General features: G+C 33.0%; 4 protein-coding genes, 1 long non-coding RNA gene and 1 other non-coding gene across 14 annotated transcripts; 4 read left to right on the forward strand and 2 right to left on the reverse strand.

Annotated features, from left to right (window-relative positions):
- Positions 1 to 33190: 33190 nt before the first annotated feature.
- Positions 33191 to 37365, forward strand: LOC118055268 (serine carboxypeptidase-like 18). Of its 2 annotated transcripts, XM_035067117.2 has the most exons (14): positions 33194 to 33656; positions 33748 to 33884; positions 34102 to 34178; positions 34289 to 34411; positions 34538 to 34640; positions 34754 to 34791; positions 34915 to 35016; positions 35226 to 35312; positions 35441 to 35596; positions 35692 to 35763; positions 35852 to 35979; positions 36085 to 36198; positions 36302 to 36356; positions 36452 to 37365. In XM_035067117.2, exons 1-14 carry the CDS (start codon positions 33514 to 33516, stop codon positions 36533 to 36535), a joined length of 1419 nt encoding a protein of 472 aa, XP_034923008.1. In that variant the 5' UTR covers positions 33194 to 33513; the 3' UTR covers positions 36536 to 37365. The 2 variants fall into 2 exon arrangements, with proteins under 2 accessions (XP_073266850.1, XP_034923008.1); XM_073410749.1 differs by having other exon boundaries at positions 33191 to 33656; positions 34289 to 34640.
- Positions 37189 to 37273, forward strand: TRNAM-CAU (transfer RNA methionine (anticodon CAU)). Its single transcript is given in 2 exon segments — positions 37189 to 37226; positions 37238 to 37273. It is a non-coding gene; the product is annotated as a tRNA-Met (tRNA).
- A 3300-nt stretch (positions 37366 to 40665) lies between the features above and the next one.
- Positions 40666 to 45463, forward strand: LOC118055264 (uncharacterized). 7 transcript variants are annotated; one of them, XM_035067108.2, is made up of 6 exons: positions 40668 to 41617; positions 42050 to 42188; positions 42263 to 43414; positions 44464 to 44879; positions 45004 to 45133; positions 45251 to 45463. In XM_035067108.2, exons 1-4 carry the CDS (start codon positions 40752 to 40754, stop codon positions 44824 to 44826), a joined length of 2520 nt encoding a protein of 839 aa, XP_034922999.1. In that variant the 5' UTR covers positions 40668 to 40751; the 3' UTR covers positions 44827 to 44879; positions 45004 to 45133; positions 45251 to 45463. The 7 variants fall into 7 exon arrangements, with proteins under 7 accessions (XP_034923004.1, XP_034922999.1, XP_034922998.1 ...); XM_035067107.2 differs by having other exon boundaries at positions 45254 to 45463; XM_035067106.2 differs by having other exon boundaries at positions 45004 to 45126; positions 45254 to 45463.
- A 4702-nt stretch (positions 45464 to 50165) lies between these two features.
- Positions 50166 to 51962, reverse strand: LOC118055267 (7-deoxyloganetin glucosyltransferase-like). Its single transcript, XM_035067116.2, has 2 exons — positions 51310 to 51962; positions 50166 to 51213 (listed from the first exon to the last, which is right to left on the reverse strand). The coding sequence occupies exons 1-2, from the start codon at positions 51803 to 51805 to the stop codon at positions 50285 to 50287; spliced, it is 1425 nt and encodes a 474-aa protein (XP_034923007.1). The 5' UTR covers positions 51806 to 51962; the 3' UTR covers positions 50166 to 50284.
- Positions 51778 to 53713, forward strand: LOC118055271 (uncharacterized). 2 transcript variants are annotated; one of them, XR_004688633.2, is made up of 4 exons: positions 51778 to 51908; positions 52335 to 52408; positions 53171 to 53319; positions 53446 to 53713. It is a non-coding gene; the product is annotated as an uncharacterized lncRNA (long non-coding RNA). The 2 variants fall into 2 exon arrangements; XR_004688632.2 differs by having other exon boundaries at positions 51803 to 51908; positions 52325 to 52408.
- An 11541-nt stretch (positions 53714 to 65254) lies between these two features.
- LOC118055263 (uncharacterized) lies at positions 65255 to 67700 on the reverse strand. Its single transcript, XM_035067104.2, has 2 exons — positions 66724 to 67700; positions 65255 to 65728 (listed from the first exon to the last, which is right to left on the reverse strand). Exons 1-2 carry the CDS (start codon positions 67538 to 67540, stop codon positions 65382 to 65384), a joined length of 1164 nt encoding a protein of 387 aa, XP_034922995.1. The 5' UTR covers positions 67541 to 67700; the 3' UTR covers positions 65255 to 65381.
- Between the last annotated feature and the right edge of the window lie 2612 nt (positions 67701 to 70312).

Below are 70312 nucleotides of genomic sequence, written 5' to 3' on the forward strand. Positions count from 1 at the left end.
AAGACCTATTCTATAGGAGTTCAATCCACGTTTTAGGTAATGGAGATTTTATTGTTATTCTATTGCTATTTCATTATTATTGTATAGCCTATTTAAAGGCTTCCTATTGATTTATTCAATACACTGAGAGTATTTGATCTTCTATTTCTGTCTTTATCTAATAGTGGTATCAGAGCCTCAAATAGAAGAGAAAGTGTGAGAGTCTCAAAATAGTGTTTAAAAAATATTCCACAATAGCAGCAACTTTCTTTTATTAATTGTTTCCTATTTTGCAGAAATAGAAATACAATGGCGTTAGAGACAAATTTTGTGCAAACAACAATCCCTCGTTTCGATGGTCACTATGATCATTGGAGCATGCTAATGGAGAATCTCTTACGATCAAAGCAGTACTGGCAGGTGGTCAATTCTGGGATAGCAGAACCAGAAAATGGGATCATTTTAACAGAAGCTCAACTAGCTGAGCTGAGCGGCTTGAAATTAAAAGATTTGAAGGCAAAGAATTATTTGTTTCAGGCCATTGATCGTTCTATCTTGGAAACAATTCTTAGCAAAGATACTTCCAAGCAAATATGGGATTCTATGAAGAAGAAATATCAAGGCTCTTCAAAGGTGACACGTTCACAACTTCAAGCTCTCAAGAGAGATTTTTAGACTTTACAAATGAAGGATGGAGAATCAGTCACTGAATATTGTGCAAAGACCTTGGGGATATCAAACAAAATGTGGTTTCATGGTGAAAATATGGATGATACTGTAATTGTTGAAAAGATTCTACGTTCCTTATCGTCAAAGTTTGATTAAGTTGCTTGCTCAATCGAAGAATCTAAAGATATAGAAGCTCTTTCTCTTGATGAACTTCATAGCTCATTGTTAGTACATGAGCAGAAGATGCGACGAAGTACCATCACAGTGGAGCATGCTTTGAAAGCTTCTACCTTTACTGAATCGAGACAACAAAGATGGAGGCAAAGTAAGAGGACATGAACAACCATTTGGCAGAACTAATGTGAAGTGCTACAGGTGTCACAGGCTTGGTCATTATCAATCTGAATGCTATACCAAATTGCCTCATAACAAAGAAAAGTGGCAAAAATCAAACTTTGCAAAGAACAAAGAAGAAGAAACTTTAATAATGGTGTTCCATACGAAGGATAATAAATATGAACCAGATGTTTTGTGCTTAGATACCAGCTGCAGTAATCACATGTGTGGTAGTAAGTCTTTTTGCTCTCATCTAAATAAAGACTTTCATAATACTGTGAGTTTTGGTGATCATTCTAAAGTTAATGTTATGGGCAAGGGTGATATTCAAATCAGAACTAAAAAGATACAATTGAGACTATCTCAAATGTTTTTTATATTCCTGATTTGAAAAGCAATTTACTAAGATTGGGACAACTACAAGAAAAGGGATACGTGACTACAATAAAGAATGGTGCTTGTGAGATTTATGATCCTACAAGGGGTCTGGTTTCTCATGCTAAAACAACACCAAACAGATTGTTTGCGCTGCAATTTCAAACTCTTCAACATTGCCTTATGGATAGGGAAATTAATTCAACATGGTTGTGGCACTATCGTTATGGCCATTTGAATTTCAATGGCTTAAAGACACTTCATCAGAAGAACATGGTGATTGGTCTTCCCAATATTATTCATTTCAATAAGGTGTGAGAAAATTTTGTTTGCAAACAACATCGTAAAGAATTTCCACAAAGAAAATCATATAGAGCAAAGAAGGTCTTAGAGCTGGTACATTCTGATCTTTATGGACCAATAAATCCATCATCAAATAAAGGTAAATGATACTTCATCACCTTTATCGATGACTTCAATTGAAAAACATGGGTTTATTTTTTACAGGATAAGTCTAAAGCTTTTAATGCATTTAAAAACTTTTAATGAAGTAGAGAGAACCATTAAAAATCTTCATACAGATCGTGGTGGAGAATTTTGTTCAAAAGAGTTTCAAGACTTTTGTGATGAATATGGAATTCAAAGACACTTGACTGCAGCATACACACCACAGCAAAATGGTATTTCAGAGAGAAAAAACCAAACCATTCTGAATATGGTGAGATGCATGTTAACACATATGAGTGTTCCAAAGAATTTATGGCTGGAAGCTATGAAATGGAGCATTCATGTTTGGAATCGCAGTCTTACATTTGTTGTTCACAACATGACACTTGAAGAAGCCTGGAGTGGATGAAAGCCACCAGTTGATCATTTCAAAGTGTTTGGATGCATTGCATATGCACATATTCCAGATGAGAAGAGAAAGAAGCTAGATGACAAAGGCATAAAATGTGCATTCTTTGGAATCAGTGAGCACTCAAAAGCCTACAAATTGCAAAATCTTATTACGAAAAGAATTGTCATCAGTCGAGATGTTGTGATTAAGGAGGATAGCACTTGGAATTGGACAGAACAAAGTGCAAACCAACAACAAATACCAGTGTGGCTTGATGAAAAAGAGGTAGGAGTACGTGAATAATCAAATCAATAACTACAACACCAGCAACATCTATAAAGCTTGCAATCAGATCAGGAATTACCACAGCTGAGTCTTAATGAAGATCAACCAGCTCAAGAGAGTCACGATCTCAACAAAGCAGAAGAAAGCCAGCTTGGATGGAAGATTATGAGGTGAGAGGTGTTGTTCAATTTGGTGAACAATTCCAAGAGGATTCACGATCTCAACAAGGCAGAAGAAGGCCAACTTGGATGGAAGATTATGAGGTGAGTGGTGTTGTTCAATTTGATGAACAATTCAATGATGTTTTTTCCCATTATGCATTTTTATCAGATTGTGATCCTATCACATTTGAAGAAGCTGCTAAAGAGTTAAAATGGTAAAAAGCCATGGACAAAGAGATCATGTCAATTGAAAAAAACAATAGCTGGGAACTGATCAAACTTCTTGAAGGACAAAAATCCATTGGTGTTAAATGGATTTACAAAACCAAGTTGAAGAAAGATGGTAGAGTAGACAAGTACAAAGCCCGACTTGTTACAAAGGGGTACAAGCAAGAATTTGGTATTGATTACAAAGAGTTGTTTGCACCAATTGCAAGAATGGACACTATTCAATTGGTATTATCAATTGTTGTTTATAATTCATGGCCTATATATCAACTTGATGTAAAGTATGTATTCTTGCACGGAACATTGGAAGAGAAAGTGTACATTGATCAACCTCCTGGATATGTGAAACAAGGTCTTGCGGATTAGGTATACAAATTAAAGAAAGCATTATATGGACTGAAACAAGCAACAAGAGCTTGGTACAACCGTATAAATGTGTACTTTAATAAGGAAGGTTTTCTTAAATGTCCTTATGAGCACACTCTATATGTTAAATCTGGAGTTGATAAGAAGGTGTTAGTTGTGTGCTTATATGTTGATGACCTCATTTATATGGTAATGATAGATCCATGTTTAATGAGTTTAAGAATTCTATGATGAAGGAATTTGATATGACAGATTTGGGGTTGATGCATTATTTTTTAGGCATTGAAGTAGTGCAATCATCTGATGGTATATTTATTTCATAGAAAAAATATGCTCTAGAGATTTTAGACAGGTTCAAAATGACGAATTGTAATTCGGTTTCCACCCCAACTAATCTCAGCTTGAAACTCATCAAAGATGACACTGGAAAGAAAGTGAATGCTACTCATAAGCAAATAGTTGGGAGTCTTATGTATTTAACATCAACCAAGCCAGATATCATATATGTTGCCAGCTTAATCAGCAGATATATGGAGTGTCCAACTGAAGCTCACCTCTTGGCTATAAAAAGAATTTTTCGTTACTTAAAAGGCACTGCAGACTATGGAATCTTGTATAAAGGGATAGAAACTCAAGTTTGATTGGTTTTTCAAATAGTGATTATGCCGGAGATCTTGATGATAGAAAGAGTACTTTTGGATTGGTGTTCATGTTAAATTCTAGAGTTGTTTCATGGTCATCAAAAAAACAACAAATAGTAGCTTTGCCAACTATTGAAGTTGAATTTGTTGCTGCAGCATCAACTTTGAGTCAAGCAATTTGGTTACACAGGCTACTTGACTTCTTACAAAACAATCAGCAACAAGGTCCAACCTTAATCTACTGTGATAACATGTCCACCATAAAGCTTTAAAAGAATCCAATACTTCATGGGAGAAGCAAACACATTGACTTCAGGTTTCACTTCTTATGTAATCTATGTAAGGAAGGTGTTATTGATCTAGTGTTATGCAAGAGTAAAGATCAAATTTCAGATATATTAACTAAGCCTCTTAAGCCTGCAATTTTTGTCAAGCTTTGAAATCTACTTGGACTCTACTCTTCAAAAGATGCCATAAGAGAAGGAGTAGCAGCAGTTAATTCCTAAACCAGTATCTACTATTTTTAATTTAAGGGAAGGTGTTAAAAATAAGTTATGTTGCTTATGTTTTTGAGTTTGTATGCAATAAGTAGTGGAAGACCTATTTTATAGGAGTTCAATCCACGTTTTAGATAATGAAGATTTTATTGTTATTCTGTTACTATTTCATTGTTATTGTACAACCTATTTAAAAGTCTGATGTTGATTTATTCAATACACTGAGAGTATTTGATCTTCTATTTCTTTGTTTTTATTCAAGATGTTCCTGTGTTGTACGTATTGTTAAGAGGGTGACTAATTTACCCAAATCAGTTACTTCCACATCACAACAGCTGAACTATCAAAACTTGTTACAGCCATAAACATTGTAGAGCTGTATTGCATTTTATTTTGGTTTCAACTTATTGTAGAGCTATGAATTTTAGTTTGGGAAGACCAAATTAGAGGAAAAAAAGTAAGGGAGCTAAAAAATTTTATTTTTTATTTCTAAGACTGAAAATCTAGTTTATTGAAACAGAGCGCTGAAAAAAATAATCTTGCAGGAGTCTCTGCACCTGCCAGCCCCCTCTAGTTCCGCCCCAGCTTGTAACAATGTCTAATCATTATAGGATTGATCTATTGTTCCAATCATTTTAAGCACAATCGAACATTTTCTTCGGTGACCGAAATTAATATTTGAATAACTTGTAACCATTCATTCCTATCTTCTTTTTTTAATATGGTGTTGATATTACCCTGTTTTAGAGAGAATGGAAAAGTGCTTGCAAAATGATCATGAGAAAGATAGAGGATAAAAGGAAGACTTGGAGCTGTCACTCTTCGAGTTCACTGCAATAGCTAATGCCACCAACAACTTTTCAATCAACAATAAGTTAGGAGAAGGTGAGTATAGAGTGTGTTTGGCAGTGTGGTAGCGGTTGCTTTTCAAATAACTTTTCATGCTGATGATTTTTTTCATTTTTTAAAAATCATTTTTGATATTAACACATCAAAAAAATCCAAAAAATATAAACCACACTCAATTTTAGTAAAAAAAAAAATTAAAATTTTTGGAAACGCAGGTTGAACCGCGTTCCCAAACATAATCATAGACCTGTCTGCAAGGTAAACTTTAAAAATGCCTAGCAAACGTCCTTTATGACAGCTAAGGCATTTTAATTTATGCAGAGAGCGCAAGCATTTTATAAATGTTTTCTTTTAGGGTAAGCTAGAAAATATACAAGGTTAAACACATAAATCTTGTAAAGCTTTTTAAATGAATTCATTTTTACATATATTCTAAGTATTAAATTAAATTCAATTATATAAATTTTCACATGATGTAATAATTTATTTCAAATATAAGAATTGTAATAGGTTATTAATTGAATCCAAATTTGCTTTGAATTAAATTTAATATGTGATTTGATTCCACATAAGGTTTAATCATGTTGGGTGTTTAAGCATTTAAAAATGTTGTTATTTATCCATTTTCTTTTTAATTATTAGAGTAAAAACTATTATTTTATTCTTATGCTCTTAGTGAAATAATGATTAGCCTCTCTGGTTTGAAAAAAAACTCAATATTAAACTCTTATATTTTTTATATTTTTTTGCCGCTTGTCTTCTCATAACAATTTATTTTTCTTTTTAAGATCTAACCTGAAAATTTTCAATCTTGAACAAAATTAAAAATGTAATTTAAAATTTTAAAATAACTAACATTTAATTTATAACAAGGAACTAACTTATGGTTTTCAAAAAATATAATAACTAACTTATAAAATCATAAAAAATACATAAACTAGATTATAATTTACTCTAATTATTATCTCTTAAAACCTCTAACTTAAAAGTAGAACTACTCAGGTGGTTTATGTTTTTTATTTCCAAAGAAATACTGATATACTATGCATTTAATAATAATAAGAATAATAATTCAATGTTTTTTACTTTTAATTGTTAACGTCGCCCAGTAAACAAGCTGAGGAGCGGTTATTACAAATCCACCAAAAAACTAATTTAATATGCCAAAAACTAACGTTATCATATTTTCACTCATAATTAAAAACAAAAGCTACAAATTGTAAACGTTAATATTATCATCAACATAAATTTGTTGTTAATTGATATATTATTCAGTTATCTCTAGGTTTCATTTTGATCTAATAATTTCCATCCAAAAAAAAACCTAATATCAGATTTAATAAAAGAAAATCATTCAATTAATATTTTTATACAAACTCGCATTGAATAAGGAAAGAAAAAAGACAGTCTTATGCCTAGAAAAGTTGTTATCAAACAATTTATGAACCATAACCCTACAAATTAAATTGGGGGTTTTGATAAATTTTCAATTAAACATTCATAATTAGGTTATAGATCATGATAAAAACATTTCATAAACCCTTATTTTATTGAATAAGTAGCCTAAAACCATTGTTCAAAGTATCGATAAAAAAAAATTGTTACCTGTGTTCTTGAGTTCCAGGCGAGTAAGATGAAATCTACACGACAGAAGAACACCTGAAATTTGGGAAAGTTAAGTAAAAAACTTTTTAGTGTAATTTAAATTGCAACAAAGAAAAAAATAAATCATAAAATTAATTACTTGAATTATTAAGAAAAGAGTACGAAACCCAACCTGTATACAAAGAGAGGGGGTAGATCAGGATGTTCGATGGTGATTGTCACACCCGACATTGCGACAGCCTTAAAAATAATTCTTGAATTATGGAAAAAGAACAGGTTTCTGGCATCTTGTTCTTTTACGAGAAAAGATCTTGTTTAAGGAGTCGCCACCTAATATTATGGTCATTAGGAACCCTAACTAGTCAACAAAGATTCTATGGTACATAACTGATTAAGTAAAAGGGAAGATATTATCACCCCTTAAACACTCTACCTGAGGCAGACTGCATTGCTGGTTTTGTCTTAAATTGCTAAATGTTTATTAGTTTACGCTATGATAATTTGCTTATAATATTCCTGACTCTGACGTCAGTGAATATTCAAATAAAAATAAATTTATTTTTTAAGCATGCACATATTTTGATTTTTCTAGCTAAATAAAATAAAATACAATGAATAAAAATAATATAAATTTAAACTGATATTTTTATTCCTGACTTTAGCGTTAGTGAATAGACCAATAAATTTACATTATTTTTATTCATGCATACACATTTTTTATTATTTTATTTTATTTTTTCTATTTTTATTTTATTTTTCTATTTTTATTTTTTTTTTATTTTTTTTTTTAGATTGGGCTGGACCCAACAAGCCTAGCCTAGTAATTGACGGGCACCAGTCACGCGGATCTTATTCACGCGTGTGCATGCACAAGCAGTGAATTAAACAATGAACAGTAGGTGGTGAATTAAAAATGGCTTCAGACAGTAATTACGTGATTATAATTGCAAGATGGAAATGCAGAACTTACCTGGTCTGGAGACGTCGAAGACGATGGCGAAGGTGTGCTGGCTAACCGTATTCTCCTATGTTCTCTCTCTGATTTTCATTTTTTTTTCTTGCTTTCTGGATTTCTTCTTCGTCTCTTTTCCTAAGGCGTCTTCCTGACAAGCTCTGGTTCTGAGACGAAGACGATGGCGATGAAGACGTGAGGTTGCTGGTCGAATCAGACGCTCAAATCTGCTTCGTCTTGTTTTTCTTCTTCATCCTCTCGTCTTTCTTTCTGTCTTTTTTTTCGTCTCCGTGTCTATCTCTCCCTCTCTGTAATGTCTGTCTTTCCCTCTCTTCTTTATTTTCTTCCTCTGTCTCCCTGTGTTTTTCTCTGTTCCTTCCTCCCTGGTTTTTTCTCCGTTTGCTCGTCTCTGTTTTTCCTGGGTTTTTCTGTTCGTTCTTGGTGTTTCTGTATTTGTCTCCCCTCTTCGTTCTCTCTGTCCTGTGCTTCCCCCCCAGTTTTTTTTTCACAGTTTTTCCTTTTCTCCCGTTCGTGGCTTTTTCTTCTCCCCCAGTCTACTGGGTTTTTTTCATCTGGGTTTTAGCTTTTCTTCCCCCCTTTCGGTTCTGTGATTCCTCCCCTTGTCTTTCCCCCTAGTTTTTCCTCCCTTTTTTCTTTGCTGTGCTCCTCTTTATAAGCAACTGAGCAACCTTACACCTCCTAGCATGCATTAATGGCACATCGTGGGCAAAAAACGTTGCCACGTTCTCTGCCGTTTCTGTTGAATCGGGATGGAGATAGTGGCGGAGGCAGGGGGAGGCTGGCAGGGGCCCCGGCCCCTGCAAGGAAAATTTTCCCAGCCTCTCTCTTATATAAAATAATAGAAATTTTAACCTTTTAAAACAATTTCTTTTAATTTGGCCCCCTTAATTTTTCTTTCCTGCTCCGTCCCTGGATGGAGGAGATGAACAGTGGGGTGTTTAATGGCCATTTGCATTTTGGTCCTTGAAGTCTGAAATCATGCAATAATGCCCCTGGATAAAATTGTAATTGGATCCTTTTATTTCGGCCTTTTTTTCAAAACATTCCTTGGACTCTAATTTGTTGCAATTTTGCCCCCAATTAACCCCAAACTTTGGTAATTCTTCAATGAAGTCCCTGATTTCATTAATTCAATTAATTCCAAACTAAATTAAGTCTCAAAACTTATTAATTCTCCAATTAAACCCTTTATTTGATTAGTTAAATTAATTCCAAGTTTAATTAGATTAATTTCAAAGTTTAATTAAACCCCAAAACTTCAAATCATGTTGCCCTTAACCTAAATTTTAATTCATTATTCATTTATTTTATTTTACTTATTTTTTATCATTATTTTTTTTTATCATTTTCAGTAAATAAAATAATAATAATAATAATAATAAAATGGTCAAAATTGAGTTATGACAATGATAATGATGGGTTTGGTGGGATGTTGCCATGGGTCTTTATTTTTTTATGGTTTATAGCGAAAGATTGAATTTGTTAAGATGAAGAAGAAGAAGATGAAGATAAATTAAAGTTAGGGATGTTGAGGACAAATGAGAAGAAGATGAAAAGTTTGGGACAAATGAAAATCATATCGACAAAGAGAGTGATTTTTCTACCGTTATGGTTGTTATTAGGGACGAAGGAGATCCACTGCAAGTTAATTAATTTTCAACTGTTTGTTTCTTTATTCTCTATTTATGTTTCTAAGAGGGGAGAGACTGCATGTTTAGAATTAATTAACTTGCAGTGGAGATAAACGGATGAGATCTTATAATGTCAAAGTTAATCAACGTTATGTATAATTTTAGTTTTATATTAAGATTTAAATAATTATTTTTTCAATCAGCAACAAATAATTCGTTGCAAATTTTATATAGCCTTTAGCAATGGATTTTCATTGTAAAACATGTTACTAATATTAAAATATATATATATATATATAATATATATATATATATGCTACTGAATTTAACAATTAAATTATCCATTCCTGAAATCGAATGCTAATAGCCCATTTTTTAGTAGCGACAATTCCCTTTCTAAGGTCTCAACAACTCCTTTGGAGTTTTTATTGGAGGACAGCTAATCTTAAGTATTGATTGATGATGTGCTGTCGGTTTACAATTGAAGAGCGATGAATTTAGTCAAATACTGTGGTCAACAGAAAATTCAGGCACGAGAGGAGAGGAAGCACTACTAGAAATTCGCTAAATACCAACGGACATACCGACGGAATTTTTTTTGTCGGTAATTTTCGGCCGAAATCACCGACGGAAAATATTCGTCGGTAATTACCGACGAAAATAGGCCGTCGGTAATTACCGACCGAAAATTCAGAATTAATGAAAAAAGGGCGGGCAGTGGCGCGGGGGTTTTGGCGGGTGATTTTTCCGACGGAATTAAAAACTGAGGCCCGTACGCGTGATGGGACCTGTTCACCGTCAAAAAATACCGAAGGAATCACCGACGGATTTGAAATGCCAGATCCGTACCGGTGACGTGACCGGTGCACCGTTAAAAATACCGACGGAATCACCGAGGGATTTGAATAGCAAGTCCGTGCGGTGACGTGTCGATTGCCCGTCAGAATTACCGACGGTTTTTGCCGACGGATTAACCGACGGAATACAAACCGTCAGTAATTCCGTCGGCAAAAGTGAATATATGGCCACTCTGCCGACACTCTCCTCCCCCATTTCTCCTTCTTCTTCCTAATCCTAACCCTCCCCATCTGCAAAATAACCAGCCCCCCCTCGCCCCAAAACAAAAATCTTTCTCATCTCAGCACAACAAGTTGTATTTGTTTTGTGGTCACAGCATCCGTGTTCTGATTTACCGACGGATTTTATCATTTTTTGTAAGTAATTCTATCTTTTAAAATTTTAACATTTAAATGTTAATTTTATTTTTTTTTTAGTATATATATATTTTTTTTTTTAGTAGATGTACATGTTTTATTGTTATTTCTCAAACAAACTTGTAGTATATATGAATGTATAATTTTATACTTGTTATGGTTTGTTTTAGATTTTGTAAGATTGTATTTGTTTGAAAATTGTTAAAAACTTAATTTGTAGAATTACCGAATTAACATGTTGTGTTTTGAAATAATTAAGAGCTTGCTTAATTAATGGGTCCTTTTTATAGAGGTTCGATAGAAGTCATGGATGATCGTTCATAGATGTATCTAGATTCACCCCAAGGATTGCGGAGGATGGATTATTGTAACGGGGTTCAGGGTTTTATTAATTTCGCAACATCTATTCCCAGAAATTTTACTGGAGGCGGTATTAGGTGTCCATGCAGAAAAGTGTCAAAATAAAAAGTATCTGCATCCAGATGTTGTAATGATGCATCTTCTACACAAAGGGTTTGTGGAGGATTACGAGTGTTGGTATGCACATGGAGAGGTATTTGTTAGTAATAGGAGAATGGGAGAAACGGTGGTTGGGTCAACTTCTAGTGCTAGCAACGTGCATGAAGCGGCAAATGACAACACTAATCCTTACAGAAACATGGTTATGGATGCAATGGGAATGAATCAAGATAATGTCAATCAATGTCCAATCGTAGAAGAAGAACCTAATGCAGAGGCAGCTAGGTTTTTTGATTTGTTGAAAGATTCTGACGAACCATTATGGGATGGCTGCACAAACCACAGTAAATTATCGGCTGTGGCACAGGTGTTCACCATCAAGTCAGATCACGGGTTAAGTGAGGCCGGGTATGACAAAATTATTGATTGGGCAAGAAGCATTTTACCATAAGGGAACAGGCTCAAAGAGAACTTCTATGCTGCGAAGTCCATGATGAAACCCCTCGGTTTAGGATACCAGAAAATTGACATGTGCCCTAACTTCTGCATGTTATACTACCTTGAAAATGCTGTGATGACCGAGTGCATGACATGCGGGCATTCCCATTACAAACCCAGAACTGGCAGGGGGAAGACTCTAGTGGCATATAAAAAACTTAGATATTTCCCGATCACACCAAGACTGCAGAGGTTATTTATGTCACCAAGGACTGCTGAGCACATGACATGGCACCAAACACACGATGTCGTTGATGGTGTGATGGTGCATCCTTCTGACGGCGAAGCGTGGAAACGCTTTAACAGTGTTCATCCGGACTTTTCTACTGAATCAAGGAATGTTCGACTTGGGTTGTGTACAGACGGGTTCAACCCATTTGGGTCATTTGCTGCTCCCTATTCTTGTTGGCCGGTCATTCTCACAGTTTATAACTTGCCACCGGGAATGTGTATGAGGCCGGAGTTCATGTTTCTATCTACTATCATACCCGGTCCAAGCAGCCCGGGGCGGAATATAGATGTTTGTCTTTGACCGTTGATAGATGAGCTGGCGCAGTTGTGGTCCTCCGAATCTCTGACTTATGATATATCGAGGAAACAAAATTTCCTTATGAGGGCGGCTTTGATGTGGACTATCAGTGATTTTCCAACTTATGGAATGCTTTCTGGTTGGAGCACGCATGGGAAACTCGCATGTCCATACTGCATGGAAAACAACAAGGCATTCACGCTAGCAAACGGAGGTAAAGCTTCTTTTTTTTACTGTCACTGTCGCTTCTTGCCACTTAATCACAGGTTCAGAAAAAACAGAAAAGATTTCTTTGTTGGTAGAGTTGAAAAAGATGTTGCATCCCCACGTCTTTCTGGTGAAGAATTGCATCATGTTGTATCAGAGTACGGTGACATTGTGTTTGGCCTTCAATCAGGTAAGCAAAAAGTTTCCTGGTTTTGGTTTGACCCATAATTGGGTAAAGCGAAGTAATCTTTTTGGGAGCTTCCGTATTGGAAGACTAATCTTCTCCGCCATAACCTTTGACGTCATGCACATCGAAAGAACGTGTTTGAGAATATTTTCACACCGTCATGGATGTGAAGGGGAAGACAAAGGACAACATGAAGGCTAGATTGGATATAGCTTTATACTGTAACCGTAAAAATATGGAGTTGGTTTATGACGAGTCACGGGCTGCAAAACCAAGGGCAAGCTTCGTGTTAGAGAAAAAACGCACAACTGCTAGTCTATAAATGGGCTTAAGAGTCCTGCGTTTCCCGGATGGACATTGCATCGAACATATCAAGGCTTGTTAACATAGAGGACTGCAGATTGTAATGGAATGAAGAAGCCTATGACTGCCACGTGTTTATGGCAAACACTCATCCCATTAGCTTTTCGTGATTTGTTGCCAAAGGGAAATATGGGAATGCACTAACGGAGATCAGTCATTTTCTTCAGAGATATATGCTCCAGCAAGATGAATGTTGAGCACATTGAGATGCTTCAAACGAATATCATCGAGACACTATGCAAACTTGAGATGATATTCCCTCCTTCATTTTTTGACTCAATGAAGCATCTCCCTATACATTCTACCGTTCGAGGCAAAAGCTGGAGGACCGGTCCAGTATAGATGGATGTACCCATTCGAACGGTGAGATATTACAGTTGCAATGGGATTCATATCTTAAAGTATTTTCTATGTTTTTCTTATTTGAAAATACTTGAATTGTACTTCAATGCAGGTACTTGTTTAATCTAAAAAAAAAAGGTTAAGAACAAGGCGCATGTTGAGGCTTCGATATCTGAGGCCTATATTGTTGAAGAGATATCAACATTTATCTTCGTACTATTTCGAACCTCATCTAAGAACAAGAATCAATCGCGTTCCACGGCATGACGATGGCGGTGAAGTGCCTTCCAGTGGGAACTTGTCAATATTCTCCAATACTGGACGACCCACACCTAAAAATGCTGTAAAGAGGAAGATATTTGTCGGAAATAGAATTCAAACAAGCACACAACTATGTTCTATTTAACTGTGATGAGCTGAGACCATTTATTCAGTAAGTCTATATATGTGTAATAGTAATTAAACTTTGTCAGTAATATTACTGTTAATTATATATTGTAATATCATACACTCATTATCACTTGCAGGCAAACATCGACAATATTTGCTCTCCAATAACTCGCAGCTTGACCGAATCCCAGATCTTTCAATTACAAGATGAACAATTTGCCACATGGTTCAGAACACATGTAAGCACTATCACAAACTCATTCTAAAGTATGCATGTCATTACGAGATTCTCGTTCATTTTACCGTGTATTGATGTACATTTAATTACATATATTTACAAGGTTTATCAAATGGGAAGGAGTGCGCCCAAGTCATTGTCTTCACTAAGCCTCGGCCCTGAAAGAAAAGTTAGGTGCTACAACGGGTATTTTGTCAATGGATATGTTTTCCATACTGAAGAATACGGGCAAGGAAGAAAGACATACAACTGCGGTGTTTGTGTTAAGGGATCCACAAGTAGCCAGTTAGAAGTTGACTACTATGGTAGATTAGAAGAGGTCGTCGAACTGCAATATCATAGCGAGCAGAATAAAGTATTTTTATTCAAATGCTATTGGTATGACACGACGGACAGAGGAATCAGAGTTGATCCGCACCATGGTCTGGTCGAAATCAACTCAAAAGGTAGACTTCGCAACATAAACGATGTCTTTGTTTTCGCAAAGCAATGTCAATAAGTTTATTACACATACACCCCTTCATTTAGAAAGGATCGTTCAAGAGTTGATTGGTTATCCGTTTTAAAAACGAAACCACGGGGTCGTGTCGAGGTTGTTCAGGATGAGAACGAAGACACAAGTGTGCGAGATGAAGTCTTTCAAGTTCGTGAGTTGGTTGAACCATATCGAGTTGCTCCTTCGATTGAATTGGAAGAAAATTCAAATTTTTGAGTTCTCGATGATAGTCTTGTTGATATTGACGGAGAGGAGTTGAATGTTGTTCTCAACTCTAGCGGACAAGCAAATGTCGATGAAGAAGATGATATCCATATTGAAGATTGCGATGAAGATGATGACAATTCAATTGACGAGGAAGAAGAAGAAAATTCCGACTAATTATGAAAATGAAGCCCTATGTAAAAACATTTGTCTCATGTAATTTAGATTATTGATGATGTATTTTGTAAAACAAAATATTTACTGTTTAAGCAATGTGGTTATTGTGTTTATGTGATGGACAGTTTATCAGTTAAGTTTCTGCAGGTAGGTAAACAGGCAATACAAAGACAACCTTTCCTGCATCATGCAATCTTACCGACGGATAGTGATCCGTCGGTATCTCACAGAGAGTTCGAAATTAATTACGCGAAATGCCACCACCACCGACGACATTACCGACGGCTTCACTGACACATACACCGACGGATTCTAGTCCGTCGGTATCTCACAGAGAGTTCGAAAATATTTACAACAAAATGCCACAATCACCAACGTCAATACCGACGGATAATTATCCGTCGGTATCTCACAGAGAGTTCGAAAATATTTACAACAAAATGCCACAATCACCGACGTCCATACCGACGGATAAATATCCGTCGGTATCTCACAGAGAGTTCGAAAATATTTACAACAAAATGCCACAATCACCGACGTCCATACCGACGGATAATCATCCGTCGGTATCTCACAGAGAGTTCGAAAATATTTACAACAAATGCCACCAACACCTAATTACCGACGGAGTAAGTCCGTCGGTAATTTATCGGTTACACATATTACCGACAGAATTACCGACGGACTGCGCGTTTTCCAAAGTGCGTTAATTGCGCCTCTGAACTTGTCAGATTATCGACGGAATCACCGACGGACTACGAAAAATTTAGAGGGCTTTTAAAAATTCGGAGCGAAATTCAAAAAATACCGACGGAATTTTTACCTGTTACCGACGGAATTTTACCCTTTTACCGACGGAGGTGAAGTCCGTCGGTGATTCCGTCGGTAAAATTGACCTACAAGTTCCAGCCCCGCCGCTTCGCCTCATTTTTTCTTCTTCTCTCCGCCGCTTCGCTTCTCCTCCGTTTTTCACCTTAGATTTTTCATTTTTTTCACCTCAATCCTTAAACACTTTCACCTTTAATCTCTAGCAAGATTTGGTGTTGTAAATCTTCATTATATTAAAAGGTATGTGTTTTTTTCTAATTTATTTTATTTTATTTTATTTTTAGTTGTTTTTATTTTTGTTGTGTTTGGTGTTTTTTTGTTGCAATGTAGATAAAGTTTTGAATTTGACACATTATTAAGGTATGTATATTTCGTTCCTTTTTTTTTTTGAATTTTTTGAATATTTTTGAATTTGTTGAATATTTATGAATTTAATTGTTGAATAATTGAATTTAATTGTTGAATTTATTGAATATTTTTTTGTTGTTGTGTTGTTAGAATTGTTATTAGTTAATTTAACTTAGAATTAGTTAAAGTTGAATATTTGAATATTTTTTGAATATTTTTTGAATTTGTTGAATATTTGTGAATTTAATTGTTGAATAATTGAATTTAATTGTTGAATTTATTGAATATTTTTTGTTGTTGTGTTGTTAGAATTGTTATTAGTTAATTTAACTTAGAATTAGTTAAAGTTGAATATTTGAATATTTTTTGAATAATTTTTGAATTTGTTGAATATTTTGTGAATTTAATTGTTGAATTTATTGAATATTTTTGTTGTTGTGTTGTTAGAATTGTTATTAGTTAATTTAACTTAGAATTAGTTAAAGTTGAATATTTGAATATTTTTTGAATAATTTTTTGAATTTGTTGAATATTTGTGAATTTAATTGTTGAATTTATTGAATATTTTTTGTTGTTGTGTTGTTAGAATTGTTATTAGTTAATTTAACTTAGAATTAGTTAAAGTTGAATATTTGAATATTTTTTGAATTATAATTGTTAATGTTGAATTGTAATGATTAATTTGTTGAATTATAATTTGTTGAATTTATTGAATATATTTTTTGTCATATTTTTTATTGTTTTGAATTTATTGAATTGTAAGGATTAATAGTTGAATATGTTGGAATAATTAGTATAGATTGGTTCGATTGGTTGTGGCTATTGTTAATATTTGCAGGTTTGTGGATTTGGGTAGTATCCAGTATAGGGGAGGTGCTGCCGATTTTTTTTTAACTTTTGAATTTTATTATACAATTGTTAATATAAAATTGTTTAGATGCGCAAAATGAAAACCAGAGCTGGTCGTCTAGTCGAATCAAGTTCGTCTAGCAGCGATGATGATGTTTCCTTAGGTGCCTCTCAAGAAGAGGCACCTACACCACCTGCGCCGTCAACCGATGCTGCCTCTTCCAGCGATGTTTCACATCGCAGACGCGGCATGCCTTCGAAGCGGAATCAATTTACCCGCCAGTTCGAGGCACAGTGGAAGGACGATCTTTCAATGTAAGTTTGTTAATGTTTTAGTTTTTTTATATAAAAAAAACAAATTTAAAACATAATTTATGAAGTAATCACAAATTAATTTCATTTCTTTTCAGGTTCACAAACATTGAGGCCGCCCGATTAATATCATCGGCGTTTAAAGCGTCGATGGAGATTCCATTGTTTCAATGGAGTCAGATATCTAGACATCCTGAATGGATGCCTCAAATCAATGCATGGTTTCGTAGATTTGAGGTTCGTGTTAATATATAATTTTCAGCTTATTTCTAATAAATTCAAGTTATAATTGTAAATAATTTATTAACATTTTAAAAGATTATTTTTTTATATACAGCATCGATTCTGCTGGGACGATGAACATGACAGTGTTGTGAGGAGGGTGTGGGAAAATCACGCGGCAATTAGGTAACATCGAAAACAATACGACTTTTTTTTACATAATTATTTATGTTTTGAAATGTAATTTTTTCGTGCGTGAATTAGGTTGCGTGATTTTTGGTATGACGCCCAGAAAAAAACAAAAAAAACAGCGAGGGATAAGGGGTTACAAGGCTGGAACGATATTGCGGTTTGGAGGGATTTCAAACCAATATACATCCCGGAAGATATATGGCCGCACTATCTTCAGCACGTGACGTCTGAGCGGTTCACTCGACGCTCACAGTCCGGTGCCGGCAACCGGAATCGGCAAATTCATGGCTCGGTTACAACGCACACCAGCGGCTCCGTTCCGTTTGCTGCACATGCGAAACGGATGGTAAGATTAATTTAAATGAAATATATCGTTCAATTAATTTGTTGTTAATACATTTGTTTCATTATATATAGGCTATGTCTCTTGGACGTGAGCCGAGCCCTATGGAGCTGTTTGTGGAGACGCACGTGCGGAGTCATGACCGCCAAAAGGGGACGCAACAGTTCGTTGACAACCGTGCTCAACAGTTTGTGGTGTGTTTGTTCAACCATTTTATTTTATAAGTTATTATCATGTTTATTGAATTGAATATGATTTTTTTTTTCAGGAGACCTATAATAATCGGTTGAGGGAGAGATACGGGGATGATCCTTCGACCCATCCGGAATTCGATCCGGATTTGTGGATGGAGGCTGGATCGTCAGGTGGACCCAATAAAAATCAGGTTTACGGGCTCTCCAACACTACCGCTGCCAAGTTGCGGTCAACCGGTACTGCTTCAACTGGTGTGAGCTCCCAATCTGTATCGAGCTCCCAATCTAAGGAGTTTGTGGCCTTGCAGCAAAGGTGCGACCACCTATCAGAGGCGTACACACAACTCAAAGAAGAGCAAAGATTGGCGAACGAACAACACAGATTGGCGGACGAACAACGCAGAGCAGAGTCTGAACAACAAAGAGCGGCCTATGAAGAGCTTTGTCAAATGGTCATGAACATGACACAAGGTGGAACATGTGCGCCTAATCCTTTTTGGCCGCCTAACCCCCACCCTCCTCCTCCTCCTCCTCCTCCACCTTTATATTAATTGTTTTTTTTTTAAACACATTCATTTTGTAATGAATATTATTTAACTTTGAGTTTTTTGTTGCTTAATATAAATTTTATTTGCATAATTGGTTTGTATTACTATTAATTTATATTATTTTTTCTAAAATAATTAAAAAAAAAATTACACAGGGATTTACCAACGGAAAAAATCCGTCGGCATTGGACAGTGTCTGCGGTATTCCATCCCATCACCGACGGAAATAATCCGTCGGTATAAAAATACCGACGAATTTACAGACGGATTTATTCGGTCGGTATGAAATATCACCGACACTTTTGCCGACGGATATAGTCCATTGGTATTTACATAACACCGACAGACAATATTCCGTCGGTATATTCCAAGCGGGAAACTTTTTTTTTGGCGCGCACGGTCCGTCGGTAAAACCGTCAGTAAATGTTTTTTTTGTATTACCGACCGATATAGCGACGGAATGTGGAATCACCGACAAAAGGTATTCCGACGGGCGTATTCTGTCGGTAATATAGTCGGTAAATACTTTACCGACGAACGTTCTATCACACACCGACGGAATATTTCCGTCGGTAAAACTGTGAAATCTTGTAGTGATTTGGGTTTTTGGTTTTTCTTTCTTCTTTAAAAAACAATGGCATGGCCTAAACATTTTTTTATGTTGTCAATTTGTTTTCCAATTTTTTTTTATTATCATTTTATTTTTTTATTATTTAAATTAGTTGAACTTAGCTTATTAAATATATTCTAGACAATGATTCAAGTCTTGAATTTTTTTTGCTTTTTTAGAAACGCTTACATTGCTTTAATTTTATTTTTTTTTGTTGAAAAAAAATTTAGATTGATCGGTGTGCATAACACAGGCTACCCATCTAGTTAGCTACTAATTGTTTTAATTTATTTATTTTCAAAGCATTGCTTGACATATATTATAAAGAAAGAACTCCAAAACATATAATATAGATATTATCATATTATAAAATTAATTAAGTGATTGATAAAACATAAATTACATTATCTCATATCACTCAACAAATTAGAGTTTTAATAAAAAAAATATATAGTTTCTTCAATTCAATGTCATTTCGACAACAATCTCTTCAGTCAAAATTCCATGTAATAATTAGGATTTTACATAATATTTGAAGCATGACGTTTGGCATCTAGCACTCTTTACTTGGAAAAGTCCTATTGTTTGAAATATTTGTCTCAATACGTTGAATCGAAGGAAATCTGAATCCATTCAACATTTCTTGTCTATAAATCAATAGGAAAAGGCTGTTTTGAACATGTTTTGGACGCTTGTATGATGCATTTTTCTGACAGTGCTGATCATGACGGAATGGAATAGTGGTTAAAAGAAAGGGATGAGAATTTAAACCAAATTTGATGTATACCGATCAGTTAAAAAATTTTATTAGTTATTCTATATAAATATTATTAAATCCGACTCTAAAATTTAATCTAATTTAAATATATATATATATATATATATATATATATATATATATATATTTGTATTATATTTATACATATAAATAAATATATTATTTTTTTATTAAATAATAGTCTGATAAATAAATATTTACATAAATATTTGAAACTTAATAAATATAAATATCTAAAATTTGAAATCTTATTTACATCACAACTATTCCGGATAAAGATTATACAAGACAGAATATTTCAAGACATGATTGCATGTTTTTTTTCTGAACGTGGGTGACGTTTCATGTAATTGACATGTTAAAAAGTTGAATTATACTTGATTGTATATTACACAATTCAGATTTAGAGACAGCATATTGGTTCGAGAAACCATGACTTGGTTCTGTATATTAAAGAGATTTGTGCATGAGATGGTGATCATAGATACTGGAGTAATTAAATAGTTAAATAGGTTGTCTGTCTTACTATTATTAAATTCCAATCATATTTTTTTACTGCAAAAAATGTTAGCACAAACACGCAAGGTGTATCAAAGCTTGATCCAAAAACATCAATTAGCTATATATGCTACTAAGTTCAACGCTCGAGTCTTCATAGTTTCAAGAAATTATTATGAAGAATGAAAAAAAGACAGTGAGCAAGAGGTGGGTGCAAGACACATCTAAAACAAATGTCTCATATATATATATATATATGTTATGAATCTTTGACTTCTAATAATCGAGGTGATTTTTTAAAGATGATAAGATTTTATAGGGAGACTGAATGTTGACATTAATAATGTTGTCTTAGAAAAAAAACTCCGAAAAATACAAAGTATACCTCACCAACTATTTCAAAAATTTTTTTTTGCATATTCTCATTAACAAAGTGAGGAAAAACATTTGTGAAGAAGTTAGAGATGCAAAGTTTTGTTTTTTGGTTGACGAAGCCAAAAATGCATCAAATAAAGAACAAATGGCTATTGCTTCGAGATTTGTTGACATTCAGGGTTTTGTACGAGAGCCTTTTTTTGGTATTGTATATGTTTCATATACTACTTCTTCAACACTTAAAAAAGAAATTTGTAATGTGCTCGCTTAATATAACTTGCATATTTATGCGAGGTCAAGGGTATGATGGTGCTGGCAATATGCGTGGCGCATGGAATAGACTACAAGCTCTATTTTTCGGAGATTGTCCTTATGCATATTATATACATTGCTTTGCTTATCGACTACAACTGGCATTAGTTGCAGCAGCTGGAAATGAGATTTCTATTTGGTTATTTTTCTCAAAATTGACAGCTATTATCAACCTTATTTATGCCTCTCCCAAACGTTATACCAAGTTACATTATGCTTAGGCTATAGAAATTGCATATATGATAGCTACTAAAGAATGTGAGACTAGTGGAGGGGCTAATCAAATCAGTAATTTACATCGAAATGGAACTACTCAGTGGAGCTCTCATTTTGATTATATTTGCAGCTTAATAGATATGTATGGTGCAACTATTACTGTGCTTGAAAGTATAGTTCAAGAAGGATCTTCTAATTCTATATGTGGAGCAGCTGGTGGTTGTTTGATTGTGATGAAATCTTTTGAATTTATATTTATCTTATATTTGATGCATAAAATAATAGGGATTACTGATTTACTTTGTTGAGCTTTGTAGCGAAAATCTATTGACATCTTAAATGCAATGGATCTTATATCAACTACTAAAGCATTGCTTCAAACTTTGAGAGATTCCGGATTTGATTTTCTCCTTGTAAATGTGCATTCTATTTGCACAAAATATGAGATTAACATACCACATATGAATGCTTCGTATAAATAGGCTACAGGTCATTCATGTCAACAACAAGGTTCAATGACAGTTTACTAGCATTATCATTATGATATATTTAACTCAACAATAGATTTTTAGTTGGAAGAATTAAATTCTAGATTCAGTGATGGGACAGTGGAACTCCTCGTACTTAACTCTACTTTAGAACCTTAGGACAACTTTAAATCATTTAAAGCTGATGTTATTTACAAGCTTGCTGAGAAATTTTATTCTGAAGATTTTAATGAACAAGAGATGTATTATTTGATATCTCAGCTAGAGCATTATCAGATTAATGTGATTCATCATGAGAGCTTTTAGGATATGTTTATCATTTCTGAATTATATCAAGGATTAGTTGAAACAAATAAGTTGCAGTACTATCATTTGATTGACAAGTTGATTCGTCTTGTTTTGACTTTGCCTGTTTCCATTGTCATTACAGAGCATACATTTTCAGCTATGAAACATGTTAAAACTGTGTTTCGCAATAAAATTAAAAAGGAGTTCTTAGCAGATTCTATGATGATTTACATTGAGTAAGAGCTTGTTGAAGATATTGACTCGGATTTGATCATAAATAAATTATATTCTACAAAACATTGAAAGGTGCAACTTTGATAGTATAATTTATTTTTATTTTGAATTTTATGTACTTTAAATTTTATTTTTTTTATATTTTTGTGTTATGTATTTGAATTAAAATTTTATTGTTAACTTGATAAATTTATATATCCGAGTAAATGATTGATCTTAAAAAAATAATTTATGTGTATTTATATCATAGCCTAGAACAAGAAAAATTTATGGCCCCGCCACCCTTGTCATCAATGATAAAAACTGAAAAATTGACACCAAAATCTCTTCATGACTAACATCTTCAACTACGTACATTTGGAACGTTGATCTTGTCTAAGCAATAAGCATTAGAAGAAAACAGTTGAGGCAGAGCCAAGAGGCAGGATAAAAATAGGTCGAGAAAATAGAACAAACCTTCCAAAGAAAGAAGAAAAACAGCAAAATAACACAGTCAAGGCTATTAACAAACTTAAACAATCAACTTCATAAACCGTCTTCTAAATATATGTTTTGTTAGATCGTCTTTAGAAGGCAAGGCTTCTAAATCAAGAGTGGAGCCATGAATTGTTTTATATACTGGGCTATTAAATAAATATATAAATATTTTTTAAGATCGATTATTAACTCATATACATAACTTTTAAAATTAATGGTAAAGTTTTAATTCAAATACACTATCCAAAAATATTAAAAAATAAATTTGAAAGTACATAAAATTAAAGCGAAAGTAAAAATAAACTCACTATTAAAGTTACATCCTTCAATATTTTTGTGGAATATAATTCATTTATAATTGAATCTGAATCAATATTGTAACAACCCTTCAACCGGGATAAAATAACAATCTCATGTCAATTGGAAAACAAAGTAATTAAATTTTTTCCCTCTTTTAATTCCTTCTTCCTTCACTTGATTCTTCCCTAGATTAGTGTTTTATAAGTTCGATTTTGTTAGTTTACAAGGTTATTCTCTCAGTTCTTATTTTTTTTCTTGGAATTTTTTTTATATTTTTCCCTTACTTTTCTCTATTTCTCTCTCGCCTTTTCTTTTTTTTTCTTTTTCTATTCTGCTTCTGCTTAGTCGGCAACATATAAAAGGAAGGAGGAGCTTATTTGTTTTATTTTTTAATGGCAAATAATCATTTTACTCTTAATGAGTCATTTTGCTTTTATTTGATGATCCTTTTTTTTGTTAGCACTACCAAGTTCCGTTCATCATAAACTCTTAACTAAATTTTATTCAATATATTTTAAGATCCCTCATAAAATTTCAACTCGATTTGATGGTCGGATTGAAAATTATGTCCAATAACATAAAACTGATCAAATTGTGATTTTTCATCAAATTTCTAAATTTCTCCAAAAATTATGAAATTTTAACTCAAGCTAAAGTATCATATTAGAAGGCTCCATACAAATTTTCAGAATTTTTTGATAACTTAATTGAGAATTATAAATTTTTTTTACTTAAAACTAGTTAAAAAATATTGATAAAATCTTGACCTAGGCTAAAGCCCACACCAGCCTTTGCTATGTCTCCGCCTGTAACAGTGGATTGTCATTGAAAAAGGTGAGTCTATAGTTCTTAAATGCAAAACAAACAATATTTTATTTTACTTCACTGGCAACATTCCATTAATTAATTTCATCAGACAAGACTATGTTGAAGTGTGTCCTTGAGCAACAAATTAATATTTTACATCGCAAATAAAAAGCAAAAGAAAAGAAAATGCAAGTTGGCAGCGAATCATAGCTGCAATAGTTGGTACATACCACTCGTAAAATCAGGCACACTATATGGGTTGTTGATGTGATGATTTCCACTCGATGCTAATAATACCATATGACCATTTTGCTATGACTTGGCGATGATGTTGTGACATCTTTCTCCTAAACCTAACACCATAAAGATTCAGAGAAGGGAAAAAAAAAATACTTACAAAGGCTGGAATGGAAAAAACACATAAGCGACAAGCTAAAAACTAAAAACTAAGAAAAAGATATTAGGATGTATTTAACAAATACATTTTCGATCTAAAAACTAGGCTAATTGGGTCAGAGAATGTAGTCAGGTCAGTGGACCAAAAACCCAACAATTTTCTTGTTTTAATGGAACTTGACCTAGCCCAGCTATACGGGCTAGGTTTAATCCAGCATACACAACTTGGTCACTGCCCAGCCCAGTGACCAAGTTGTGGAACAAAACTTGCAAAACGTGAATTCTAATTCACGTTTTGCAAGTTTGTGCAGGGGTAACTAAAAGGAAGGGGAGAGAAGGCAGCTTACCTGGCCAGGATGGAGTGTTGCTATCTTATATGTAATTATTTTTAGTTTGATTTGATTTTTTATTAAAAATAATAATTAAATTAGTTTTTTTAAAAATTTAAAACTGGTTTAAATTAACTAATTTTGGTTCGGTTTGATTATTTTAGAACAAAAACTGGTTTTTTCAGTTTGGCTAGTTTTTTTGGTCTGGCTCGGTTTTTTTGTTTGGGTTCGGTTCGGTTTTGATTTTTTCAGTTTCAAGCTTATAAAATTAAAACCAAACTCAACCGGTTGATTTTTAAAAAATTCTAATCGGTTTAATCAATTTTTTTTTTATGGCTCGATTTTTTCTATTATTTTTTTCTGGTTGTCTTATTTTAATTGATTTTTTGGTTTTTTCTCCCCCTACTTGCTGGCAGAGGAGATTGAAGTTGGTGGAGCTGTCAAGTGGTGTTGTCATTCATGGTGGCGTGATGCTGCTGTGAGGAGAGAAGGTCGCTGCTAAAAATGTAAATCGCTATGAATTGGTGCATCGTGGCAGGGCTGAGAGAAGAGGTCATAGTGCTGGAGGAGGAGTTTTCTGTTGGGAGGAGGGGCTTCTGTTTGTGGTGTTTTTGGTTTGGATCGTTCAGCTCACAGTGCGGAGGAGAAGAGGAGTTGAAGTTTGTTAAAAAGTTATCGTGGGAAGAGGAGACGTCTGGTGTGGCTGAGATGAAGATGAAGCTACCGTCGATGGTGGAAGGAGGATTTACAATGGAGGTCACGGTGGGGTGCAACTGCTGGAATAAGGTTTGCTGGTGGTCTTTGGTTTTTTGGCAAAACAAAATTGGTGCAAAGGGTGGTTTTCTTCATTATTTTTCTCCTATTTTTCTCTTGTTTTCTTTGGGCGAGAGATGAGGGAGGTGTACTGGCTCCCATTTGGAGCCAAATATGCCATTGAACCCTCTATGAGTAATCCCAGCCATTGTTAAAATGCCAACAAATTGTACCTCCATATCAAGTTGTTAAAGGGTGGTTTGGTCCATGACTTTGAGGGTGTTTGGTTTGAAGGTTTGGTGGTTTTTTTTTTTAAAGTACAATCCTTTAAAGTATAAACCATATTTTTAAAAACTGAAAATACATGTTTTTTGTACTTAGGACAATGTTTTCAGGGTTGACAAACTAGTTATTATTGGGTTGGACACAAAGGATAATATTAAGTGGTGAAGAAAGTGTGTTTTTTTGTCCTCTTGGATAGAGAAAGCAGGCATTAAATAGCTCTTCAAAGTAGGGCCATGGCCAGCCTTTTCACATAAATAATAAAGAAAAAGGTGAACAATGGCGCCAAAATGGCACCGTTTTGTTCTATCTTTAAAATGGTCTTATTCTTCTAATTTTGTTGAATTTGATCAATTTGGATTGATTTTTCTTGATTTTCTTTCTATTACAACCATGGTCACGTCAATTTTGACCCTCAACAATCGATACTTTTCACAAAATGATCCTTGTTCTTAATATTTTCAATTTCATCCTTAATTATCCCTTAAATTTTCAAATTTTTCAATTTACCTCGCTTTTAGTCAATTTAAGCCCTTGAAAGTGCGTGCCTCTTTCAACTTGATCCTTGATTTTGAAATTCTTTGATTTTGCCCTTAATTGACCAAAAACTTTATTTTTCTTGCAATTTTGTCCATGTTTTCACCCAATTGACTTTGTAGAAATTAAATTTAGTCCTCTAAAAATCCAATATTCTCAATTAAGCCCAACTTAAGCTTCCAAACTTATTTTCTCACCAATAAAGTCCCTAATAAAATTAATTTGACCCATTAAAAGTCCAATTAAATCCTTGCACTTAATTAAATCTTTTAATTTAACCCAAATTAATTCTTAAACTTAATTAAACCTTTAATTGGGCCCATGATTAAATCATATTGGTCTATTAATAGTCTAATCAAGTCCCCAAACTTAATTTTATGTAAATTCATCCAATAATTATTTACTTTAATCTTGAAGCTACCTTGTCTTTTAATATTGGGTATAATAAGATAAAATTGGACTTCCAATTCTATAAAAAAAATACCAATTTAGTTCTTTCATATGTCTGTAACCCTTCTCAACTTGCTCTTGCCAGGTTGTTAGTCCTTTTTTATTTTTTTGTTTTGAATTTTAAAAGAAAAGGTGATTTTATAAAATAATTACTTTATTTTTCAACTAATGTCTTAAATTTCTTAAAACAATTAAATACATTAGACTTTTCTTTTAAGAAGTATAACCATGTTTTTTTACTATTATCATCAATAAAAAGTAGAAAATACAAATTTTTTACCAAATAAGCATGGTTTAATAGGATCATACATATATGTATGTTTCTTGTAGGGGTTAACTTGCTCTAGTTGTAGACTCCTTTGGAAAGCTTTTATGAAACTTTTTGCTCTTTAACCATCCCTTACATAATTGATTAGGATATTTGATAGATGGTAGACACTTCAACATCTTCTTTTGTGTCATCATTTTCAAGCTATCAAAGTTTACATGTCCAAGTCTCATATGCCAAAGCCAAGTCTCATCTTTCACACATGTTTTTAGGCATTTAGGCACATTTGTCTCTATATTTAGAAAAAAAAATCTTACTCTTCGTAATGGTCACCCTTGTAATCATAGTTCCATAAATGTCAATTAATGTTATAGTATGATCTTTCATCTTGATTTCATAACCCTTCTACAATAATTGTCACAAACTCAATATATTACTTTTTATAGTTGGGATATAATAAACATCACAAATAAATTGATGACTACTATTTTTAATTTGAATCAGAATTGTACCTTTCCCTTTACAAAAAAACCTTTGAATGATATACAAATGTGACATTACCTTTAATTAATTCATCAAGCTCCATGAACTTGTCTTTATCTCCATACATGTGATTATTGGCTTTATTGCCAGGATACCATATGTTTCTTTGGTTTTCATTTGTTCATCATAGACTTGTAATAAGGGGGCTTCTTGCTCCTCTTATACCTACTAGATTGACATTCTTTTTAACTCTTTTAGTTGGATTCCAGAAATCTCTAGCATAATGACATATTCTTTGAAAATTATATCATTTGATTTTTGTTATGTCAAACCTGGGTCTCAGATTGTTGTTGTCTATGAAATCAGTTGACCGATTAGTTTCAATTAGTTGACCAATTGACCTATTAAAGATGTCTCGACCTCCTTTTTCAAATATATCTCTTCCTCATCTTCATCTACAATGTCCATGTTCTCTACCTTATTGGGCATATCTAGAGCCATCTTGTTTTTATTTTGTAGAGAATTTTGAGAAGAGTGTTTGTGTACCCATTTCTTCTTGAATTTTGTTGACTCTTTCTTTATGAGTTTATAGTTTTCTTATAAGACCTTAAATTGTTAAAAAAAAAATACATATTTTGCAATTCCTTTATAGCACTTTGCCACCAATCTCGCCTTATACCTCTTCACTTCTCCTTTGGTATTTTTCTTTTCTTTATAGATCCACTTGACACCTATTGACTTTTTTCTTTTTGGTCTAAAAACCAATTTACATATGTCATTCTTATTAATTGATGCAATTTTCTCATCTATAGCAATTCTCTATCTTTCATCCTTTATTGCTTCTTGAAACACTATAGGTTCACATGTGGCAAGATGATAATATAGTGTTGGATCAATCATCAATTAGATTAGTTATCTCATACAAGACATCAACGTTCCTCGTCAATTGGATTAGTTAACCCAATTTTTGACCTTTTTATTTTAATTATTTTGTTTACTGAAAAGGATAAAAAAAATGATGATGAAAAACAAGTAAAATGAAATAAATAAAGAATGAATTAAAATTTGGGTTAAGGACAACATGATTGGAAGTTTTGGGGTTTAATTAAACTTTGGAATTAATCTAATTAATCCAATCAAGGATTTAATTGGAGAATTGATAAGTTTTGAGACTTAATTGAGCTTGGAATTAATTTAATTAATCCAATTAAGAGTTTAATTGGAGAATTGATAAGTTTTGAACTTAATTGGACTTGGATTTAATTAAATTAATGAAATCAGGGACTTAATTGAAGAAATATCAAAGTTTGGGGTTAATTGATGGTGAAATTGCAATAGATTAGAGTCCAAGGACTAGCTTCAAAACGGCGCGGGAATATAGGGGGCAATTACAATTTAAACCAGGGGCTTAATTACAAAAGTTTCGAAACTTCACGGGTCAAAATACAAATAGCCACCTCATATCCCAAAACGATGTCATTTGAAAGAATGTTATTCATCTTCTTCTTCTTTAACCAGAGACCGTTTCCAGCAGTAATCATCTGCTCAACTCAATTATGGACGTTTTAATGTTTTTATCCCTCTGCATATTGTCCGTTACAACCGATCGGACTCTATAAAACAGAGGAACAACGAAGAAAATAGGGTGGAAAAAAACTTGGGAGAAAAGGAGTAGCAAATCGAGGAACACGAAAAAACCAGAGAAGAAAAAAAGCTAAGGAGAGAAAAAAAAAAAAAAAAAAACAAAGGAGCAATGTAGAGACAAGGATTGACCCTGCCATTGTCTTTATCCCTGTAGAAAAAGAACGACCCAGAAATCATCTTCCACGGAAATTCAGCATCTGCATCATCTTCTTAACCCTTTCATCATCTCAAAAGTTAAAGGAAAATGCAGACTAAGTGAGCACAGAAGGAAGATAAAGGGAAGCAATAGGCGAGAATCCATCAACATTGCAAGCGTCTTCAGTCTCCAACAAAACAGGTAAGCAAGCCTTTCCAAATTGCATTTTGTTCATTTAGGTGAATGGCATTGTGCAAGTGAATTTTAATTCACTTGCACAGTGTAGCAACACGCGTGCATTAGCTCACGCATATTGCTCAGCCCAGCCTGGTCACTGGCTTGGGCCAGTGACCGGGCCAGGCTGGCTAGGTCCAGCCCAGCTCATATGGGCTGAGCTGGGCCTAGCCCCTAAAAAAATAAAAAATAAATAAATTGAAAAAAATAAAAAAAATAAAAAATGTGTATGCATAAATAAAAATAATATAAATTTATTGGTTTATTCACTGATGCTAGAGTTAGGAATAAAAATAATGATTTAAATTTATATTATTTGTATTCATTGTATTTTATTTGTTTTAGCTAGAAAATAAAAAAAATAAAAAAAAACATGTGCATGCATAAAAATAAATTTTATTTTATGTGAATGTTCACTGGCGCCAGAGTTAGGAATATCATAAGCAAATTATCATGGTATAAACTAATAAATATTTAGCAATTTAAGACAAAACTAGCAATGCAGTCTGCCTCAGGCAGAATGTTTAAGGGGTGATAATATCTTTCATTTTACATAATCAATCTCGAGCCATAGAATCTCTGATGACCAGTTAGGGTTTCTAGTGATCGTAATACTAGGTGACGACTTCTTAGACAAGACCTTTTCCTCTAAAATAACAAGATGCCAAAAATTTGTTCTTTTTTCATAATTCAAGAGAATTATTTTTAGGGTCGCCGCAATGTCAGGTGCGACACTTATTAATTGATGCAATCTTCTCATCCATAGCAATTCTCTATCTTTCATCCTTTATTGCTTCTTGAAACACTATAGGTTCACATGTGGCAAGATGATAATATAGTGTTGGATCAATCATCAATTGGATTAGTTATCTCATACAAGTCATCAACGTTCCTCATCTATCTTGGTGGACTTGGTGGGCTGTCGTTACTTGAACTTCTACTAGAAAAAGATGATAATGATGAAATTGAGTTTATTGGTTATTGTGGAGGTGTAACTAGTTGTTGATGATCTTTATATCTCCTTCTTTTCATCAAGAATGAGTAGAAAGTCATACTTCTCACCATCATCTACCTTCCAATCTCATTCTCATTCATCATTAAATTTGGCATCCCTAATAATCACAATCTTTCCTTCATTAGGGTTGTAAAGCTTATATCCTTTAGACTTTTATTCATAACCCACAAATATCATCATTTGGCTCTTATTTAATCATTTACATATACATAGTTAATGGTCCGAAACACCCTCAAATGAGTAGCACTTGGCTTTCTTCCATTACATGCCTCTTGTGGAGTCATGTCATTCAAGCTTTTCATAGGATGTCTATTTGACAAGTAAACAACACAATCTACTATTTCAGCCCAAAACTCCTTTGACATCTTATTGGTTTTGAGCATGTTTCTCGCCATGTTAAAGATGCTTTTATTCTTTATATCTACCATTCCATTTTGTTATAAGGATCTTGGTACCGTTAAGAGTTTTTTTTACACCTTGATCTTCACAAAACACATTAGAACAAAATTCATCCCCCCTATCTGTTCTAAGTGATTTTATTAAATAATTACTTTATTTTTTTAACTAATACCTTAAACTTCTTAAAACAATTAAATACATTAGACTTTTCTTTTAAGAAGTATAACCATATTTTTCTACTATAATCATCAATAAAAAATAGAAAACATATTTGTTTACCAAACAAGCATGGTTGAATAAGACCATATACATCCTTGTGTATCTCTTGTAGGGGTTAACTTACTCTAGCTATAGACTTATTTGGAAAGCTCTTATGAAACTTTTTGCCCACTAACCATCCTTTACATAATTGATTTGAATGTTTGATGCATGGTAGACCCTTCAACATCTTCTTTTGCATTATCATTTTCAAGCTATTAAAGTTTACATACCCAAGTCTCATATGACAAAACGAAGTCTCATCTTTCACACATGCCTTTAGGCATTTAGACATATTTGTCTCTATGTTTAGCAAAAAAATCTCGTTCTTTATAATAGTTACCCTTGCAATTATAGTTCCATAAGTATCACGTAATGTTAAAGTATGATCTTTCATCTTGATTTGATAACCCTTCTCCAATAATTGTCCCAAACTTAATATATTACTTTTTATAGTTGGGATATAATAAACATCACCAATAAATTAATGACTACCATTTTTAATTTGAATCAGAATTGTACCTTTCCCTTTAATAAAAACCTTTGAATGATTTATAAATGTGACATTATCTTTAATTAATTCATCAAGCTCCATGAACTTGTCGTCTCCATATATGTGAGTGTTGGATTCATTACCAAGATACCACATGTTTTCTTTGGTTTTCATTTGTTCATCATAGACTCGTAATAGTGTGGCTTCTTGCTCTTTTTCTACTACTAGATTGACATTCTTTTTAACTCTTATGGTTAGATTCCAGAAATCTTAGGCATAATGACCTATTCTTTGACAATTATAACATTTAATTTTTGTTTTGTCAGACCTGGATCTCCTATTGTTGTTGTATGTGGAATCAATTAACCTGTTAGTTTCAATCGGTTGACCTATTAAAGCTTCCTCAACCTCCTCTTCCAAATATGTCTTTTCCTCCTCTTTATCCACCTTGTCAACTCCTTTTACCTCATTAGGTATATTTAGAGTCATCTTGTTTTTTTTTTCTAAAAAAAAAAAAAAGAATTTTGAGAAGAGTGCTTTTACATCTATGTCTTCTTGAATTTTGTTGACTCTTTCTTCATGAGTTTATAGTTTTCTCATGAGACCTTAAATTGTTAAAAAAAATACATAGTGGAATTTCTTTTGCAACAAGCATAAGATCTTTTCTACCACACATGTTTCTTCAATCTTCTCCCCATACCTTTTAATCTGATTGTATATAGCCAATACTCTAGTAAAATAATCTGAAATACTCTTTGATTCAAGCATATGTAACTTTTCAAAGTCACCTCGCAACTTTTATAGGCATACCTTTTTTACATTATCAGCTTCTTGATTTGATTGTTGCAAAACCGTTCTTGCTTACTTGGCGATGGTTGCGTTTGCCACTATATCAAAAGTGGAATAATCTAGACATTGATGGATAATTATGAGTGCTTGTTAATCATTAATCATTTATTTGTGTCTTTTGCACAACCTCTATTTGGGCTGAAGTCAACATCACTCCTTGTGCAGGCTCTTCAAAGCTTTTTTAAACCATTTCCCACACATCTTGGAAACTTAGCCAAGCTTTTGCATGGATAAACCAAATTTCATAATAATCCTTTGTAAAAAGAGGATATTAAAGTGGGAAGTTTGGATTGACTATGTCAAACAATTAGAATAAGCTCTAATACCACTTGTTGAAAGAAAATTAATATAGTGGCTAATTATGGATAGTGATGTTTAATTGCAAAGCTAAAGACCAAGAGAGAATTTGAGAGGAAGGTATGTTTTATTAAGTGTTTTTCTCTTCTATACAACTTTTCTTTGTTCTAAATTGATGTTTATGTTTTTTTTTATTACAAGCTTATTTATAGGTCTAAAGTCCTAAACAAATAAAGAATTAAACTAAACAAAGAAATATCTAATCTAATTAGGACATGTAATTCTACTGATTTAACCGGTTGAACAATTCTCAACCGGTAAACCAGTTCCTCTATTTTTTTAGAAAAACCAGAAATCTAGTTTATTTTAAATATAATAGTTAAGAAGAACTATAGGGAAAGAGAGGTTTATTCTCATCGGGAGAGAATGAGTGCTTCCTTATATCCAAACAAGCTTTACTATTTATTCTTTGTCCACCTACCGCTGGAATTGATCTTTCATCCTTGGAAAGGAAACATACAAAAAAGTTGACTTTCAGATATACCAAGCAGCTGCAACTATATTTTCAAGCAAGACCGGAGGTTGGAGTCCAGAGTACGGTCCAGTTTTGACAAGAGTTCAAACTTTGGTTCGCTATAACAGTGGTCAGTTAAAGCCACAAATCATTAAAGCTTCAAATATAAGGGGAATACACAGAGACTGTTCCTCTGCTTGTATACTGTGTTCCGGCAATCATGCCATTCATTTACATGAAATCCATAGTAATTTGTTTTAGTTTGCAGCTCTTGTTTTCCCTATTTGTTCATGGACTGCCAGGCTCAATCGTCGAGACTCTGCCAGGATTCGAAGGTGTTCTGCCCTTCAAACTTGAAACTGGGTGAGCTATTATTCGCAGTGATATGGCAGCATTGAGACTCCATTCTAGTTATCCACTGTGGTTGGTTGATGGTTGAGGTTTCTTTGTTCAGATATGTAAGAGTGAATGCATCCGAACTGTTCTATTTATTCGTTGAATCGCAAGGCAAGCCTCTAGAAGACCCTCTTTTAGTCTATTTGGTTGGAGGCCCTGGCTGCTCGGCATTGACAGGATTTTTCTTCCAAGTTGGTAAAGTCTTTCCTCTCTTTCCATCAGACATGAAAGCACAGGAATGTCTCCAAATGATAGCTTGTTGATGCTTTATCCTTTTCATTGTCTTCTCAAACAAAAGAACTACTTAGTCATGTCTTGGTTAACGACCCTGCTATGAAACATAAGACGTAGGTGATACCAAATCATTGTGTTCGTGGTTCTTCTTAATCTAATTTGTTATGTTTCTGCATAGGTCCACTAATTTTTAATACAACTGATTATCTTGGGGGCTTGCCAGAGCTGTTGTATAACCCTTATTCATGGACAAAGGTGCAAGATTCTCTGCATTAGTTCAACTGAAAGACCATTCAATTTGATGAATTGATGCTAAGAGTTTTTCATGTTATGATTGAATGGTGCCAATTAATGTTTTTTTGCAGACAGCTAGCATAATATTTATAGATTATCCTGTCAGCACCGGTTACTCCTACGCAACAAGGTCAGAAGGTTACCATATGACAGACACGGCATCAGCAAAACTAGTGCACCAATTTTTGAGAAAGGTGGGTGAAACAGTGGGTATAATGGTTTTTTTTTTTTTTTTTTTTTCATTAATGTACCTGCAGAAGTTCTTCAAGCCAAACAAAAAAAAGACAATGGCAATGAGTGTTTTTCAAATCCTAAAGCAGTGGTTGATTGATCATCCTAAATTCACCAAAATTCCATTCTTCGTCGCGAGTGATACGTATGCTGGTATAATCACGCCAATTGTCGCGAAGGAAATATTCGATGGTAATTTCTTTCTAAAACTCTGTGCCCAATATTTCTGTTACTGCAAGAAGGCAGTGACATATTTGAAAGAAATTAGTGAACTAATGAAAGAGCTATAATTCATGAGCTTGCAGGTAATGAAGCTGGACTACAGCCACATATAAATCTAAAAGTAATATATAGCTTTCTGAATTCTTTATTCATGGATCTTTTGCTTTCCTTTTTCTTAATTATGGTAAGGTCATAGTAGCTATAGTTTATAACGTTGAGTAAATGTTCTTGGAAATAATCGCAGGGATTCGTGAGTGGATCACCGCATACTGATACTGCCCTAGAGCATAACTCTAGAGTACCTCTTGCTTATCGTCTGGCACTAATATCACGGAGTCTTTATGAGGTGATTCCATTTTTCTCTCACTACTAAAACAAACGAGTTTGCAAAATCAGAAGTGAAAGAAAGCTTTGTTGTTCAATTAACAAGTGCTTTCATATTTGGAGGATCATTTCTGAATTCTGCTCTCTAATAATGGTTGTCTTTTGTTCTTGGCCATTAAGGGCGTGCATGTTCTATGTAAGAATTTCTTGCGTTTTTGCTTGCTTTTGCAGTCAGCCAAAAACAGTTGCAAGGGGAATTACGTTGATGTAGATCCCTCTAATGCACCATGTTTAGAGGATCTAGAAAAAATCAACCAGGTTTTTGAAATTTCAAATTATACATGCATACAAATGTATATGCCAAATACTTGCATGATTCCTTCTGAGAATTTCTTGTTGGTTTCAGATTTCTTCAGTTAACACATTTAAGATTCTTGGATTTGCAGTGCATTACACAAATTAACAAAGAAAACATTTTAGATCCCAAATGTGTCCGATTATCCCCAAATTCGAACAATGAGGAACAAAGTAGAAGATTTCTCAAGGCAAATTCTCAGCGTTTCCCTGTTCTATCTTCCAAAATTCAAGACTATTGGTGCCAGGTCTCGTCCTTTCCGTGCTTGTTTTTGCTTTGTTTAAGGATTTCATATCCGTTACCAAGTTATTAACCAACTTTGTGTTCTTTAATACCCTGCAGAATTTTGAGTACGTACTTGTTGATGTATGGGCCAATGATGAAAGAGTTAGAGATGCTCTTCATGTTAGAAGGGTATCATTCATCATTTACATTTTAGGGCAACACCATATAAGATTCTTCAAAACCCGAAGCTTATAGAAATATCGTCTGCTTTATGCAGGGAACAGTCACAACTTGGTACACATGCAATTCTTTCTTACAGGAAGTCTTATACACATATAATGTTTTCACAGCTGTTGATTATTATCAAAACCTGACAAGAAAAGGCTTACAAATTCTGATTTACAGGTTACATCTCAATTCGTACTTGTGATATTATTTCCGTCAGAATCTTCTTAACCCCTAGTTTAGAATGTTCTTGCAATTCAATTCATTATTTTTCTCACTCTGCAGTGGTGATCATGACATGGTTGTTCCATATATATCAACTGAAAAATGGATAAACTCTCTTAATATAACAGTAGACACAGATTGGCGACCATGGTTCGTCCAAGGCCAAGTTGCAGGGTACTTCAATTCCTCTTTGGTTTATATCTTTTGTTTCAAAATGAAAACTGGTGTTAGAACAAGTTCATTCTAGCCATAATTTAGCACAAAATATATCATGTAGGTATACAGTCAAGTACTCAAATTATGGATTTCGTCTGACATTCGCGACTCTAAAGGTAACAGAACCTTCTGCTCTCAACATCATTCTTGTGCTATTTCTGGGAAGGAGCAAAGTGGAAGCTAATGACATGATTGATTTATGCACATACAGGGGGCCGGTCACTCTCCTTCTCAGTACACGCCTAGATGGTGTTATAACATGTTTGAAAGGTGGATCCATTATTATCCATTGTAAGTGGCAAGTAAGCAAGGTGGTTGACGGTAATTCTGAATTGACGAAGAACTGTATGTCTTTAGAGTTGCTGATTAAACTATATAATTGAATAAACTTTTGCTCTATAAGGCAATTGAATAAAAACTTTGTTCCAATTAAGGGTTTCCAAAGTAGTGTAAGCAGAAATGCTTTGAATCATGGCTATGACTCGTACTTGTTCTGAAAAATTCAAGATATTTTGAATTGTTTGTTGACATAGATAAAGTTGAGAAACATCTGAAAAAGTTCTAATATTGAAACTTATACATAGAATAGTTGCGAATCGAATCTCATTTCAAGTGTTCTTCTTCACGTATAATTTTTTCAAAGAATTTTGTCAATGTCAGGGGTGAAAAACTGCCCCAGCTTGGTGAAAACCATCCTGGGGCAACCTGAAAAGGCCTAATAAGTAGAGTAGGCTGTTTGAATGTTGATTAAATGCACAAATAAACCCTTGTTTCTGAGAACCAGTTGAAGTTTTGATTTGATTTAGCATACGGTGAATCCAAGGGCTAAGGAAGGAGCATGTGGTGTGATGTAGCAGAGGCTTTGAGACTCCTGCAACCAGTTGAAGGTTTTATATTTTCTTAAATTTGTTATAACAATTATCCTTTTTCTGAAACAGCCAACATCTTGGGGTGGTGGCGCAGTTGGCTAGCGCGTAGGTCTCATAGCTTCTGAGTTATCCTGAGGTCGAGAGTTCGAGCCTCTCTCACCCCATTTTGTAATTTTTAATTAATCCAATTCATGATGGAATATAAATGACTTAAAAACTTCACTTACGTAATTATCAATATTTCAATTTCATATGATTTTTGGGGACTCGGTGTCTATGAATGTTCGCTTTCCACAGGAAGACTCGTTACTTGCCTTAAACCACAGTCATTAAAATCATTCTGGTTCTAGTTTGATTTATAGTTATGGATTGAGTGAATTAAATTGCTTCATTTTAATATTTTGTTCAAAAAATATATTGAAGCAACCTTATTTAAAAAAATAAATTTATTCTTACCTAGTTTACCTGATCAACTTTACCTAATTTACTTTAAAATCTGGTCTAAATTAAATACATGGTTGATAAGTTACTAAGTTGATATACTGAGTTAAATTTAATAAAACTGACTTTAAGTGGCTATATTATTTACCCTGCCTTACTATAATATATATATACAACCAAACAAAAACTAAAATAGACCACATTTTTACTATGGATTGCATAATAGCTACAATGTAATCCTAATTTTACCTTTCACACACAAAAATTGGATTAATCATTAAGGGTAAAATAATCTTTTTCTTAAACATATTTATCATTATTATATTGATTAAGGATAAATAGATCTTATAACATTTTTTTTTATGTATAATGAAATGACTTAAATATGTTTAAAAGTATTTTTTAAAAAAGTTGAGGTCTAGGGACTTTTCAGTCATTTTACTTTTTTTGCACAGTAAAATAACTTTATTGCCCTTAAAAGTGAATAAAAAAGATTAAAAATGGTATTAAAGGATATTTCCATCATGGTATTTTCATTTAATCAATCAATCTATTAAGAAATAAAAAGAAAATGTTGCATGTGCCAGCGAGTGGATAATACCTATGTCATTCAAGTGAAGCGTGCGATTTTGTATGATTATTCATGATGATGCAATTTTTTTTTTTTTTTGTATTTTTTGTCTTATCTTTTTGAGATCCCTGTTGATTCAACTAAAATTCAAGTTAACCTCCCATTTATTTTTATTTCAATTGTAGTTCGCATTATTTTGATTGGTCTTTATTTGTTTTGAATTATTTTTTATTGATTTTTATATTAAATACAATCCTTATTTTTTTTATTGTTATTTATATATATATATATATATCATTTTCTTAATTGAATTTGTTTTTTAATTGTATCCCTCTCATTTTATTTTATATTAAATTTGATTTTTATTTTTTTTAATTTATTTTTTCTTTGGTTTCTTTTTTGAAATTGATTTTTTTTTTTTTTTGATTTCGTACTTCATCTTTGGATTAATTGATGATTGATTTTTATGATTTTTTCAGTGTAGTGATTCTAGTTTCATCACCTAGGTCACAACATTAAATGCAAGCCTAGGTTGAAAATTGGTCTCTTTTTTAAATAGATTTTATTTTCCAACTTTATCCTTTAATGGTGAGTTTATAAGAAATTAAGTTTTTTTATTTTTATTTTTATTTTTATTTTTTCAATGAGGATAACCTGATTTTATGACCCAACTCATAAATTTATCATGCTAACTTTAATTGACACAAACTTTTATATCTTTGTATTTCATTTTATTTTGGTATCATATTTGATACTTATTTTATTTTATTTTTTTTGCTTTTGATGTTTTTTTAAATTGATTTTTTTTATTTTTTTTTTAATATTTAATTCTTAAGAATTGATTTTTTTTTTGTTAAAATTTTTTTTATATACTTTAAAACACATCAACAGCACTGAAACATTATTATTATTATTATTTTAGAAAAAACCGGTCCGCCTGCGACCATCTGTCTAGTAGCTCCTAATTAAAGACTTAGTCCATTCAAAACTAGGTTTAAAACTACTTGTGTATCTATTTCTTTCTGTATATCGTGAGATCAGATCTTTCTCTTCTTTCCCTTGTCTAGCAAATCACAGGCGTTTTTACAACCTTTTCAAGATGAAAAAGATTCAACTCGAAAGCCTTCGATCTCTAGCAGCGAAGCTAAAGTCGAAGAAGAAGCAGAAGGAGGAGGAGGCTGGTTACGAGAAGCTAGTAGCTACAGTACCAAGCAGACACTTTCATGTATGTTGGTGATCAAGAACTTCATGGAAATTAAGATGAAACGTTACGATGTCCCAGTTGCTGCACATCTTCCATAATTTTTCAAGCTTTGATACGACAGTTCGAGCATATCCTGCTGTTAAATCACATTAAGAATGTCAGAGGTTCATGATTCTTGAAGAAGATGACAGATTGTCTGTATTCAAATTCGCTGTAAAGTTTTTTTTTTTAATCTTTTTTCCCTCCTAACAACTTCTATCCAACGGAAAAATTCACACTTCATAAGTAATCTCTTGTTTATTTCTGAATAAATAACTTCTTAATATTAAAAACTCTGGCAGTACATACAATCCCATGAAACTGAAACAAGATGAAGACACAGATGATGACTATATGCTGCTGGAGTGCCTTCTGAAGGTCCCTTCTCAATCTTTTTGTTCAGAAATGAAGTATAGGCTATTCATGATTTCTACTTTCTGCTATCTCAACCAACATCTTTGCCTGTTTTGAAACTTTTTCTTAAAATTTCCTTTGAACTTTCCGCATGATGAGAGAGATGCGTAATTACATCAACGTCCAAAAAAAAGTTCCAAAATTAGATTAAAATTTAATTGAATCCCAAGAAATTATCGGATTGAATTCAAATTCATTCTATGATTTTGTCGAAAACTCAAGTTTTGAGAAAGCAATATGGAGTGATTGATATCTATGGTTGTTTCTAGCTGATGTATATAGACATTGAAAAATGTTGGAATTCATCAGGTTTCAAACGTTGATATTAAGCCAATTTTCAGAAAACGAACCATAAGAGAAAACTAGTGAAATAAACGATCAAACGTTATAGTTTTTGATTAATGTTTCGGACAAAAAAAAAAAACATAGTTTATGAAATATGTTTTCTTATATTTTTTACTTTAAAATATAGAAATTTATTTTATCTATTCATATCTTTTTAATAAAACATATTTTTATCCTATCTGTATATATTTTTTTTATTTTAAAATACTAACCAAACAAAACTTATAAATATCCAACCAACAATAAAAGAACATCCCAAACCTATATATTTATTTTCAATTGAATTCCAATCTTATAGATGTTATTTTCAATCAGATATTTCTATAGTTTTACGCCACAAATATGCAAATTAGACAACAAAAAATGTTAATATTAATTAACTTTTTCATCATTGTTTTTAATCAAAGACGTTTTAGTACATAAACTTTGCACATAAGACTTCCACTATTAAAAGAAATTGAGAAAAGTATAATTGTTTGGAGCCTAATTGATAAAGTTTATAGATCTTGGACTAAATTTTAAGTTTTGAAAGCAAAATATAGTGATAGGCTGCTTCCTGGTTTCTATTTTTTACTTCGTTTTTCTAAACAGAGGTAGCGTCATTGCTCTCAGCTCCGCCACCACCAAAATGGCTACAACAGCCACTCGCACCACCACACCCACCACCACCAAACCACCGCAACCTCTCCCACCAAACTTCCTCCCTTACATAGACATGACAACCCTTTCCCGGTCAGAACTCCACAAACTCTCCCTCACCTTCTCCACCCAACCTGCCACCACTAATAACACCATAACCCCTGCCATTGACCGCACAAACTTCAATGAAAGCGCCGGGTCTCGTCGCCAAACCTTCGCCCGCCCTTCCCACCACCACCACCGCCACCGCCTCGCTGCCACTCCCTTCACCAAAACCCACACTGACCCACCTAACAATCCCATCCCTAATGACCCTGACCGCCTCGAAAACCCCACCATAATTAAATTCCTCAAGAACCTCTTATCTTCACACCCTGAGTTTCAAGAACCTGATTTCTCAGTGGAATTCGATACTTTCAATCATTTTAATCATCCCATCACTATCATTTCTAACTCATTAGTACCCCGACAAGTTTTAGATTTTGATTTGCCGCCGGGGGTACGGAAGAGAAAAAGAGGTAGAAAACCCAAAGTGAAAGCTTTGAGTATTGTGCAGAGGGAAATGGGGTTAGAGATTGTAAATAGAAAAGGGGTGGTTGTAGATTTAGTGGGGTTGGCAAGTTTAGATGATCCTTATAAAGATGAGTTGAAGAGAAGGACTGAAGGGATGGAGAAGGAAGAAGAGTTATTGGGGTTTTTTAGAGACTTGGGTGGACAATGGTGTAGTAGGAGAAAGAAGAGGAAGATTGTTGATGCGGGTGAGTTTGGAGATTTCTTGCCTGTTGGCTGGAAGCTTATTCTTGGACTTAAAAGGAAAGAGGGGCGCGCTTGGGTTTATTGCCGCAGATATCTAAGGTGGCCTGCTTCTATTTTATTTGTTTTCTGTCTGTTTTTTCCGTGAGGTTTGTTTTTTTTTGTTTTTTGTTTTTTTTTTTTTTGTGGGAAATGAAGAAAAAGAGAAAATGAGTATGAAACTGAAATTAGATTCTGCTTTGTTATTTTGTTGAGAGGGAATGCTTTCTGTATCTTGGGGTGGGAGATGATGAAAGGTTTGAGATTTTGAAGGTTTTTTATGTTTGGTTTTGTTTGGAGGTGTTGCATGTGTGATCTTTGAGATTTGATGAAAGTTTGAATTTGAAATGATCATACAAAATAATGGCTGATAATGTGAATTGCCTGATGAATTTCATATAGTGACTTGCTTGCTTAGGCATTGCTCTAACTCCAGTTCCTGGTTGTACATTTCTCTGAACGGGCATTGCATGCTTTATTGTTTCATTTTTCCAGCCCTTCTGGACAACAATTTATATCCTGCAAGGAAGTATCTGCGTATTTGCAATCTTTAGTTGGACCTTATGATGCACAGCAAGCAAAGGATCATACTGGTGACAGTATTCAGCAGGACCATGAAGGGGCTTCTGTAAGTGTAAGTTAGAAATAGTTGCATAATAATCTGCTCTATTTTAACTTGTTCAAAAAGGTTGACTATGTATGCAACAGCATGCAGGTGCAATTGAAAGGTTGGAAGATCATAGACAGTCCAATGAGCATCAGAAGCAAGTTTCCTTACTGGAAACTGACAATTTGGCAGAGGTTCAAATACGTGATCTTTTTGAATGCCATAAATGCAGAATGACATTTGATGAGAAGGGCACATATTTGGAACATCTTTTGTCATTTCACCAAAGAACTACACGGAGGTATAGACTCGGTTCTTCTGTTGGGGATGGTGTGATAGTTAAAGATGGAAAATTTGAATGCCAGTTCTGCCATAAGGTGTTTCATGAAAGGCGCAGGTACAATGGTCATGTAGGAATCCACGTGAGGAATTATGTGAGGGGGATTGAAGATTCACCTGGTGTGAAGAACTATATGAGGGGGATTGAAGATTCACCTGCTGTCCAGTTGGCTCTGCAAAAGAGTGATCCTCCAACCCCTGATGACTTGCCTACAAGAATCTCCAAAATGGATGCGTTGATTGAAATAGCTCAGAACTCAATTCGAGAAACATCGTCTTCTGGAGCTAATGATGAACAGAATGTGGTTTCTGATTCAAAACTTCCTGCTTCAGTTTCTGAACATGAACTGAATTCTGATTCTCCTCCCAGTGAACCACAAATGGAAGATAGCATACCTGGCAAGTCTCTGGAAATCAATTTACACCAACAGAAAGTTGATTTTATGGTGATTGATGAAAAGATGGAGAAGGTTGAAGATGCTAGTGATGTTCAAGATTTTAAAACAGTTTCATCTGCTGATGCTCAACATCATAATACATTTGAAAGTCTTAGTGGAAATGATGGTCTGGCACCAGGCACCAATGAAATTGGCACGTCTGGAATTAAAGGGGAAACAGTTTCTGAAAGCCATTCACTTGCTCCAGTGAATGCTCAGAAAATATTTGGTGCTGAGAGTAATATGATTTTTGTTGGTTTTGACAGACCACACCAACATAAGCCTGATGAAGTGGATAAAAGCGTGAATGTTGAGATGAAAATTGGTTTTGGAAGCGATAACAGTATAGCTGATGGTAATGCTATTCAAGACACCGGAGGGCATTCTTTCAAAGAAAATGTGCTTAAATGTGGAGTTCCTGAGCAACAGTTGCAACTGCCCCATGACTTTTCAACACCAGAGGCAATCGTGGACAAGGTATCATGCTTTATTCTTGTAGATTATTCTGAGGAGAAAATACTAGTGTGCTCACACCTATCTGAAACTTGTCTCAAATATAGTCGTGAGAACAGTTATTGTCACTCATGGCATTATCCATGCATCTTCTCTACAAAGAGTTGTTCTCCCTTCTCCATTAGGTGCTTTAAATCTTAATTGTATAAGGAAAATGAAAGGCCTATCTCTTATGAGGGACCTTTTAATAAATACAAAGAGTGGACATGGCCTGGCATCTCTTTTTGTTGCAACCCTGAATTCACTCTTGGGAAAATTGCATTTGCAACAATCTGCAGTGATGTATTGGCTGCAAAGCCACAGCTCTCTTTGTTTCACAAAATGTCTACTATTTGGTTATGCATAATGTATAAGAAATGCAGTTTAGATATGACCATTTAGAAATAGTTTGCCTTAATTACCGTGCTTTACTAATTGTGAAATGGATTGTGTTGTCTTTAGGAGTTGCATAAATCCTTTTGACTAAGGAGATTGGACAGAGCACACAGGAAAGATGAAATGCTTTATTTCGGGGCTGAGGGACTGCTGTTTATTGAGATAGATAGAGTATTATGTCTTCTTTTATATTAAAAGAAATTGCTAGTTTAAAGGTTGTGGATGATCATATCCGAAATCTAAAAGAATTATGTTTTATAGATATAAAAATACAAAATGAATTCACATCTGACATTTTAATTTTGTAAGTTTAGATGTGTGAACTTGTAATTGATACTTGGTTTGTCTTAAGAACACTAGTTTGCATTCTTGATTGCAAGTTTGGTAGTAGGGTGGTTGAGCAGGTTGTGTAAATTGGATTAGTACCACTAGTGTAGATCATGGTTATTATGGTTCTCCCATAATCACAGCTATTGATGAGGGGAAATTTAATAATTTACTTGTCCCTAATTTTCTGATACAGTGTGGGGGATGGGTGCATCCTGTTCTCTTTTCAGCTACCCAGATTTTCATGATAGTATTGTTGGTTGAGCATAATTTCCGTGGTAAATTAGATGTTTTCTATGCTTTTTTCACAGGGAGAAAATGAATTTGGTACAGCTGACCAAATACATGCCAAAGTTACAGGATTTGACGAGCTGAAGCTGGATGAAATAGAGCACCTAAAATTTAGTTTGGGGACAGGGCAAGAGCCTATGTCTCTGCATGAGGTTCCATTAGGTGTGGGAAATATTACTGAGATGGAAGCAGCGTATGATGCCTCACTCCAGTTTGAATCAGATGTCATTGGAGACACAGCTGACAGACAACTAACAACTGTGTGTGTTTGGTGTGGAGCTGAGTTCAGCCACGAGGCTTTAGATACAGAAATGCAGTCAGATTCACTTGGCTACATGTGTCCGGACTGCAAGGCCAAAATCTCAGGGCAGCTCAATATTTAAGATCTTGGTTTAAGATGCATGATCCTGCTCGTGGATTCTAAGCTGTCTAGGGGGTAATATGAACTTCTCCAAAACAATCTCTTGCTAGTTATCGTTTCAGATGCATGATCATTCTCATGAACAATCTTTCTCTGATTTAGGATAGGTCTTAATATTAATGCCACTGGATTGAACCAGGAAAGTATTTGAGATCATGGTTTATGATGCATGATCTCCTGGAATACATGATGAGAAGCATTGCTAGCATCTTTGAACATATAAACTCAACCTTTTTGAAACATGATCTACTCTATCGATGAGGTGTTTGGTACATTCTGTACTTCAAAATCAACTTCCTTCTATGTTTCTGTCTTCTACATTTCTTCTCTGGCCTCGAAAGTTGGCTTGTATTAGATGCATGATATTTCCAATCTTTATGTGACAGCAGATGCTGGCTGGAGAATCCCTGTTGAGGAAAATGTTTGCGGTGAGGAATAGGCGTGATCCCTGTGTGTATGCATTGTATGTACTTGCTAGTTGTTGTAAGATATACCCTGTTGTCACTGTATTTTGTATGGTATCCTCAAGAGACTGTAAATGATGGCTATTTGAATACACCTAGTTCGCCTGCCTTTACAATGTCAACATTTTTACATCATATCGTGACGTCTAGAAGATCTTCAGCTATAAAAACTCTGGCTTGGCAGGTTAAACCAGTGAATTGCCAATCATCTAGAGCCTCATCAGGCTAGCTCCAGACCTTTGGGTACAGCTGCTTTAAGCCCAATGCAAGAAACTAGGATAGTGTTATCCATTTGAACAAACTTACTATTATTTTAGATTTGAAATATTTTTGCTTAAGAAAAAGCCATCTTACAAAATCGAAAGATATACTCTGGGACCTTAAACTATATAAAGCAAGTTTTTGGTTTCATTAGGTATAAATTTTTTATTTTTTATTTTTGTAATTTTAGACCATGCGTGTTTCTTATCTTTAGGAAAAATAACATGGTAAAAAAGAAAAGTAAAAAAGAAATTTAGGTATGATTTCGTTTATATCAATGCAAACTACTTCAAAGTTAAGCTGATATTAGCTGTTGTTTGAAGATCAATTTAATAACAATAGGTATTCATGGGTTGAGTTTTTTTATATCTATACTCTTATCAATTATTTATTGGGTAAGATATATATATATATTGGATTTAAACTTTTGGTATAAATAACATAGCTTTAGAATTTATAAATAAAATACCCTGATGAGGAGTACTAGAAAGTTTATCTTCGAAAAAAGTATGATACTGTCTATAGACCAAATATCTCAAAATTATTAACCAAAAAAACTAAAAAAGAAAGTTATTTCATTTATCCTTCATCACAAAACACTATTTACTAGAATAAATATTTATTTTTAAAAGTTTTTTTTTTCATTCTATATATTTTTTTAATTTTAATTTTATATTTTAATATTAAATTTATCGAGGATTGAGTTTTTTTTTTTTCAATTTATTTTTTCTAAGGTAATTACTGTCTCATGATTCGGATTATGGGTTTAGCGGATTAACTCGAGTTTTTTTTTTTTCCTTTTTCCATTTGACTTTTTCCTCCTCAATTCTATTCTTCATAATGGATTGATTGGAAATTAGATTTCAAGATTTGTTTTTTGTTTGTTTTCTATGAGATCGCTTGTCACATGACTTGAGTCATGAATTTGACTCGAGTATTTTTTTAGGTTTCAAGATTTGTTTTGAGTTATTAAATTGATTTTTTTTAATTTTATATTTTAACACATAGTTGATTGAGAATTTGATTTCATAATTTATTTCGATTTATTTTATATTGGGTTATCATGATTTTATGAACTAAGTCACAAGTTTAGAAGGTTAACTAAAGTTGCCTGAGTTATTTTTTAGGTATTTATTTTATTTATTTTATCTTTTAATATTGAGTTTATTAAAAACTAGATTTTATAATTTGTTTTCATTTGTTTTTTAAAGGTTTATCATACTCTCATAACTTAGCATGCAAATTAACAAATTAACTCGTATTTATCCAAAATTAATTTAATATGTTGTTGTCTCAATATTTATATAAAAAATATTATATTGAATATTTATTTTTAATCAAACTATGATTTTATTGTTATTTGGGTTTTTTTTAATTTATTAAATCAATTCGGTCACATCAAGATAATCCCCATTTAATTTATGTTTTTATCAATTAGAAGAAAAAAAAAACTAATAACACCTATAATATTTTTTTATATTAAAAAATTTGATCCAAACCATAATATATCACAAGTGAATAACCTAGTTAAGTCTATAGCACAATCTTAAAAATAGATATTGTATATATAAGTGTATACCAATTATGGTTGTACATTATTATTTAGGTCAATGTAGAATAAAGCATATTTCAAGCCCTAATCATGCCCCTTTTTTTTTTTAATTAGTTACTTATTAGAAATTAATCATGCTCTGCAATCAATCCTTGCTTCACTTTTTTCCCCGTCCAAATCCATTTGTTGATGTTATTTTCATATATGTATATGAATTGCTTCTTCTTCCAGCAAATGTGTAACTTGGCTGGTAAAGTAGGCATCCAATCAACCAATGTTCCCTTGTCAGCCAATGAATAAAGTAGCTGTCCCCACCTTTCAAAGTGATTGAAGTGAGAGCTAGATATGCAATGTTAAAGCAAGCAATGCAATGCTCTCTCTCTCTCTCTCTCTCTCTCTCTCTCTCTCTCTCTCTCTCTCTCTCACACACACACACACACACACATATTCTACTATTGACTTCCAACTTTCTTTATGGAGCGGCCTCGTGTCCTGGGCTTTGGATTGAATTTATTATAAAATAATTTTCATATTTTCATGTTCATAAAGATTATATTTTGTCCAACCTAGAAATAAACAGACAGTCTAAACAATTTTGTTTTTTAACCTGAATAATTTTTTATTTAAGCAAAAACATTACATTTTAAAATAAAAAAACTATCAAATTTATATTTTTACGGGTAATTAAGGTTGATAAATAATAAAAAATAATTATGATAATTAAATCTATATCATTTTTTATCCCAAAATATACAATAAAAATGGAACTAAAGGAAGAATGTTTCACGTAGTTTTTACTCTCTCTTTTTTCCTTCTACTTTATAACTTAGGCTCCATTATATTACATAGAGATTTTGATTCATATTTCATAAGTTCATGAACCTTACTTAGTAATGCAATTAATCAAGGTGGTGATGTTGAAATTCTAAAAGTATAATTGTAATAATTTTGTTTGTATCATGAGATATGAGAATTAAAACAAAGGATGGATTAACATATTTTTTTTTATTAAAATTAGATTATTAGTACTTCAACAAATATGTCTTCATAACAATCTAGTTTAAATATTGTTTATGTAATTTTATTTATGAAACTATTCACAAATATAAAAGCAATACTTGTTGTTAAAGATCAATTTTAATAAAGATTAGTCATACTAAATGTGCTTGGAAATGGTGCCTTAGATTCTTTACCATAAAAATTAATGTTAGACATGTTTTCTCTGTAAGAGAATGATATAATTCGACTCCATTTAATTTCTTACTAAGGTAATAAAAAAAAACTTTCATTGCCTTCATTATTTTTTAGGTTTTTGGCATTCAGTTTCTTGTTTATAGAAAAACCAATGATGCAAGTGTTGCTGCATTTTCTCATTAGCTGTAGCGGATCTTATTGGTGTTGCTAGAATCAATTTGCTGATCAAAGTCTTAATCTTTTTTATTTTACTCTAAATTTATTTATAGGGGCATTGCTTAAAAGGTACTTGTAGGACATATGGATTAAGCAAATACTCTTTAATTTTATTAAAAGCATTAATACAAGCTTCATCCCAATAAAAAAATGCATCATTTTTCATTAAGTGAGTGAATATCTAATATTGACTAGCTAAGTTAAAAATGAATCTCCGTATATATGTTAACTTTCCTTAGAGACTGTTCAATTCATGAATATTTGTTGGCCCTAGAATTTTTAAGATGACATCAATCTTAGACTGATCAATTTCAATTCCTTTATGTTGAGCTACCCGGCATGCAGATTGATATGGTTAACCTGAGTTTATCCGAATCGATTTAATATGTTTATTTTACTAATCAAAATTTTGAGTGCCTGAAATAAAACAAGCACATGTATAAATATTTAATTTTACAAAGATATATAACTATGTATAATCTCTATTTAAAATATTATTACAAAAGATTAAAACAATCATTTGATTCTTCCATTGGATTCAATATGTGGTGAGTTGATTTATTTGTAAAATCAAGTCAAGATTTATGATTTTATAAGAACATGGATTTGACATATAATGAGAAGCAAGACTTGATGATTTAATGTTTTGAAGAATACATTTGATTTTTCTTCAAAATATTGTTGAAAAACTCTTATGGGGCATAATTTTGTTCTTTGTAGACTTCAAGCATAAAAAAAAAAAGCTTGAGAGCTTTTGAAAGAGCTTCCTTGCTTGAAATATTTATTTTGAAGAAAATTTTATATCTACAAGAATCCTTTATTTTTGTAGTCTAGGATGAAATTCTTTATTTATAGAAATTTGTAAAGATTCTTAAGTTTTTTCTCAATATTACATAAAGTTATTTTATTGGTTGAAAATTATTTATGAGATTATATATATATATATATATATATATATATATATATATATATATATTATAAGAGATATTAACCTTTCACTTGTTAAGAAATATATAAAGTTTCATTTATTTTTTAGATAAGTTATTTTATTTTGATTTTATTTATTTAAATAAAATCAAAATAAAATAACTTATCTAAAAAATAAATGAATAAATAAAAATAATATACGGTGAAATTTGATTGGTGATTTTTATTTTCAATACACTCTTTCCCACCGCAAATGACAAATTACAGTACGTTTATCAAGCAGGGGCCAAAAACCAGGCAAGGTGACAAAGTGATGAATCGTCTTTCTTTTTTTTTTGCTTACCAAGAAGAGATATGGCAGAGACGGCGATTACCATGATTAATTTGTTGCCTCAGTGAATGGCGAGAAGACAACACCGCATGATTATTTATATACAAGTACAAGACAACTTTGAGGAAAAAAGCTTGAGTGCTGCCGACAATGGCAAGAAGACAAAACCACATATTTATATATAAGAACACCAATTATTTATCTACTTTTAGTAGTAGTGATCTAAGATCTGATGCATTTTGAGACGGCGGTAATGAACAAGAAATTCAAGAGGACTAATATTTTAAGAAATAAAATATTTTCAGCATGCAACCAATTTTGTTGCTAAAAGTCAAGATTGTGTGCGCATTTGGAACATTATTTGAAAAAAACTGAAAATTAATACTTATTTATGGTCACAAGATAGAATTTTTCAGCTTAATGCAGTGCGTTGCCAATACAGAAACGATAAGAAAGAAGATCTGCCACTAGGATTCTAACATGTCTGCCTGCATGCAAGAACTTTCACCAATGCTTCCAAGTTCTCAAAGGAGGAACCACCAGGCCTGGTGACTTCCTCCGCCTTGGTTTTCCATTCCATTGCCTTCCTCTTCATATCCTTTCCCTTCTCTCCCTCCATCAACTCCCTCACAAGTTTCTCCACTTCGTCTCTTTTCACGTTGCTATCAATCTGCATGCCAATACCCCATTCAGTGCAAGCAAACATACAGTTGGTCTGTTGATCAGCGAAAAAGGGCCAACAGATAAGTGGCACACCAGCACAGACAGAATCCATTGTAGAATTCCACCCCATGTGACTTAAAAACCCTCCAATGGAAGGATGCTTCAAGACTAGTTCTTGAGGACACCAGTTTGCTAACATGCCTCGCTTCTTCGTTTCAGATACAAATTCAGATGGCAACATCGCAGATTCGCCTTCAACTAGGTCAGGCCTTATAATCCATAAAAAAGGTTTATTGCTGTTGGCTAGCCCCCAAGCAAATTCCATCATTTGCTGTGGTGTTATTACAGTGATGCTACCAAAATTTACATAAACCACTGAGTTTGGTTCTTTTGAATCAAGCCACTCAATGCACTCAGGTTCTTCTTTCCAAAGATTCGAACCAAGATTTTTCAGATTACCGTTTGGAAACTGATCAACAAGCAATTGAAGAGGACCGAGAGTGTAAATTGGAGGAAACATTTTGGAGAGAGCATCCAAAACATCTCGTTCGAAGGATTCAAATGTGTTAAAAATGACAGCAGAAGCTCTTGAAGTTCTTTCTATTATTGTTATAATCAAATTGATTTCGTCCTCGTCTGCAGTTGTAACTAAACTTGGAAGATCCCTCAAACGGATATTTTCCTTTCCTGGAATCCATTCTATAGCTGTTTCTAAGAATTCATTTGTTATATAACTCACATCTGCAAACACAAAACATGTAGTATAAGTTGAAGTAAATACCATGCATTTTACTAAGATTCACAAGACACTCTTTCGTGTTTCGTTTAAACAGATACCTTTAACAGGTGTTAAGCCTCTTTCAAAAACTGAACGACATTTTGAGTAGCCCAAAACACCACAGGCGCTAGGAGTCCAGAACAGTGCATCAGGAATTCCAAATTCTTCAGCTGCATCAAGAGTGAAATTCATTACAGCGTCAGAGACAATACATGTTACCTGGGGTACAACACTGGAAGAGTTGAGTTTGGCAATAAGATGACGAAATGGGGCTAAGCAAGTCTTGGAGGTGGAGTAACAAAGAGCCAAGATGTCTTGAGTGGAATCAGCATCTGATGGTGGAAGACCATCAGGGATAGTTTCGAACTGAAAGTCTGGCAAGCCGTCAAGAGAGCTGGCGCCTCTAGACCTGAGTAAGCGTCTGTGGTTATATTCAGTATTAACAAAGGTGATGTGAAAGCCATTGAAGTGGAGGATTTTTGCTAGTTTGAGCATTGGGTTTATGTGGCCTTGGGCTGGAAAAGGGACGCACACAGCATGAGGTTTATCAGCCATCTCTCTCTCTCTCTCTCAACAGATATGGTGAATGATAGGAATGAAGACGCTGCCACCGAACAAAATGAGTAGATCTCATGAAGTTGGCCGCATAGTTAAAGAGGTATATATGCTATTCTTTTTTATATTTTGGTTACCTAACATTAAGTTTTTCTGAAGGCACAAGACCAAATGGAAAATGAGCTTTCAAAATTCTTCACGAAGAGATTTAGTTTTGGTTTTGGTTGCCACGTAAAATCTGTTTTCACTCTTCTTTTTTCTTTTTTTTTAATCAAACAATAATGGAAGGTTCAATTAAGAGGCCGTTTGGGACTGCGGTCCAACCTGTTTTTTTGTAAAATTTCAATTTTTTTTTACTAAAATTAAGTGCGGTTTGTACTTTCTGGGTCGTTTTGATGTATTGATATAAAAAATGATTTTTAAAAAATAAAAAAACATTATTAACATGCTTTTCAGCACGAAAAATTATTTGAAAAGCAATCACTACCACACTTTCAAACACCCTCTAAATGAATATAGGTATGCGTAGGTGTCATACATGCATGGGAGAGGCTCAAACCATACATTTCGGAGAAAGATCGAGACCTACGAGTACGGGTAGAGGTACAAAATCATAGACAATTCCTTTTTTTGAAAAAAGAAAATGTAATCTTTTCACCAGAAATCGATCCACTCAGTAGATACGTTCGTATTGGGTAAATGAGTCAAAAAAAACTTTTAATTTTTTTAAAATATACTTTTAAAAAACAAAAACAAAGAATATATCAAATCTATACTAACAACTATACAGATAAGGAGGCAATAAATAGTCGGATTGGATTGCTTTATATGCTTATTGTAAGTGTGTTTTGCATGCCCTCTCTCATGTCGGTAATAATACTCGGCCTTGGCCATGTCTCTTGTAAACCAACAAAAAAATGAATATCATGATAGAAATTATTAAAATTATGATTTGTGATTGTTTGTTGTTCTAACCCACTGCTTGTGTTTTTCTTGTTGGTAAGAAATCCCCTATTTCCCACATAATCTTTCTTGTTTTTTATGAGATATAGCGTAATGATAAAGAGTTTGAAATCTGTATAATAAATCTCGAGTTTCAGTCAGAACATGTATTTCTTATAAAATTCTGGAATAGCTAGAGTTTTACTTATTTATTTAGACTCATAAAATATTTTTATTTATCTAGACTCATAAAATATTTTTTTTGGGATGGTGACGATTTCTCGAATCCAACAAAAACAAAAAAGAAAAAAAAAAAAAGGAAATCCCCTGATTTATTCTGTGTATATAAAATTACCAGCTCATTTTGTCTGCACGAGATAAGATCAGTGCGAGCATTGGACCCATTTAATTTAACGCCGACAGGTGGACCCACGTTTCAGTATTGGGGTGGACCCACCCATGTCATAACTACGAGCATGAAGACAGGCAGGCAAATAAGACAACAATGACATCACTTTCACCCAGCTAATGTCAAATGACATTAATCAAGCATGGGCTAAAAACCAAGCAAGGTGACAAAGTTATCAATCACTTTTCTTTCCACGTAGAGATATGGCAGAGATGCGGATTTTAAATAAAAAACACGTGGATTTTACTGTACCACTATTTATTAAAATATTTTATTTAATTTTTGCTAGATTGAGCTTTGGATTTATGTGGCCTTGGTCTGGAAAAGGTGCGCACACTGCATGAGGTTTATCAGCCATCTCTCTCTCTCTCTCTCTCAACAGGTACGGTGAATGGTAGGAATGAAGACTTTGCATGTGCTCATGTCTGCGATATGAAGTTATTCTGAACAATTAAATATTAATATGTTATAACTAAATAAGAATATGTTATAGATAGATTATATAAATGGCTTATTATATATATTTATAAATTGATAAGTTCAATATACGATATAGTTATGCTATATTAGAACAACATGAGGATTATAATTTTTAATCCAATTATTGAATTGTATTCAGATTTTTACTTGTATTTTTTTTAAATAGCTACTGTATCGCTACTTGAACTATCATATTTTTAGATAAAAAAAATCTCATCAAGGTTCCTGGTTTTGATCATTTTTGTAATTTTCCTTATTATTTTTTTATTTTATGCTTTTTTTGGATTTCATATTATTTATATATATATAATTTTGGATTTTTTTTTACTAGTTGAGATAGAGTTTCTATCTAATTAAGATTTTGTAAATCTTCTAACAAAACAAACTTTATTATTATTATTTAGAAAAAATAAATCTTTGAATTTGAAACTTTATTATAAATTTTGATTTTCTATCTAATTAAGATTTTGTAAATATTTGCAGCCTTTTTTGCCCATAAAAAATATATATTTTTTGTTTAATTAATTTTTGCATCACACTGTCAAAAAACAAAATGAGTACATATGTTGAGGTTAGTTTGTGAGAGTGTTTGGCTCTGCGTTAGCTTCTGTGTTTTTTGTTAAACTTAATAATATAATGTTTGGTTATTTGCAGCAGTTATGTTTTGGCCATGGGACCCACGAAAATTTGATGTTTCACTTGCGGTCTTGCACAAGCAATTTTTTCATGCTTCTTGTTGTATTTTTTTAGAGTGAAGAGTGCACCTCCATTATTCATGTGAACAATGAGGTGTGGCTCTCCACTGTTCACTTATGAACAGTGGAGTGTTTCTGGTCAGACCAGGTTCGGTCCAAAGTAATGCATTGAATCGGGTCCAACCCAATAAAAAAAAAAATTATTATTTTTTTATTTTATGCTTTTTTTTGGATTTCATATTATTTATATATATAATTTTGAATTTTTATTTTTGTTTACTATTTGAGATAGAGTTTCTATCTAATTAAGATTTTGTAAATCTTCTAACAAAACAAACACTATAAGATTTAACAGTTTTACTGACGGAATTTTTCCGTCGGCGTAAGACACATATTCCATCGATAATTAATTTATAAATTCATCGGTAATTTTTTGTCCATCAATAAATTCATTGGTAATAAAAAAAATATTATTACCGACAAATTTACTGACGGAACAGACGCGTCGGTAATAATATTTTTTATTACCAACAGATTTACCGACGGAAATAATCCATCAGTATATCCGTTGATATATCCGTCGGTAATTATTTAGAAACATTTTAAAAAAATTCATTTTATAAAATTATAAAATAACTAAATTAACATAAATGAAACCTATATAATATATACTCAAAATTGGAAAAAAGAATAAGAAAATCAACTCAAACAAATTTGCAACAAATAAATAAATAAATTCAACTAAACAAATTCATATGAAAACAATGAAGTTGTAATTCCTAAAAATTTAAAAATCCTATAAATAAATTAACTAAAAATTGATCTCATATGAAAAAAAAACAAATCTTACAACAACATTTATACAATTATTAAGAACAAAAACAATTAAAAATAAAATAAAAAACAAATATAGTGAAAAAAAAATCATGAAAAAAGAAGAAAAAAAATCTTACCTTAATGTACTTGCAAGTGAAGCTAAGGAGAGAATTTTTTTTGTAACGTATATTAATTAAAAAAACTATGAGGATAAAAAAAAGAAAGAAGAAGAAGACATACCCGAGCATGGAGAAAAAGAGAAGGAGATGAGGAAAGAAAAGAAGAGAAAGAAATAGATATTGATGTTTTTTACATATAGTGAAGAAGAAGAAGAAGAAGTAGAAAAAGAAGAAGAAATGAGTCTGTCTCTTGTGAAATGAGCGGATTCAAGTTTTTAATTGGGGTGTGTTAGCGACAGATTTAACGATGGATAATTGAATATTAATATTTTTTAATTATTCCGTCAGTAATTCCGTCGGTAATATTTAATTTAAATTTTCAATTTTGTAAAAATTTTTCAGAAATTGCCAAAAATTACCGATGATTTTTCAATCTGTCAATGATTCCGTCTGTAATATTTAAATGAAAATTTTAAATCAATTGAATTTTTTCAGAAAACTGCCAAATAACACCAATGAATTTTCGATCCGTCGGTGATTTTGTCCGTAAAGAACAACAATTAACAGTGCAATTGGAAAGTGAATAGTTCTGAAGCTCTTTGAAAAATACCGACGGAAAATTCTACCAGTAATTCCCTTTGTAATTGACATGATGAACAATGTTCACAATTTACTAATAGATTTACTGATGGATTTAACCAAAAGAATTTAGTCCGTCGATAATTCTGTCGGTAAAAATAACACGTCATCATTTTTTTTTGCTTTGTTTTAATTTTTTTTCCCACTATAATTCCCTCGGTATATACAGAGGGAATATTTCCGTCAGTAAAATGCCTCGGAAATTTACTGACGGAAATATTCCTTTTGTATTTTTATTTGTATTTATCAATTTTATGGTTGTGAAACTTTATTATTATTATTTAGAAAAAATAAATCTTTGAATTTAAAGCTAACATATCTGCGGCCTCTTTTGCCCATAAAAAATATGTATTCTTTGTTTAATTAATTTTTGCATCACACTGTCAGAAAACAAAATGAGTACATATGTTGAGGTTAGCTTATAAGTTGTTAATATGCTATATGTTTATATTTATTTTCGTTTTAAATCTTTAGCCAATATTTTAGAAAATTTATTAAATTCTTACGAAGATTAATGTTGGTTGAGACACAAACTTATCAGAAGATATGTTTGTCATAAAAAAATGTAATCGCTTTTGAGCTGTCACGGAATATATGTAAAGGTTTAATTAAATGGATGTATTTCTGGTATGCGTCTGTTTCATGGATTGTTTTTCCAATCCATCCAATGGAGAGGCTCAGACCAAATATTTAATGTGGAGAGAGGGACGTATCGGTACCGATAGAGGTAGAATCATTGACAATTCCTTGTGTCCAAAGGAGAATCTTTTCACCATAAATCGGTCCCCCCGGTAGATACACTTGTGTTATTGGATTAGGTATTGCTAGAGTCGTGCTCACGCTTCGCTGGAGGGTCAATTTTTTTTTGCTCTATAGTTAAATAAATACTCTATACTGTAAATATAGAGTATTTATATTGTAAATGATATTTAGTGCGATAAAGGCATTATCTTTGTTATTTTTCTAGTTAAAAAGTATGTGCATTGTTTTTTCTGTTTTCAGTGTCAAAAGTTACTGAATTTAGTTTAAGAGCTAGTTTTCAGTTAGATCTAGATATTTTTAATTTTATTTTTTTGTTTTTTTGTTTTTTAGATTTTTTTATTTTTTAATATTTAATATTTTTCATATAATAAAGATAAAATAAATTAATAATTTAATTTATGTTATATAAAAATTAGATGATGATATTTTTTTTTATATTTGGAGTTGGGTTAATTGAATTTATTTTCTCCTAATAGAATTGGGTTAGAGTGGGCCTTCTTACCCTACAAAATTCAATAACATTGGGCCTGCTGCCAGTAACATCCAAATCATGACATTTCCATTAAATGCATTTATTTTCAAAAGTTATGGATTTTGTTTATACGGAAAAAGTTTAATTTGTTTTTGGGTATTTTTGCATAAGAATTAGGATTGGTTCCTTTTACTGTTATTTTTGCATGAACCTTATAGTGATCGATCATCTTTTATTCGCTCAGGATAATGGATTGCACATGCCGAATAGGAGATGCAAATTTTTTTTTTTTTTAGTTTAACGTGGGTGTCCGGGTCAGCTTGCACGCACCTCGACTAATCCCACGGGCCATGAAGTTAACGACCATATAAGCCTCCAGTGGCTATCATATGAGCAACTTCATGTCTCGAACCTGAAACCACAGAGAGAGCAAACCTCTTGGTCCCAAGCTCTTACCACTGGGCCACCACAAATTGATAAAAAGCAAAGAGGTGGTGTTTCATTGCATTCATGCCATCATATGCTTGCAATTCTTCACTATTTTTTTTTATATTAAATTACCACCTTGGAATATTAAACAATTGTTATTTATATATTAACAACTATAGATTTTTTCATAAAAAAATGAAAAGCCTATGTACATGGAATAATAGAAAAACAAGGTTAATTTTTTCCACATATTAATTATAAAAAAAACTATTGTTTTTTAGAGATGGCAATGTAATGAATTGTATATCTTTTAATTTCATTTATTATGGAGATAGACTCATTGCACTATAGACCACACTATAAACATAGAGTGCTTGCACTGTGGACGATATTGTAACTCTATGGAAACATTGTCTTTGTTGTTTTTTAGTCAAAACTTGATGTTGGAAGACATTAACTTTTCTGTTTTCTATGCCAAAAATTATTGGGTTTAGCTACTACGCTATTGGGTCTGGTTGCAAAGCCAAACCCGAATCGCTTCCAATAGGTTCTAGGTTTAGCTCGCAGCTAGACCCAAGGCTATTGAGTTTGGCTTTCAGCCAAACCCAGATATGTCGAATTTTATTTTGTTTACCTTATTAGATTTTTTTTTGTTTTCTCTTATATAATTGTTTTTCATATGGTAAAGAAAAAATAAATTGATGATAATTTTTTTATGCTGTATAAAAGTTGGGTGATTATTACTGTATACATATAGTGTTTGTATTGTAAACGACATTGTAGTGCCATAGGGTGCTATCTTTGCTACCTTTATTTAAAAAATATTGTTGGGGGCATTGTCTTTCCTATTTTTAGTCATAAAATGTTGTTGAGTGAGCATTGTCTTTTATTTTTTTGTGTCTAAAGCTATTGGGTCTGGTTTGAAAGCCAATGTCAACATGACAGCCAGACCCAATTCGCTTCCAATAGGTGTTGGGTTTGGCTTGACAGCTAGACCCAAGGCTATCGGGTTCAACCAAACACAAATATGTCCAATTTTTTTTTTTTTGCCTTGTTAGATTTTTTTCTTTCCTCCTATATAATTTTTTTTTCATAAGATAAAAAGAAAATAAATTGATGAGATTTTTTTATATTGTATAAAATTTGGGTGATGATTACTATGGACATATAGTGTTTGCACTGTTGACAACACTGTAACGTCATTGTAGCATTGTAGTTGTTTTTTAGTTAAAGAGTGCTACTAGGGGCGTTGTCTTTTCTGTTTTCTGTTTCAAAAACTATTAGGTCTGGCTGCCAAACTAGACTTAGCCCTGTGAGGCCTGGCTTGGCAGCTAAACTCAAATCTCTTTCAACAGGTGTTGAGTTTCGCTTGGCAGCCAGACCCAACGCTATTGGGTCCGGCTTTCAGCTATACTGAGATATTTTTAGTTTTATTTTTTTTGTCTCTTTAGATTTTTTTTTCTATTATTAAATATTTTTTATACGGTAAAGAGGGAATAAATTAATGAGATTCTTTTTTATATTGTAAAAAAGTTGAATGATTATAATTTTTTTTTTTATTTGAGGTTGAGTTGGTTGAATTTCTTTTCTCTTAATAAAGTTGGATCCTGCTTCCTAGCAAGACCCAATAGCGGTAGATCTTGTTGCCTAGGCCCAATTCCCAACATTTCCATTAAATGTGTGTATTCACAAATATTATTGAACTTGTTTATACGGTAGAAGTTTAAATTGTTTTCAGGCTTATTCATATAAGAATTAGGGTTGGGTACTTTTGCTGTTATTCTTAGGCCACTTTTGCATGGACCTTATAGTGATCGATCATCTTTTATTAGCGTAGGGCCATGGATCGCACATGCCACATAAGAGATGTAAATTGATAAAAACCAAGGAGGTGGTGTTTCATAGCATTCACACCATCATATGCTTGCAATTTGTCATCATTTTGTTTTATTAAATAATTGGCTTGGAATATTAAACAATCGGTATTTATTTATTAACATATACATATTTTCTATAAAAATTGAAAAGACTATGTACATGAAATAAAAGTTAACTTAGGTTCATTTTTGCCGCACATTAATTAAAAAAAGGGAACTAATTTTTTAGGGATGGTAATATAAGGATTGTTTATCTTTATATCCTATTTATTGTGCATATAGATGCATTGCACTCTAAACCATAATATAAAAAAAAAGTGTTTGCACTTTGAACAACATTGTAGCATCATAGGGGCATTGTCTTTACTGTTTTTTAGTCATAAAATGTTGGGGGGTTTATGGGCATTGTCTTTTGTTTTTTGTGTCAAAAGCTTTTGGGTCTGGCTTAAAAGTCAAAGCCAACGTAATAGCTATCATAACCCAATTTTTGAACAAATAATAAAAATTAAATATAGTTGACAATGAGGTTAAGATAATAAATTTAGAAGTTTTGGGATGTAATTTAAGAGTTAATTGATCAATTTTAAAAGAATTAAAAGTTAAAGATTTAATTAAGGATAAAATTGGACAATCCACAAATTAAAGACTTTTTTGTAAATAGTGTTATAATTTAGAGATTTAATTGAAATTAATCCAAAATGGAAAAATTAAAAGAATTAATTAAGGACCAAATTGAATAATCCAGGAATTAAGGGCTGTTTTGTAAACAATGTAGCAATTTAGGGATTTAATTGAAATTAATCCAAAGGGTCAAAATTAAAAGAAATTTTTAATTGCTTAGGGGTCCAATTGCCGAATTTCCAAAGTTCAGGGGTCAAATTGAAAATGTACATGGCTGCTTGAAACGTCGCCGTTGCTGGTGGATTCCATTGCTGTCGAAACGTCGCCATTGCTGGTGGAACAGCCATGTTTGTCTTCTCCATCCCGATTCAACAGGCTGAAGATCTGCAACGAAGTCGATCCAATCGTGGACCACGTCTCTCGCCCACGATCTCGTCGGGGAAGATAACATTCATGCAAAGACAGGACTGGTTAAAGGAAGGGGCTTGGGAGTCTATAAAAAGGAGCAAAAAACCTAGAATGGAGGAGGCAGAAATCAACCCAGAAAAACAGAGTTAAGAACAAGAAAACAGAGCAAAAAAAAAAGAACCCAAAAACATAGCAATTCACTGCACAGAAACAGAGTATAAAACCCAGAAAAAAAAATACAGAGAAGGAGAGAAAGGCAGAGGAGAGTCACAGATCAGCCCTGCCATTGTCTTCGTCCATGCAAAAAAACAAAGAAAACGCCACTGAACCAAAAATTATTGACAGCCAGCATCACCATTGTCTATTGGCCTTCAACTGGAAACGACAGAACACAATCAAGAGAGAAACAAAAGTCCTTCATCTCAAGAATTGAGACATCAAAAACGGGATAGGGGGGATACCTGGGAAAAGAGTGGAAAGTAGCCAAATCAAAGTAGCCACACCAGCGTTGCAGCCTTCTTCAATCGCTAGAAACAGGTGCACTCGTTTCCATTTTTTTGCTCTTCGGTGTTCAAATAACATTTGAACAGTGCGAAGGTAATTTAATTACCGTCGCACTGTTGATGCATGCGTGAAATTGTTTCACGCGTGCATCCATTTTTTTAGCCGGGTCACTGGCTTTGGCCAGTGACCCGGGCCGGGCTGGTTGGGTCCAGCCTAGCCCATGTGGGCTGAGCTGGGCCCAACCCAAAAATAAAAATAAAAAGATAAAAAAATATAAAATATATATAATAAAAATTGTGTATGTAAAAAAAATATATAAAAATGAATTTATTGTTTTTTTATTTATTCATTGATACCAGAGTCAGAATAAAAATACCAATTCAAATTTATTTCATTGTATTTTATTTGGTTATATAAAAAATATGCGTGCAAAAAAAAAAACTTAAGATAAAATAAAATAAATTTATTTAGTATATTCACTGATGCCAAAGTCAGGAATAAAAAAAATACTAATGTAAATTTATTTTCTTTTGTTTTTATTTAGCTACATAAAAAATAAAAATAATGCGTATGCGTAAAAAATAAATTGATTTTTATTTGTTTATTCACTAACGCCAGAGTCAGGAATATAAAAAATGATGACTTAAATTTATTTATTTTGATACCTACGTAATATTTATCCGCGCCAAAGTTGGAAATATCTGTAGTTGAATATTCACTAGCGCCAGAGTCAGGAATATTACATGCAAACAGTCATAGTATAAACCAACAAAAATGTTAGCAATTAATGATAAAGATTAGCAATGCAGCCTGCCTTAGGCATGACGTTTAAAGGGTGATGATATCTTTCCTTTTACGTAACTAGTCTCGGACCATAGAATCTATGTTGACCAGTTAGGGTTCTTAGTAACTGTAATACTAGGTGGCGACTCCTTAAACAAATATCATTCTCCATTAAAGAACAAGATGCCAGAAATCTGTTCTTTCCAAAAATTTAAAAATTTTTAAGGCCGCCGCGATATCGGGTGTGACAATAAGTAGACCCAATTTGCTTTCAATAGGTATTGGGTTTGGCTTGACAGTAAAAGTAGTGATTGAAAATTTTGATAAAACAAAAACTATTTTCTAACTTGTTTATCTAAAATTATTTAATAAACATTATTAGAATCTCAAGAAAGCAATTTATCTCTATTTATTTTGTGTATTTTGAGATTTTATTAGATTTTAAAACTTTATTGAAGGCTGATTTAATGAAAATAGAGATAAGAATAATATGTTATTTGCACGTTCTCACAAGAGTTTGTTGGCAGTGTTAATAAACTCGTCCCGGCTTAACAAGTTAACATGAAGATCACCTGACAAGTATTCTTGGTCGTCACAAATTTGAAATTAAATGGTTCCACACCATCAAATTGTGTATATATGCATATATGTGTTTTTAAATTGTTGCATTTTCCATTAAACATTTGTAGGATGTAGTGGAGAATTTAAAGAATAGTGGCTCAAGTGTGAAGGAAGAGGAGTTTGAGGGACTTGAATGAAAAGAAGTGACAAAATGAAATGGTAAAAAATAAATTCTCAGGAATCAATTCTCTTTAACCTGTTCTCAATCTCTCCCAACTGAACAAAGGACCAAATCCCTCTTTTCTTCCCGACCATGTGCACGCTTCTCTCTGCTTATCATCCACTTTATGCCATGAAACAATGATGAAAACCACAGGCTTCCATTTTTTTAGCCGAGAAAGAGGATCCAAACGACTAGAAACCTACTAACCCACGACCCATCAATGACAAGCCCAGCCTTCTCTCCCGTCAACTAAAAAGCCATCGACAAGCCTTTTCCTTTGGTGAAAAAAAAATATATCTTGGGATTTCAATTAATAATATAAATTAAGTTAATTTTTTTTTTAAATATCAAAGTTTTGTTAACCAAGTAATTATAAATTTAAATTTTACAACCACTATTATAACTAATAAAAATTAAATTAAATATAAGGTATTATAAATCCATGTAATTTTCAAATTTAAAAAACTTTTACTTGAAAGAGTGTTAAAAAATTATATAAATCACTTGTGAAACGTAATAGGACCAAACTGTACTATTTCATCAAATCTTCTGGAAACAGTTTTATTCTACTAAATTTTTACATTTATTGTGCTAATTTTACAACAACTAAAAAATCTATTTTTATTTTTATTTTTTGTATGACTTATGTTACTATTGTTTTAACGAATAATAAATTGCTAAGTTGTTTCTTGATGAACAATGAATCAACAAACTTTTTAGTTTTTTTTTTAATTTAATTTTAATAACATTCATATGTGATGTGTGTTATGAGGTTAAAAAAAATAGATAATGCTAGGAATATTTAAATTTTTTATAATATTTTTTTATTAGGTGATGTGGCAATCGTTATATAGAAAGATTTTTGAAAAATGAAATATGAATCTTAGCACATTTAATAATGCAATATGATCATTATAGAATGTATTGATTAATGCATATTGGCCTGCCATAATACTTATGTTCATCCTTGCATGGCCCGAACTTTGTGCTATGCGACTATCATCAAGTTATATTATGTGCAGCTTAAGCCAATGCCAAACCAAAAATAAAAAATAAAAATAATAACATAGATTATTATAAAAAAAATTAAAATACTTAATTAGTTTTATGGACAAATCCAGCATATGTATATAGTGAGCATTCCTTATGGCACTTCATAAACATGTTTAATCTTCTAAATTGTATGTTTATTTTAATTACTAAACAAAAAATAAGATAATAGTGTAATAATATATACATGACCGCCTTGATTATTATTATTATTATGGTAATAATGATGGTATATAATTTAAATTTAATACTAAGGATTCCATAACAAAAATATACTTTGGAATTATTTAATATTGTTTTCAAATTAACCACAAAATTAATTTCCACGCGCTTGTGAAGCATTTTATCAAATTTACTCCCCTCGGATTTATTTTTAACTATCATGTAAATAATGTAATGAAAATTGAGATAATAGCACAAGAAAAACATATGATTAATTGTTTTAGTTCAGATGTTTTTAAATTTTTATTTTTTTGCATTATTTACATTAAGAACTATGTAAATCTACGAAATTTCACTTCGTATTGCTCATCTAAATTGTCTGATCTACCTATAATGATTGAATTATTGATAATTATATAACATTTTTTTAATATTAATTAATTTAAACTAATATTCTATGTGTCATTAATAAAGTCATTAAAAATGCACTAATAGCTATGAGTAATGAAAATTGATGCAATCATTCTAAATTTATTTATTCTTCTTTATTTTTCGGACTCTAAATTGCATATGTTTCATGATTTAAGGGTAAAGAATTCCAAGGATGGTAGATTCATGGCTCAAGACCGGTTATTGCTGGTCAGCTTCAATTGTAGACTTCATTTTTCTTGTTGGAAACTGTATCTCTGTAAATCATTAGACCTTGGAGAGCATTCCCCGTATCTCTCTGTAAATTACACGACTTGAATTTGTGGTGAAATCATATGAACCATAAATTTGATGTTCTTGATGTCTATGAAAGTAAATGTTCAGAATAAATTAAAATATTAATTTCCAGCAGCGACCATGCAAAGTGGAAGAGTGCCTTTCAAATCGTGACTATACACTATATTTCTCTTTTCATGAAATAATGGAATGCACAAGAAGGATCCTTTGGGACTCAGAAAGTCATGCAAATAATAGACGAACGCATCGGTTTTAGCCACAAACATCCCTTTCATGTGCACAGTATTCTCCATGGAAAGGAAAAGAGGATAATACCTGGTAATTAAACTCCCTTTCATGTGCACAGTATTAGCCACAAACATCTCAAATTATTGTATACTTTATTGATGCATGTATTTTCTTTGTTATTTATATGATTCATTAAAAAAAAAAAACTGATTACTGCGAGAGTTTAATTATTTCTTGTTCGATTTCTTGAATTCAAAGCATTTACAAAAATTTATTATATTTAATATATCAAACAATTCGAGTCAGGACATGTACCTGTTATAAAAACTTAGAACAGTCGGAGTTTTACTCGCTCACCTGAATCCACAAAGTGTGCTTTTCAAGAGGTGGAGTTTCCTCGAATCCAAAAAGAATTTGTTCTGATTAATGTTTAAACTAGTTTTAAAATACATGTTATTATTTAAAAAAATTAATTAATTGGATGATTATCATTATTTTGATCATATGATTCTAAATAATAAATTAACAATAGAAGAGAGATAGTTAAATAAAGACTTTGATTAATTAAAATATAAATTTTAAAATACTACAAACTTGAAGCATGTACAATGTTTATTTTTATTACACTAATGAAAATCTAAAACATAATTAACCTAGCCACTTATCGATTTCATTTAAGAATTAAGAGCTTACGAGAAGCAGTGCACCATCTAGCATAAGAGGCATGGAGGTTAGGCCAGTCAGAAGACGGGCTATATGTGAAGTGGTGCAGCCACAAAGACAAGACCTCCTCCTGCTCTTCTTCATGTTCCAGCCTATCTATCATCTCTTCCAATGTTCTCTCTAGTTCAGCCCTTTCTCTCACGCTGAGGACTGGTGCATCGGAGCCATTGCTTGCTCTACATAGTAATGGCAGCCAAGACATCATCATCTTCATCATCGTTTGCCTTTCTTGTTCTCTTTGGCCTTCTTCAGTTTCTTCAAGTCCCAACTCCTTGGCTTGTTTAAACAGGAACGCTGAAAAGAATTTCAAGCAGTTAAACACACTCTTAGTATAGATTTAAACAAATTAAACACAGAAGAATCAGCAAGCAATTAGGAAGCCTTGTCTCCTCTTCTTTTTCCCCCTTTTTTTGAATATTTTTCACTGCAAGTTCATTAGTTGAGCCTGTAGGTTTCTTGCTTTAACCATGGATGAGAAACATTCAGAAAAACTCGCATAAGAACAAACCTGCACCTGTCTCATGCATCACGACATGATCCTATAGGACTTATTATTGATTGGAATTTCTTGTTTGACCAATGAAGAGTGCGTCTATATAATTTATTTAAAAACAATTGTACATAAGACTGTTTTTCCTTTCAATCACAGGATTCTATGCATGTCAGCCCTCACGAACACATCCCATTAGTAGAATTCTCTTGTTCTTTATCTGTGGTTTAAATAGTGGTCAAACTCGGATGGCCGCAGTACCTGGTCTCTGTAATTGGCCGTCAAGAAACTTTTCTGAGATAAATTCTATGCATTGACATTTTATTCATTAAAAAACATCTACCATCTTATTAATTAATTTTTTTTCCATAAAATAAAATAGAAATATTTGTTCATGTAGTTTTCCCAAATAATATCATGAAATTTTAAACTTGTTGTTAAACTTGGTTGCCATCCGTTAAATTATTCTTAGAAAACTAGTGATATGAAGTTTGATTTAAGCTGAATTTTAAATTGAGCTGATTTTAACTTGATCTGATAGACCCAACTAAATTGTCAACTATATTATCAACAAAAAAGAAGTGCTAGCAAAGAGTGTTAATTGAAGTGCAATCAATGGCGTATAATCAAAATGAGGGAAAATCAAACCAATCAAGAATATAAGCAATCAAAAACTAAAATAGAACCTTTTCTAAGAATGTATGTATTGATTGAAAAATAATAATAATAGCCGTTTAACTTCGTTTAGGAAATTAAAGCTCTGGCTTAGGCCCAATTAGTCCTGAAAGAATTAACTTACCTGAGACTTTCACCAGTGAACCCTGTAGCCGAGCCTCAGCTGAGAGAGCAAGCCATGCCATGTTTGAAGCCGAAGCCCACCTCCAAACAGCTTCTTCCCCACATCCACAAGTAGCCAATTTCTGACCCAACCAAAGCAGCTCAGCCGCCAACTTCTCTGCGGACCGGTCCAACCCTTCTCCACCTCTACCAAACCTGGCCCAACTCCTATCCCGAACAGCCCGAACTGCTTTTAAGACCCGGTTCAACCGATCATTAACTGGTCCAGTCCTTGAGCCGCCATTTTCACCCCCATCACGCCCTATTTCCATCATGGCTGCTTCAAGCTGGCTAAGAGTCCTTGAAAAAGCCGCAGATAAAACCCCACGGTTGACTTCTCGTAAAGCCTCGAAGTTTTCTTTATGGTTATCATCTATAAGCTTCTCTGCTAATGATCTCACTATTTCATACTTTCTTGAGCTAACAGGAATATCATTGACGATTGACAATAGCTGTGTAAGTGCTCGAGCAATACCTGAATCTCCAAAACTTGATGAGGGCAAGTAGTTTTCACTTTTGGGTGGCTTAAGAGGATGGTACTGATGAAAATTGTTGTTATTATGATCTTGGTCACTAGGGTTTAAAGAAGGGAATAGAGAAGGAAGTAAACGTAAAAAGAAGAGAAAAGAAGTGACAAGAAGATAACGAATGTGTTCAAGAAGTTTATATTTTTGTGCTAAGGTAACAAGGGATTTATCAGCAAAGATAAATATGGTGGTTGCTACGTTTCTTATTAGCAAAGGAGCTATGGTGGTGGGAGAGGTTTCCATCATGCCCATGTTTTGATGGAGTATACTTTTTAGGCTTTTCTATCTGGTCATGTGAAGAAGAGAAACTATGTGGTTGTCTTGTAGTTTTTTTTTTGTTAAGAATACAAGGAAAATAAATAGAGGGGGTGCGGATGGTTTTGTTTTGGTACTTAGAGAGGTGAGAGATCGATGAAGTGATTACAGCTGTGTGTGGCTAAGGAGCAATTAATCACGACATGGTCAAGTCATAATTGGGTCATTTGATTGGAATATGTGGTGATTGGTAAGCACTAGTTCCATGAGATTTATTAGGGTTGTTAAAAAAAACGACTAATATATATTATTTGCATTATTCAATTCAATAAAATTAGATAATATAAATATTTATAAATGATGGTGAATTAAAAAAAATTAAAAATGAATATCATGGGTCTATTAAACCTGGTCAATCTGATCCAACTCATATACCTTATAATAATAAATTTAATTTGTTGAAATATGTCATATCTTTTTTTTGCAATTGATTTTTATATTTTAGTTAATTGATTTAGTTGATGTATCAAGCCTAAATTGTGTATTCCAGTTAGAGAATAGAAGAATAATATAATTGTATAAAATAGTAATGGTTGTGTGTGTGAGCAGCAACCATCCTTTATGTATATATATGTTTAGGGTTATATGCGATAGTAATTGTGGAAAACATTGCACATGATAATTACACTATATATATGATAAGTTGAAGAGAGGGATTCCACTCGAAGCTTGGACCGAAAATGAGCAAAAGGTGTAGATGGTAGCAATTTGGTAAGGACATCAACTAGATGATCCTTCGAATAGATGAACCGAACTTGAATCTCCTTCTTGATAACTCAATCACGAACAAAATGGTAGTTCATCTGAACATGTTTAGCATGAACATAAAAGGCAAGGTTTACTAACATAAATGTTGCCCCTAATTATCGTACCATAAGGTAGTTATAGGTGGAGAAGAAAGACGAAGTTCTGACAGTAACAAACAAAGCCATAGGATTTCAGTAGTGCCATTAGCGAAGCCTTGTATTCGGCTTTTGTGAAGGATCTTGCAATAGTACGTTTCTTCCCAAATTTCAAAGAAACATTGTATTACTAAGATACACCAAATAACCACCAGTAGATTTTTTATCATCAACATAATCTGCATCAGTAAAGTCATAAAGGGACAGGGATGACCCTTGAGCAACATGTAAACTATAAGATGTCATAGCTTAAAGATATCGTAAAATATATTTAACAGCCGCCTAGTAGTCCTTAGTAGGAGCATGCATGAATTGACACACCCTATTGACAGCATAACATATATCAAGTCTGGTAAAAGTAAGATACTGCAAAGCACTAGCAATTTGTCTATACTTAGTGGAATCAAAGAACGGAGCACCTGACAATATGGTCAACGTAGAAGAAGGGGATGGAGGAGTGTCAACAATTTTACAAGATGACATACCTACTCGTCAAATGATATCAGTAGCATATTTATGTTGACATAACATGTAGAATGCCCCTAAAGGTGGTTTTTACCTCAATGCCCAAGAAGTAATGCAAAGTATCTAAATCTTGAAGCTTGAATTCTAAGCTCAGTAGAGCAATCAATCGATGGAGTAACTTAGAGTTACTCTTGGTCAATAGAGTATCATCAATATACACAAGTAAATATAAAGGAGCACCACCAAAAAAGAGGATGAAGAGAGAGGTGTCAACCTTAGATGCTTGGAAACCAATGGAGAGCAGAAAGTCACTTAATCATTTGTATTAGGCCGGATGAGCTTACTTAATAACATATAGTGATTTATGAAGATGGCATACATATGGAGGAAAAATAGAGTGAACAGAACCATGGGGTTGGTCCATGTACACCTCTTCTTGAATGATGTCATTTAGAAAAGTATTGTAAACATCCAACTGATGAATCGGCCAACCATGAGAGACAACGATAGTAAGTACTAACCGAATGGTGGTAGGCTTGATTACGGTACTAAATGTCACTTAATGTCAATCCTTTCTTGTTGAGTGAACCCCATCGACACTAGCTGAGCTTTGTATCTCTCAACACTAGATAGTTGGGGGCATTGTTGTGCTAAATGCCCAAAACTATAACAAAGCTGACATTTTATTTTCCGCGGATTAGACCACTGACTGGAACTCCCAAAAAAATTGCCTTGTTACCCAAACTTTTATCCAACAAACTGTCCAAAACCAAAACCATTACAGTTAATATTCTTACCAGAGTTATACCAATTTGTTCTATGATTGAGATAGCCACAATTATGATTTTTCCATCCTCCACGAAAATGACCCTTGCGACCAGAATTTTGTTTATAATTGTTACCTGAAGACCATGATTGATGCTATGAGAGGAAGGCTGAGAGAGGTTGAGATGGTGTTGGTAGCAGTGGGACTGTCATGATGGGTTGAAGAGAAGCCTTGTGTAGAAACTCATCTATAAGAAGATGGCTGTGAAGATTAGTGTATGAAATAGGTTCTGCTCTAATGGAGAGGATGGTAACTAGGTCCTTAAATTCTCCTATCAATCCATAAAATATGTAAAGGTTAAAATCTTCCATAAACAGTGGCCTACCAGCAACAACAAGCTCATTAAATAACATCTTGGCTTGCTGCAAATAAGCACTAACAGTGTTATCATTCTGCCTCGGGTCTTGAAATGATCCATGGAGTTGCATGATTTGTGAGTTAGAGGGTGAAGTAAGAGAAGTTTTAAGAGTTGTCCACAGACCATAGGATGTCTGGCAATCAATGACAAAATGCAGC

Source organism: Populus alba, chromosome 1 (assembly GCF_005239225.2).
Source record: "Populus alba chromosome 1, ASM523922v2, whole genome shotgun sequence".
NCBI classification, from domain to species: domain Eukaryota; kingdom Viridiplantae; phylum Streptophyta; class Magnoliopsida; order Malpighiales; family Salicaceae; genus Populus; species Populus alba.

What these genes read in the sequence shown, in the direction of transcription:
- LOC118055268 (XM_073410749.1), top strand. Translation starts at nt 33,514, where the DNA reads ATGCCATTCATTTACATGAAATCCATAGTAATTTGTTTTAGTTTGCAG. An exon ending in AGCCACATATAAATCTAAAA is followed by an intron (nt 34,792 to 34,914) that starts GTAATATATAGC and finishes AAATAATCGCAG; the next exon opens with GGATTCGTGAGTGGATCACC. An exon ending in TGACATTCGCGACTCTAAAG is followed by an intron (nt 36,357 to 36,451) that starts GTAACAGAACCT and finishes ATGCACATACAG; the next exon opens with GGGGCCGGTCACTCTCCTTC.
- LOC118055264 (XM_035067108.2), top strand. Translation starts at nt 40,752, where the DNA reads ATGGCTACAACAGCCACTCGCACCACCACACCCACCACCACCAAACCA. An exon ending in TATTGCCGCAGATATCTAAG is followed by an intron (nt 41,618 to 42,049) that starts GTGGCCTGCTTC and finishes TCATTTTTCCAG; the next exon opens with CCCTTCTGGACAACAATTTA. An exon ending in CAGAGGCAATCGTGGACAAG is followed by an intron (nt 43,415 to 44,463) that starts GTATCATGCTTT and finishes CTTTTTTCACAG; the next exon opens with GGAGAAAATGAATTTGGTAC.
- LOC118055263 (XM_035067104.2), bottom strand. Translation starts at nt 67,540, where the DNA reads ATGGGCATGATGGAAACCTCTCCCACCACCATAGCTCCTTTGCTAATA. An exon ending in TTCACTGGTGAAAGTCTCAG is followed by an intron (nt 65,729 to 66,723) that starts GTAAGTTAATTC and finishes AATTCTTTTCAG; the next exon opens with CGTTCCTGTTTAAACAAGCC.
- LOC118055267 (XM_035067116.2), bottom strand. Translation starts at nt 51,805, where the DNA reads ATGGCTGATAAACCTCATGCTGTGTGCGTCCCTTTTCCAGCCCAAGGC. An exon ending in AGGCTTAACACCTGTTAAAG is followed by an intron (nt 51,214 to 51,309) that starts GTATCTGTTTAA and finishes TTGTGTTTGCAG; the next exon opens with ATGTGAGTTATATAACAAAT.